At 31.9% G+C, this 72089-nt stretch overlaps 2 protein-coding genes across 5 annotated transcripts in view; both read left to right on the plus strand.

Moving 5' to 3' along the window:
* Positions 1–823: 823 nt before the first annotated feature.
* Positions 824–20993, plus strand: LOC134233762 (acetylcholine receptor subunit alpha-1-B-like). Its single transcript, XM_062715763.1, has 7 exons — positions 824–1611; positions 15863–16083; positions 16328–16437; positions 17947–18404; positions 18769–18855; positions 19032–19150; positions 19800–20993. The coding sequence occupies exons 1-7, from the start codon at positions 1545–1547 to the stop codon at positions 20265–20267; spliced, it is 1530 nt and encodes a 509-aa protein (XP_062571747.1). The 5' UTR covers positions 824–1544; the 3' UTR covers positions 20268–20993.
* Positions 20994–42815: 21822 nt separating this feature from the next.
* The window catches only part of LOC134233766 (neuronal acetylcholine receptor subunit beta-3-like), a 34022-nt gene continuing 4748 nt past the window's right edge, over positions 42816–72089 (plus strand). For 2 of the 4 annotated variants that reach the window (XM_062715771.1, XM_062715770.1), the window contains exons 1-4: positions 42816–43126; positions 53271–53381; positions 64754–64962; positions 69328–69437. In XM_062715771.1, coding sequence (XP_062571755.1) covers positions 53303–53381; positions 64754–64962; positions 69328–69437 — 398 coding nt within the window. In that variant the 5' untranslated portion in view covers positions 42816–43126; positions 53271–53302. Of the gene's footprint in view, positions 43127–47972; positions 48151–53270; positions 53382–64753; positions 64963–69327; positions 69438–72089 lie in introns of those variants that run through there. The other 2 variants (XM_062715768.1, XM_062715769.1) reach the window with 2 other exon arrangements.

Below are 72089 nucleotides of genomic sequence, written 5' to 3' on the forward strand. Positions count from 1 at the left end.
TCGATAGGATATAATCGTCGGATATTTCCGAATCCAACCGCGAAATTAAGCTATTTAATGCAGGCAGTCACTTGGACAGTCCTGGCTCAATTGATACAATACAAGCTTATTTGGTGTCATAAAGCAGTGGAAATTGCCAACAAAAATATTCAATTTTGCAGTCCCATTGTTCATTCTCTACCAGTTCAAAATATACCTTTGTTACTTACAAAAACACTTGGCATCCTGCTGGATATAAAGTGACTTTTTCTATAGATTTTTTTTTTTTGCGAAGTCGACCCAGGTATATTAATTATATAGTTTTACCCAAATCAAATATCAACAATTTGAAACGATCTTCAAATATGAAAGCATTCTTCCTATTGGTTGGTGCATTATTTGTTTTTATACCTCACAAGAACGGGTCGTGATGTATAAATGATGTCTTGCTTAATATTTGACGTTGAAGAATTCGATTTTTCTTGGCATGGAAAATGACAAGCATGAATCAACACCTTAAAAGACTGAAACACTTTTTGCTGGCTTACCGTTGTAAATTTCATTTGAAATCCATAATATGTATCAATGCTTTGTGAATAATTGAGACAGGACAGGAAGTTTCAGCGAATCTTCCACAGCTAATAACCTTGATAGAATAAAGCAGATTGATTTTTAAGGCTGTTGGTAGAGACAAGCAGTGTATTGACAATCCTCATTTAAAACCAAGAAGTATCCGAATGTCGAAGATGATGTTAATTCAAACATAAAAATGAACGTAGAGAAAGAGCTGGCGTTGTAATGTTAGGTAAATACCATTCAATGTTATTCCAGAAAGGACTTTAAATTTCATTGATTCTTGGAGGGACAGACGTGTTACAAATTAGAAATCCATTAGCAGTTTCTTCGACGTGTTGCAGAGAAAAACAATATCAAAAGCAGAAAACATCGAATATATGTGCTTTGATTTATTGTTATATCAATACTTATGTAATTAACTGATACACTGCATAGAAAAGGTGACTTGGATGACGACAACGTTTGGGTGCCTTAACTTTCTTTTGGCTGCAATTGGAACCATCGAGAGAGGAAAGAAAAACAAAGAAGCTAAGTCTGGTGACATCGCGGGGCTTCTTTCCAACTGCGTAGGAATCAATACGGAAAGCTACAAACAGGAGTATATTTCATACGTTCCAAATCTAAAAACCTGAGACCTAAGTGTGACTGGAATAGACCAGAAGAGGCGGACCGCATATCTTCAATTTTATTGGATAATACATGCCATACGTCACTCATTAAGAAGAAATCAGAAGTTCTGATTGCATTTAGCTTATTTAAAGAGCGAAGGTTCAAAATCTCAGTTGTTTGTTTTGGAAAAATGTCCCCGGCATCGGAAACTATTAACCGGTAGCCTACTGTAGGCAATTAGTAATTTATTTATATATTGACCGTTGATAAGAGCATTCAGATTTGCTGTCTTGATTATAAGCTTCATAAGCGATAGACGCATTGTTTGTCTGGAATCATATGAATCCATCTAGCAACATCTTATTCATGAAGACTACACAATGGAAAGTTGTTGTAAGGACGTAGGATTCCATGGGGCTTTTTTAACAGTCTTCTTGCTTCTTGCAGGTAGGCCAATTTTTTTTACTTACCTGAAGTTTAAGTAGCTGTTTACTTTATAAAGAAACTATACAATGATAATAGCTTGAAAATAAATTAATATGAACAAAATAGTGTTGTGGAAAATCTTTATTTTAAAATAAAGAATCATATCCTTCATGCATAGCTCTAATCCTTCGACGTATTTGGCTTCATTCCTTGGAACCTTTTTTCTTTAGCTCTTCAATGTCTTTTTAAATTCAAATACTTTGAATTTCTAACGTTTCTGATCAGCATCACTGAAGAGACATATTTTTTCGAACTGTGTATCAAGTGTAATAAAAAATTATACCGTAAAAATTTACATTACAATATTACTTTGTTTTATTTAATATCTTTATTACTGACTATATACAAGTCTTTTGTATAATGTTGCATAAAGTAGAAATACACTGTATAAATATGACAAACTTGTGGAATCCAAAGCTAAAACCAAGAGCCGTGGAAGCGTTGCAGCTTCTCTGATAACCCTTGGAGAGAAAGTTTAAGGGCCTATTGGAGATCTTTTAAAGAATTGCACTTCATAAATTTGACTTCATGACAGTCTTCAAACAGAATTGTTGCTTGTGATCTCTGCTTCCCGTGCATATATCAATATTCTAAAAAGTCAATAGTGGGAATAAGGCTCTGGCTCCACAAGGTACAAGTAGTTGTTACGTGTTTACAATATCATTGGTCTTGCAGCACCTTTCAGAAAATTTCAAAGAAAAAAAGTCCTTTTCCTCCCATTTACATTGAAAGTATTAAAACAGTCTACTTATATATGATACTTTTGCTAAGGTTATAAAGATATGTGTCGGATTAAACTTTTTAGACACAGTACTGCTATTTTTTGCTGCTTATAAAGAATAACATTTATTTAATAGCTTTCTATCGATGATAAATCAACGGGAAAAATATTTGAACTCCCCGAATACTTCAATGCTTTCCTATGAATGATAATTTGCACTCTGATACCTTTCTTTGCAATGCAATAGTTAAATCTGGCTTTGAATAAACCCTGCATTTAAACTGGGTGGTAAATGAATAATTGTCAAATATTGTAAGAATATAAGGGCAAGTCGAATAATTCTTGCGACGTTAAGTCAATGATATTGCAAATCGTTTTAACGTTTAATTACTGGAATTAAATTTATTCTGTTGAAAGAAGTATTTGCCTACATGTTTGTAGTCACACCAATGTGGCCTCTAAACTTCTATTCAAATGATTATACCTTTCTGCTTCTATTTGCTATGTTTGTGATGGGGATAAGCAATAAAACACAATAATATATAAATATTGCTTTTTTGAAAATTTGTCCACTTTGTATTTATTTCTAATAAAATTTAAACAGATTGAATTAATAAAAGCACATAACAATAGACACGGTGTGAAGATTTCTATATGTATTATCAGTTAAAAAAATTGACCTTAAAAGTAGCGATGGGAAACGTGATTTTGAATTATTTTGATTGTTCGTTTTTTAATTAGTTTTGGTTTAAAAAGTTGTCCACTTATAAAGTGAAAAGTGTAATGCACAACCAATATTTTGCTCATCATAATTTACTTAAAAATCTCCTTGTTTGGACTTCTTAATTCTATTTTCAAGGAATTTTGTGGCTGTGTCGAGGAGTGAAAAGCAACAAATTTTGTCCACTGTATATTGGTTATTTGCAGACACATAATATTATACAGTGAAAAATATCTGAAATGAAATGTGGCCTTATTGCAGCAAAATAAAACATACCATTTAAAGTAATCGGTTCAACATATTGAATAGAATATCATACTTTTGTCTCTTAGTCTATGTACATGCATAAATAATATGAATGATTATTATATTAAAATACGACAAAAAATCATAATATGAAGTTTGAAGATACTTGCCTATTAAAATACGAGCATGCCTTTTCTCTCTTTAAATTTATTCAAACGTTGACATACAGGTGAATTTGTTCTGAACATTACTTGAAAAGAATTTTTAATCTATTCTATATAAAATCAATATACATGTGTATCATGGAATGTCTTAAAATGGTTTACAATAAACAACAAACATTTATCAAGTTCATTAAAACAATACAAAATGGGAGCGGAGCAAACACGAAACAATAAAATCAAACTCAAAGTCCCATGGAAGAATACACAAACACGAACGTAGGAGGTGTCATCAGGTGTCATAGAGGATTAAGCATTCCCTGTCGACAGGTCACACGTCCATGTGTTCGTTCTTCTATGTACACAATTCCGTGTTTAAATAATTACCGATAGTATAACAATTAGTATCAAAAACGTCGGCGATAATTCGACTATATGATGGACTGCATTTGCTGACAAAGTCAATCTATAAATTATAGAACATGAGACAACGTTTTACAATCAATCTTGATTTTCTGGGGAAAAATGTATTTAAGATCAAAATATGAGACAGTGCTCTTTCTACGAAGAACATGCTTGAAAATTAAAGGAAAATATGTTCTTTCAATAATGCAAGAATTTTATGCTAAAATGTAAAATTAAAGGATCTAAACCCTTATGATCAATAAAACCAAAATAAAGTTTAAAAATGTTTCAGAAGAAATATTTCCTCTTACAACTGAATATACAGTCATTATTGTACAGGACGACAATAATTCAATTTTGCTTCATTCGAAGCTTATAAAAAGTTCTTTCATAGCAAATATGAACAACAGAAGTTTATAAATGTTCTATTTTTTCTGTCATTTAAAATTTGCAACATTTTTTTCCGATGTCAAACATGCAGCTCATATTGCTTCAAGTCTCGCTTTTACATTCACCAAGCATCTCAAAAACTTTGATATGTCAATCTGCGTTTTTGTGAGGCCTTAGGAGGTGACAGTATGGCATGAAGCACTGAAAGAACATATTTTTCTGTCTTTACAATCAAGCTTGGCAACCGGTATTCCTGTTTGATTAAAAACACAGACTCTTTAAATAATAAGTCTGAATCCTATGGCAAACTCTTTCTCGTATCTGTCATTACCAGATGACACTTTAACACTAGTTTTCCTGCGTTCATCCTTCTTAATTTCCGGCTATCAATTCCCAATAAGACGCCAAAAAGCAATACCTTAAAACCTGATTATTTCGAATCTCTCGACAACAAATCAACATTGAAAAAAAATCTAGACGTATTTTTATGTGTTGAAGGTATAGGATTACTTTAGTACAATTGATCAATTGAAAGAAGTTACTACCATGTCTAGTAAAGAACTAACCGATTTAGAGCTGGTCCAAAGAAAATAGTTCAGTTAATGATCGATTTTTTAAATACTTCATGAAATTTCAATTGTTAAAATTAAAAAAAAGTCTATAAAAGGAGTACATGTATACAAAAAAGTTACTGCTAACTCTTGTGAGAAACTTGCTTGATTAGAGCTAGCTAGTTATAAGTTAATTAGTTTAAATTGAGATTTCTAGAAAACAAAGCGTTGTGTTAGCACAATAAATTAATCTTTTTAAAGAGCCAGTATATTGGCTTCTTTAAAATATAGTTATATGGAAAGTAGTGGTAAATGGTAAATGTAAAATAGAAGAACTAAATGCAATCTGATCATCAATAAAAAAAACTACTTTAACACTTCAATTTTTAGTATTCATTATTTAGAACCCTTGCTCATGATCTCAGTGAATGGTATAGGATACTCTTTTTTATCTATTTTTGATGCAGTCCTTTGCTTGATAGAAGAAATGGAATGGAGCGGTAATTTACTGAGTTTCTCCTCAGCAGTATCGCTTTTACTCTCTCCATAATGGTGATGTCTTCGATTTAATGATTACTTTTATACGTTATTAATAGCACCGGTCAATGTTTCTGTCCGAATTGACTCCTATGCATGTTTAGTTGAACACATTGTACATTACATTACATAAATGGTAAAATCTAAAAAAAAAAAAAAAATCTTATGTATAGTAGCTTTAATGAGATTTCAAGATTTTATGCTTTGTAGCATATTTTCACATTCATGTTTTAAACTGTTTGATTTTCATTTCATTTGATATATTATGGTATGAAAAATAAGACATAGAGAAAGAACTTGATTCATGAGTGAATAGGAAGATGATAGCTAAATGTGTAATCAATACTGCTAAAGCAATTAATGACAATGTCAGAGGAAATTATTTAAGACATGCAATGTTTTTGGGTTCAGTTTCTCCTGATGAAAAAATTATTGGAAATATAGGACAAAGTATTTTGAGATGGTCAGTTTCAATTTCAGACTATCTGCAACTGCAAATATGTCTGCATATATCTTTATATGACACTTGTAGGAAACTTATAAATAAATACTAATGCACACATGAAATATGCCAACAACAAACTGTAATCAAGATATATATTTGGGAATCTATTTCAAGTAGGTATTCTCTTGCTTAAAATATATAGATAAATACTAATGCACACATAAAATATGCAAACAACAAACAGTTATCAAGTTTGAAATTCGTTCAAAATAATACAAATTAGGAACAGAGGAACATCAGAAGTGGGATCACGTGCCACGGAGGAGTAAGCATCACCTGTCAATGGTCGCATCTTCCCTTTGATTCTTGTCATGAGGTCATGTGGAAAATTCGTTGATAATTCATTGAGAAAATGAAGTCAATACCATTATAAAGAAAAAAAATGTAAATTTTGCTATTTATCATGGTGCTGCCCAGTGCAAAATAATATAAAAAAAATATGAAAAAGTATAAAGATCAATAAAATCTAAATAATGTCATACTTATCTAAAATATAGCACATTTAAGCACATTTACTACAATTATAGGTGTATTTGAAAAGAAGCAGGTGGACAGAAAATATAATTTTTAAAGGTTTTCACTGATCAAGACCCAGATGCCGATGAGCAATATTACAAAATTAATTATGAAAATACTATTTACTAAAATTAGATCTATATACAGTGTGAGATGTTTTGTGAACATATGATTTACAAGTACAAGATCAATCAGATCATGAATGAGGTATGCCCTTTTGGTTAATAAGAATAAAAAGAACAATAAGTCCAAAAAAGACCATAGACTTTTTGCGGACAAAAGGGTTAAAGGACTATTATTTTAGACCATTTTGTCCAATGGAGGATACTTGCAATAGATTTGGTTACATAAGCAATTCCCTCACGTGTAGAGAAATAAATCGACCTTCAATGGGTAAGAAATAAATTTTGCAAACCAGGAATGCAGGAAAAAAGGATACTGACAAAATCTAGTGAATATAAGAAATTTCAATGAATCAACTACTGATATCGTATTTGTTGATAGTTGAACTTCAATAAAGAGTTATGTTCCTGCAGTAGCAAAGCTCCCTGTTGTTCTCAGTGAAACTTAAATATTTATTGAAGAAATGAATTTTAAAAAATCAGTTACTAATGAAGAAAACTATTGCATGTTCAAATGCGAATTCTGGAATCCTATTCCAACCAGATGTCATCTACCTATGTATTACAACAAATATTGATTTAATGTATAACCGTCTTGGGACTTCTTGTCTCATTATATTCTCTGTATCGGAATGGATTTCGTGAAAATGCCATGTTTACACCATTTGCGCGATCATTTCCTTCTCACTGGAAAAATAGTACACGTAATATGCAATATTCTCGAGAAAGATGGTCCAGGTTTTAAGTAAGGTTTTTGTATTATGTCTGTTCTGTATTATTATGTCTTTACTGTCTAAGTAATTAATAGTACCGTTTAAGGTACCTTTAAGCGCAAAACAATCATTTTTATCCAACTTAATTAAATGCAAACTTATATGTCTAATACTTTTTTTTAAATATATGAGGTACATGCACAGATATCACGTATTTGCCGTTTCTTTCAAGCATAAGTGAATGGGCAAAAAATATGATACTAGTAATAAGTTATATGCTTTTAAAATTTGGGTATATAAATTCAAAATGTAAATGACTGTCCACCATATGCAAACGCTTTTATGAATACGTTATTAATAGGCATATATCTTCTAAGCGCTCACGTAACGCCGAGTTCAAATTGATTCATATAGCAATCAGCGTTCACTCTTCTATAATAAAGAATGGGACGAGATTTATACTGGGTAAATAAGATTACTCTAGCCCCCTCTCCTCCGTAATAAGGGACGACAAATACCAATTTGACGCTTAACAAAAGGAACGAATTACCAAGTCGGCTTTATTGACATTCCATGGGGTTAATGATTTCTAGTGGAAAATAAGGTAAAGTGAACATTTAGACTTAACAGTGATGGAACTTATAGTGGGATATTGCAAAAAAGAAATGAAAGCAGTTCATGACAAGCATATCAACTGGAATTCTCATAGAAATGGAAGTATTTAAGCAACGCAGGGAAAGATGAACTTTGTGAAATGCTGACTGACGCTTTTCGTACTATTTGTTAGTCCATTATTTATACACTGAATTGACGACGGATTTTTTTAGTTATTTCCCGATTATGACAAGGAACACACGGCATTTGTGATCGGTCTACACGGCGATGCTCAATCCTCCATGGCACCTGATCCCACATCCGATGATTTGGAGGGCCGTGTTTGCTCTGCTCCTATTTTGTATTGTTTTATGGGCTTTTGATCTTGAATACTGTTCGTTATCCATATGTTTCATTCTATAGTCTGAATTTTCAGCAGTACCATTTTGCCTTCTCTGATATTCCTAACATGTTTGAGCATTTGTTCTTAATTTCATTTTTATTTCAAGAGGAAAAAAGTTCTCAGAAACAAAGGAAAAAAGTAGCCTTTGTTGTCATGCAAACGGATAGTTAAAACAATTTTTTTCAAAAAAAAGTTAACGTTACCTTCAATTATCTGTACATCTATACATTTTCAAAAATAATTATTAAATCGTATTAATTCACACAAACTTAAACAAATGAGAAAGGGAATGTTATTATTATAAAGCAATCTTGCAAATATACTGCTTCTATACAATTCAGCAATATTTAAATCTTAATTATCGAAAATGGGAATAAGTTGGGATAATCCCTTTAAACATGTCTATAGACAAGAAACTTAAACGTCCTTTCAAACCTATGAATTATGCATACAATATAGTCTGATACAATGTACGTCTTATAAATTTTCAAGAAAGTTTCCATTGCGCAATAAATCGTAAAACGAAGCGTATTTACTGTTTTAATGCAACTCTTTTTTGCTTGATTATTAAAATTAAACAAAATTAAGAAATTATAGGCATAAAAATGTGATTACAATTTGATATAACTGATTTTTTAACCGATTTTGCAATTGATATGTAGGTTGACGTCGTTGCAGTGTGTTTTTGACGTTATGATAATCTTTAGCTCTTAAAGAAAGGGGTAATAAAAATATTATTAAGGAAAAAGTAATAAACATACGCTCTTGAAATTTAAAACATAGAAATTTGAGAATATCTCCAATATTTTTATCATATTTTCATTTGAAGCCATTGTGTACGTCATATTTTGTAATACTCTTTAAAAATAGTAAAATTTGCTAATTTTTTGCATTTTGAGATGCCCCCTCTGGTAACAAGACGGTAGAATTCTGTGTTTCTTACATATATTGTAAAATATAGTATTACTCATCATATATTATAGTTTGAACAAAATGTCTATTGTAGTATTTGTATAATTTGCTTTAAAGTGCTAAAAATTGGCATTTTCCTATATAATCCTATAGTAAATGTACCTGTATTTTGAGACGGTCCCTCAAAAATACCTGGACGGTAGACTTCCCCCAAACTTTGTATGTACACTGAATTTAATGTAAGTTATATATGGTATAAAAATGAAGAGTTTCGCTATTGTAGTTTTCACACAATAAAACTATAGTCGGCCCCCTTAAATTGAAAAATTGCGTAAAACTTAGATTGACTGCCAAGTGTGCTACGTATAAATACCATACTCTGATGATAGTATTAAAAAAAAATCTGAATGAAATGAAAATGGCATCGGACATCGAGGCTGTTAATGACGTAATGTATCATTCTTTTTTGATATACAGAACCGCTCTTTGTGAAAGTGCTGAAATATTCATGACTTCTTCCCTCTGCCCGTCGCATGTGACTCGCAAAGGAACCCCAAATTCATCAAAAAGAAAATAAAAGGCATTGAGATAAACTTTCTTTTCACAAGAGACCCATTGCAGACAACTATCGGGTCTTTGCCTGTCAGTTTTCGTAAAAACAATCTACTTTCTTTGCACCATAATTTCTTCATAGAACGCTAATATAACTATTGTGGACATTATCTACCGTTTCTTCTAGATTTTCGTCAGATCCGATTTAGTTTATGTTTTGTTTTTTGGGGGTTGTATGCTAATGAGAGGAAATCCTGTATAATCGTACACCAAACGATAAAAAACTGAACTATGTGTAACCGTTTTGTACTTGGAGCACTATTATGCTATATTCGAACAAAAATGAAAACTTTGATTCTATGCTTTTAGTAGATGTAATGGGAGTATACAAGATATGCCAAACGAAGAAAATGTCCCTCTCATCTGAATACTTATAATGAGTTTTTATTATCTATAACACATTTATTTTTTAAAGTAGGTGTTTTCCATTTAGAGACTTTATTCTTAAAAATCCTAACTGCTCTAGAGATATAAAAAGTTAATAGCAAGATAATTCTTCAATTCTGAGGAAACTATCTAATAACGAAAGTTCCACTCAGGAAATTGACAAAAAAGAAAATTAATGCTCTCTTTAGCAATATATCTCGATTCTTGTTGATTCGCAAGAGAAACAATTTCCTTCTTCGTGAAAGTTATTGCGTGGTATATTTCTGGGTCCCGTGTTTTGTATTCAGAGTTGCATTCAGACTGTTTTAAATAAATCAAACAGATGATTTTTATGTTTGGAAGACCCCTTCTTTTCACTGTTGTCGTCTTTAGTCTTTAAATCATATTTTGACTTATACATTACTTTAAATATCAAAAATCTTTGATTTATCTGACACCTTTTATGCTCTAAAAGACATTAACACAATAAGAGCACAATATTAACACAATATATGTTATGGAACTATTGAAAACATCATTCTCAGCTTTGAGAATATGAGGAGTAAATAAAAAAATTGTTGTTTGTATTAAATATGGCCGTTAGTCACTGTAGAAAACAAACATCTCCACACCACTCAATATATAAACTGAGATAGCAATTTTTAGACATATCGTCGAAATAATCGTTTTGATTGAAAATGTTCATGGTTAAACTAAAGGTTCCTAATACCTCTCCACTCTTTAATGTATCCCAGGTTACAGTGCATTTGGTTGAATATAATTTGGGAAAATGGTTTTTATTTGTTTTTATCCATCAGATGGTTTCACTCAATTACCTTTGTATGCTGAGGTAAGTTTTTCCATTCTGTCTGATTGCCTGGATCTTTCTGGTCCTCAACACAATACATGATTTGATCAGGAAAAGGAAATAACTCTTAACTATAAATCGGATGTTGTTATCAATTTGCAGAATAAATGTGCCGAAACGAATATTTTTTATTGAAATTCTGTAATAAATCGTACATACAATATGATATAACGGTTGTAGATGATTATTTATAATGATCAGACTTACATTAGGGGTTAATTGAAATGAAACCTGAACCTGGAAATTACAGAACTGCAGAATTCCATCTCATTTGAGTATCGTTATTTTGTCACACAATGTTTTATTTATATTTGCCTTCATGGTTCGGTATCGTCAGAATCCAATACGGTAAATTGTCGCACTGAAGCGCAGCAATCGCATTCCTGTTTAGGGTTCATTAAACTTAATGAATTATATCAACATGGAACCAGCCATCGCGGGTCGAAAATAATATGATGGTCGAAAAAACAACAGTAAGATAATTATCTGTATTATTATGGTTTGTTTCAGAATGAATGACTCACAGTTCAAAATGCCAAGGTTTTGTTTCAAGTCATTTATTTCATTCTACGAATGGAAATCCTAGTGATACTTATAGTTTCCTTTCAAAGGAAGTAATTTTTCAGAATTATATGTCAGTTTTGAATATTTTTAATATTCCAAACAACAAAAGTGAATTTGAATTACCATATTTGGTATTGGATTCCGAAGCTTCATAAAAGTCCTTACAAAGATTCATAAGTCATTCAGTAAATGTTCTACCGAGCCTCTTTCTTTACTCCTCACTAAGATATTAACAGTAATGAAGGAGAAAAATCAGGTGTATTGTAAAACAATTTATTTGAGAGGGGTTGTAAATCAATTGTGAATGCATACAAATTGGAAGGAACTTTAGGAAATTTTGAAATTACAAAATTAACAGCATTAATACTTGAGACTACAAACCATTCCCTAGTTTTAGTTAAAATACAAGCTTTATAAATGACAGCTGTCTTTCAATAAAAATGGAACTCGTAAATTTACTCACATTCTCATTGGTCAGTTGCAAAATTATTTTGCAAAACATTTTGATTGTACACACAAGCACTCTGAAGTTGATACTAAAAAGATCTATGTGGTTTTTAGAGAGTCTTCCTACAATCTATTGAAATTTCCATGGGTACGAATTGCGTCCTTTTATTAGCAGACCTTTTTTTGTATTCATATGGAGCAGAATTCGTCCAAAATCTTATACGTGAAAGCAAGAAAACACTTCCTGTGGCCTTCAACTCGACATTTGAATACTAGTATAGAGACGTGTATTGTCAATAAAAATGGTTATTTCCATTTTTATTTCGGTACGATATATCCCGGTGAACTTGAAATAAAAGATACCACAGAGTCGGACACATCTTTTTCATATTTAGATATTTTACTTGAAAAAGATGTTAAAAATAATCTAACAACTTTATGACAAACGAGATTACTTTAATTAATTTTCAATTGTCAACTTCCCTTAGTTATGCAGCAATATACAATGATCAACTGCATACGGGGATTATATCTTTGATTTGATACGCAACAGTAGGTGCTACGTATGAACAGTTTTAATTCGAGGTCCGTTATTGACAAAGTTGCTGAAACAAGAATATCACCAGTCTCGTTTAAAGTAATAATTTCGTAAGTTCTATGGTCGATACAATGACATTGCCGGCAAATACAATTCCTTATCAAGTCAAATGCTGACTAATAGTTTTCATACTTATTGTTAGGCCATTATTTTCACATTGAATTATCGATGGATTTTTCCTTATTTCCTAATCATACAAGGAACACACGGCGGATGAGACTGGTCGTAAGGGGATGCTCACCACTCCTCTATAATACCTGATACCACGCCCGATGTTTTGGAGGTTCTTGCTTGTTCTGCTCCTATTTTATATTATTTAATGGACTTTTGAGCTTGAATACTTATCGTTATCTCCATATATTTTATTCATATATTCAGTAAAGACTTGGGTTTGTCTATGACTTTTTTGTCAAAGAATCATGTTTTCGAATTTGAACTGTTTCATTTTTATGGGCATGGAGTTGTTTTCAACGTCTGCGATATTTCATGGACTAAGAAACTATTATATAATATATACATCTAAACTTTCAGATTTGTGATTTAGAAATTATAAGATGGGACATTGTTTTCACCTGTGACATTTTCAGGAAAAGAATCATTTTCTTAACCTGTTACATTTTATGGGCACGGAATCATTATCTCGGTCTGCAATGTTTAATGGACTAAGAATCACTATCTCAACATTCAGATGTGCGATATTTTACGTACAAAATGACTTCTTTAGTTTTGAACATTTTATGGGCCACTCTCATGTTCTTTTACATTTTATGGTTAAATAATTGTACCCTTGGTCTGATGAGAATTGCTTTTGGTCGAAATTGTCTTTTTTTGGAAGGAAAAGGGGAATTAGAAAAAAATATTTTGTCATGTTGAATACATAAGTAATTTGTCACTTTAAGCAAGGTTCTTATTAACTTTAAATTAATGATAATTAAAAGGAAAATTTCTGTTTATTTTTGGTGAAATAAAGACGTTTAATGAAGCCGAATAAGGAGACGTCATCAATTTTTTTTTTTTTTTGGTGTACAGTATCAAACAAATTTCTATTGCTTTAGATAAAACATTTCCTCTTAAATTAAAAGGTAAGAAAACACAGTTTTAGCAAATCCCTGAGGGAGCAAATAGCATTCGTATAAACCTTGGTATCGGAGAAAATGATGAATTGGATTTTTCACTTCTGCTGTCATATCCACTCAAGACCCACTATCCCTTGTGCCCCTTCTGACCAACACTAGAATGGCCTAGATATTTTGATAGGGTTACTTAAGGATAAACTTCATAGCATATTTCTCAAACAGGAAAGCTGAGAGATATGCTAAAATAACCCGTTTAATGAAAAATAGAAATTCTGACCAATCCTTGTGAGATGATGTAGTAACGTTGTGAGATGACTGCTAAATTACACTTATCATTTTGAAGGCTTGAAAGTTTGAATGGGATGGCGAAGACGCGTTTAATAAGCTAGGGTGATTATAAAAACTTTTAAAACAGTCAATCTTGAAGATTTTTCTCATATTGAGCGATGAAGTTTCGATAAAAAGAAAAAGAAAATGTACATTGAATGCAGAGTTCAAAGAACCAAACAAAAAAATCCGATTTGGGGGGAGTATTCGTCGTTATGTATATACATAACAGCTTTGTGGCAGTCAAATTTTATAGATTGAACATTCTAATTCCTGGCGTTTTTTTTTTCAATTTCTCAATTTGATTCATTGTATATAATAACGTCCATCTCGAAAATTTTTCACTCATATGGAGATGCCAACACTTGCTGGTGGAGAGCTGCAAATTTTGGCGTTTGCTCGGTACTTAGGGCCATTGAGCAGGGAGGGATCTTTTTCGTGCCAGCACCTACTGCGACACAGGACCTCGGTTTATATGGTCTCATCCGAAGGACCAGTCTCCACGTCCCAACATGGGATTCGAACCCGCGACGTAAGAGTCAACTCCTTACTTCGAGACTCTAGAGCTCTAACCACTGCGCCACGCTGGCGACATTTCTCAATTTAAGAAAATTTCCTAGCAAACATTATTGTATGAGGGAGAACTATTTTGTAATTTTACATGAAATATTTAGATAACGGACAGAAATTAAGATCTAAACTGCCTTGGAACTCTACAAAATCACGGACCTCTTTAAAACCATTAGAGGGGTGATCAAATGCCATGAAGAAGCAAGTATCCCCTGTCGAACTATCACAACCGCTGTGTGCTTCTTGTTATGATCGAACGACTGGGAATTTTGTCGACAATTCAGTGTGAAAATAAAGGCCTGATAATAAATCATCTGACAAAACTTTTAACAATAGATTTTATTTACTAGCAGGGTCATTATATTGACCTAATAATTTGCGAAATATTGATTTTAAAGCGGCTGTTGATACGGATACAATGACCTGTTCTTGATTCATAATTTGTAATATTTTTACAAAGTATCAAGGAATAAAGAATATAACTACATTGTTAAATTTTGATTATATAGTCTCGTGACTTTGAACAATCTTTCATGCGTGCAAGATAATGAAACAACGTTGAAAATGTAATAAAATATGAAATAATTATGAGAACAGGTCATACGTTACATAATGATATTAATTAATGTTTAATCAACGTGGTTTGTTTTGCAATAGTTGGGCAAATATTTAACAAGAATCTGTCATACAGAAAGAAATAAATCAAAGTTCTAAATAACGTTTGACATATTTGTTACCGTCTCAATTACCAATATAGTTCTAATTTATTACAGTATTTCATTTTACTGTCATGTTTATTTTAACTCTCTTAATTACAATATAGCAAAGGTAATTAGTTTGCTTTCCTTTAATTGGCTGCCGCATGAGGAACCATTATCGTGGAAAGCTAACACAAAAAGCACTTCAAAAGTCACCACGATGAAAATAAAAATCAACGATGATATTTGTCCCCTTTTATATTTGTGTCTATGACTTAGTATGGGAGAAATTCAATAAATTAAAAGTATGAAAAGAATAATTACACATTTAGTATTGTCTAAAAACAAGAACCCTTTTTGAAAATATCTTCTTCCTATTCAGTCCATTTTTTTCATATCCAGACATAAAAAATATGAACTCAAGGCAATTTCATCCTGGGAGAGGATGAAAAAGAACTGAATAGAAGAGGCTACTGTCGACTTCTCTTGTAATGTCGTAATAAATGTCCTTATTTGGTAGAAAAAAAAATTGATTTGATGATTTTAATTGTATTTTTAAGTAAACTTAAAAGTTTTTTTTTCGTTCCAGTCTCCTTAGCTCTAGCGGATGGTGATTCATATAACATAGTATCCAAAGAGAAGCAACTGATAAAGTCTCTCCTAGACCGTTACGCTACCTATGGACGCTATGGGAGACCTGTTGTTAACACGTCCGAGATCATTACCATTAGATTTGGTCTTTCTTTGATCCAAATTCTGAAAGTGGACGAAAAGAATCAAGTTTTTGAGACAAATGTTTGGGAAACGTTCGTAAGTACAGCAAAACAACTATATTGAGCTGTTTACTTGACTAGTTATGCACAGAACATTGCTAAATAGTTTTGTCCATAAAGTAAAGAACTTCAGAAATGATTCTTGTGCATGTTCGACTACATTACAAATCATTCACTTTGATCTTTTTTGTAATGCACTTTGTTCTGACTTTTAATTGAAACTTAATATTTTACTCTTAAGCCTAGTGATCTTTTTCAAATTTTTCGTTTCTTTCTTTCAGACCTGGAAAGATGCATTGCTAACATGGAACCCTGATGAACATGAGGGAATCAAAAAGATTCGCGTGCCCTCTGAACAAGTCTGGATTCCGGATTTAAAACTTTACAATTTGTACGTTACATAACCTTTTTTCCTTCGAAAGCAATGAAATTTTATCATTAAAGAAAACTCAATGTAATATTCTATTACTAAAACGTAAGAGGATTCATTGTCGCATTAAATTTCCCGAGTGCTTATTTTTCAAACGAGGAGAGAAGAGGAAATTAAGCACAAATCAATGTTTATCCCTTTCATAGTTTGAAGAATCTCAATTTTATATCTAAATTTCAGTAATAAAATTTCCATAAAATCTCTTTTCGGAAAACTTGATGTGATTATGATGTAATTTCATAATGAATATTTAAGAGTAAGTTTTTTTTCCTCTACTCATCTTCATCTGGAAAATCACTCATAATTGAAACATACATTAAAACCAATCTAATCCGACATGCATTGAAAGACGGATTTTGTTTCGGAATAGTCAGGGCGTCAGATTGCACAGTGTAAAAAAACATGGTAGTAAAATAAGATCAAAATACGACGGATGATCAAAAAGTTCGTAATCTATCTCTATATCTACAAAACCACAATTCAGATTTGAATGAAATTCGGTACACACATAGCAATACACAAGGTCTATAAATAGCATAAGCTGCATAAAGTTTCTCTCCTTGTTTGTGACGTCACAATGTGAAAATGACGTCACAATTTAGGTCACTTGTGATGAAAAATGGTTGTCTCAGTCGAACTCGTTCAACAAACGACTGTACAATTTATTGTAATATCTTAGAAATCCCTCTACAGTATCATATAATAATTTGTACACAGTTTATTGAGATAAATGAGTTCCTATAAATTCAATTAATGATTGGATTAATCGTTTTAGTGAAGGAAGGCTGATGGTTAAAAATGATACTTGTCATCTTGCCCAGTGAAGGCAAGTTTGAAAAGATATGTATTTTTAATTAAGCAATTTGCTATCAAAGACCTCCAATTAGCACTTTGAAAAATAGTTGAATATTTGAACAATGATATAAGTATTAAATACCTAAGATATCGTTTACTTTAGATTTTAAACATATTAGATATGATAAAAAGGATGCACCCATTCTCTATCCACCTTGAATAAAGGTCTCTCTTGAGACAGAAGATTTGTGTTTTAATGGTCGCCATGCTTATTTTTGGAAAGGATGTTATTATCCACCCATTCTGTTGCCGAGATATGACCATTTCTGACAAATTAACTGTTCTTGTCATAAAAATTAACTCACATGGAAAGAAATATAAAACTCGGAAAAATCTTTTAACTTTTGTGACAGAACGCTACGGAGGGGGTCACGTGACCGCCAATATCACGTGATTCGCGCATGTGCAGAACGGTGGTTGATGTGCATTAAAATCGGGGAGGATTAATTTAAAATATAATCAACATTAAAACCAAATATTGTTTCTTGTATGGAAGTTATTCAATTAGTTTGCGAACTTTTTGATCACCCCTCGTATAACGTCGAAATTCACAGTGTGACTGATTGCACAGGTCTTGATTTTTCACTGTATTTACAACACATATATTTTTTGCAGCGCTGACCCAAGACTGAAAGAAAAGCGAGATGCTCTGGTTGTAGTAGAACATGACGGTTCTATCCTGTGGATACCACAAGCCATACTCCGCAGCAACTGTCCATTTAGTACTACATACTTTCCCTTTGACACTCAGACCTGCAAAATGAAATTCGGTTTTTGGACATACGATGGAACTCAACTGGACCTCGACTTTTTTCAAGATGTTCATCAGATGTCTGTAGCAGATTATCTAAGTGCCACGGAATGGGACATAATTGCAAATTATGCTAACAAAACAGAATTCTTCTATGAATGTTGCCCAAATCAACCCTTTCCAGACCTTACCTTTTACATAACGATCAAGAGAAAGGTGGCTTTTTATACCTTTATTTTAATTTTACCATGTGCTCTGCTGTCTCTTCTGACATTAGTGATATTCTGGGTTCCACCTGAATCACCTGCAAAATTAGTTCTTGGTAAGAAATGCTGCGCATACTGTAAACCAACTTTTTTCGCGTGCTATAAGTTTTCGCGAGGTTCTAATTCTAGAACTAGTTTACAAGGTAAATCGCGAAATAAAGTCGTCGCAAATGAAAGTTTGGTTTAAAGTATTATTTCAGAAAAAAATTGATACCGTCGTTTCTAATTAGTTTGAAATCAATTAGCACATAGAAACTTTTTTACACTTATTCCAGATTGAGTCAGTTACATGTAATCTTACAATGCTTCATTTAAAAAAAGTCCTTTTCGAAAATCCTCTCTAAAAATTACAGAATATAATACAAGTAAATTATTTCATTTAAGAAAATAAGTGTGACAATTTCAATTTTTTTTGTACAGGGATGAACGTTTTTGTCGCCTTTTTCGTCTTGTTACTATTACTGGCAGAATCAACGCCAAAAGCCGCAGATAGTGTTCCTCTGATTGGTAAGTAAAAGAATATATTACAGGACATGTTCTTCAACACTACTTGTGGAAGGACGTACTCAAAAGAGCAAGAAATAATCATTTATGTCAAAAAAACATTTTAGCAAAATTTTATTAAAAGCAATATATTTTGAAATTGATTAACTGTTTACAGTTTTATTATGAAATACTTACAGGAACTTACTTCTGTTTGAGTATGATAATGATCACCCTGTCCACCATTCTGGCTGTCATAGTGACAAACATGTTCTTCCGAGGTGTTCGAATAAATCGCGCACCTGCATGGCTTCGAACGGTTAGTATATATATAGATACATGTATATAAAGTAATGGTAAACCAACAACTATTGTTACTTATGTATACATATGAATTGTTAATATACATTCAAATTAATACATATACATGTAAACGCTTAGTACATATACTGAAGATTACACAGATAAATATACGCACATATATTTTCCGAATGTTTAATGCATGTATACATATACTTGCGAACATCCACTATGAATGCAATAACAGTTTCATATAATTACACACGGACGGTTAGTAAACAGCTATATACAGGCACATACATGTATATATACTTATGAAACATATCTGTTTTAAAGTTTATGATTAAGTAGATAATATTTTAAATTTTTTTTTGCCATCTGAATATACAGCTGTAATAATTTATGAAACTATGAATATTAAAAAGGCTTGATTTCACATTGAATTCGATTGTAACACTGATAAATTAAAGAATGCATTACAGTTAAATTTCAAATTGCTCATTTAAAAGTAACAATTAGAATATGTTTTCACTTCTGAATGGCACCTGATCCCACCTCTGATGTTTTGGAGGTCCTTGTTTGCTTTGCTCCCATTTTGTATTGTTTTATGGACTTTTGATCTTGAATACTGTTCATTGTCTCCATATGTTTCATTTCTTTAATATCAGCTTATGATCGACATTGTTGCTCGAATATTTTTCATCCGGCATCAGCTTGTCGAAGAACAACAGCCGGACACTTCTCAGAAAGTAGTGTGTTCCCAGGTCCGTCTGCTGAATGATGGAAAAGAGGAACGAACATTTACAATGCCCAAGCCCCCATCTATGCAAAACACGGGATTGCAGCAGCAAAATTCGGGTGTTCAACACATCTTTGAACAAAACAATTGCCATACTTCTCCCGATAGCAACGACAACGAAAGGCTTAATATACTCAAATCAAGCCTTGCATCGGACCTTCGGAAAATTCGTGAAATTCTGGAATTTCATAGGGATAAGAAAGAGAAATCAGAGAGAAAGGAAAAATACGTCAGAGAGTGGAGGGTTATTTGCTGTGTTACAGACCGTTTGTTCTTCCTGTGTTATCTTATCATAAACATAACAATGATCATCGTCATTTTCTATGGAATCAATTGAAAATTCTCCTCTTTAAAACGCAAAATGAAGTAGTTTTTTTCTTGCTTTGTAAAAACTGTTTTGATTTGCTTTTTGGTTGAATGTACAGAATATATTATGTTGATGCTTACTTTTATTCATAATTAATCCAATGTTTTGGAAGTCTGTGTTTGCTCTGCTCCTATTTTGTATTGTTTTATGGACTTTTGATCTTGAATACTGTTCATTATCTCCATATGTTTTTTTAATTAGTTTTTAGTACTTGCTTATCTCTTCTTTTGAAACCTGAATTCAAACATTTTGGTATCCTTTTTTTTAACATGTACAAGACTGCAGAGTACACATGTATGAGTCTGACATTTCAGTATTGACGCTGCAATAATGGAATATACATTTTTTTTATCATATACATCCCTAACTTATTTATTGTAATATGTTGCCAAACTTCTTCATAATTTATTAAAGTTTTTAACTTATAAAACACAGTATTTATTTTGATCATAAGAAAGATGAAATGAATGGTAAATGCATTGTAAGGAAAACCAGTTTGGTGTAAACGAAACCTCAAGAGATATTTAAGATAGCAAGAAAATTATTAAGATTTGGTTTCTATGATATCTTAATTATCATGTATGCATGTATAAAAATAGAATTTTACAACATATGTGATCTGTTTTGTTTTATCATATAAAAGTCTTTTTTAAAGGAAGCAATAAGAAAGATATCTTTTTTTTTTTTTGCTTTCACCTTCACCGCCGTAGCAAAAGTTTGCTACTTCTAAATAAACTCGGTCTACTTGTTCATAAAGGAGTGTAATGTTTTCTATGCAGAAATGTGATATGAGAGAGTGGACCACTTATATTAATTGTGGTTGAAATACACAAATATTCAATATTAATGAATCATCATACCTCCAATGTATTTATAGTTGTTCACAAATGCTAATAAAATATTTTTCACTTTTGACTTTTTGTTTTTTTTCTGCACATAACTTTGAAACATGAAAGAAAATATAACAGTGGAATAAATCAGCAAGAAAGTAAAGTGAACCCAAGAACGTATGAAACTTTGTAATGATTAATTGATATTGTATATTGTTTAATGTCCCTCTCGAGAATTTTTCACTTAAATGGAGACGCCACCACTTGCTGGTGGAGAGCTGAAAATTTTGTCCTATACTCGGCACACAGGGCCATCGAGCAGGGAAGGATCTTTTTCGTGACAGCACCTACTGCGACACGGGACCTCGATTTATACGGTCTCACCCGAAGGACTGGTCACCACGTCCCACAATGGGATTCGAATCCGCGACGTAAGGGTCAACTCCTTACTTCGCGACTCTACAAAATTTCTAAAAGGCCTATGAACCTTGTGAAACTCGAAGATTTTTTTTTTGCATACTTTATTGAAAGTATACTTTCAATTAAAATATCCCATGTAAATCAACAAATACAATTGAAAATGTGATTTTAAAAAAGAACTTATCAATAAGTAACTCATGTATTAAAAATTGTAGAAATTAATACAGACATTCAATTTTTCTTCTAAAGTCCATACAAGACGAGTATTGTAAAATATTGTAAAATACGATTGGCTTTTGAATTATATTGTATACTTACCTCCATAATTAATTTTGTGTTTAATACACATTTACAAAAGAAACATCAATATTTGCAAAAAGACAAAGAAACAGGGTCAAAATGAAGGAGGAAAAAAAAGAAAAAATATGCTAGGAATAAAAAATCAATGTGTCTATTAAAGCAATATTAAGAAGCTGAAACTTGATGTCTAACTGGATTAAATGGAGGTACTTCTAGATCTCATTTGATTTAATTTCTTTCCTTCTTAAAATATCTTATATGTTCTATCCGACACATGAAAATTCAGGATAAAAATTCTCTACCTGAGGTTAATGAAAATGTCAAAGAAAACTCAATGGAAAAAAATATCCATTTATGATGAAATTCCGAATACTTTTCTTTTGTTTCTACATTATAATGAAAAAATACCGCCAACGTAAGCATATGCAGATTTACATGACAGAATTATATCCACGAAAATATGAAAACTAGCTGTTATAACGATACAGCAAATGACATGTAGTCATGTAGTAACCATGAATGATGGGAAATCCAATAACAAAATGATGCATACCTTGTTAAAGCCGCATACATTTATAATCAAATTTTATCTTGAATGAAACATATTGTTCATCAATCATTATAAGAAAGTAAAATGGAGACATTATATTATATAATACCATATATGTATCTCATTTGATGAACGGTAAAATATAGATGCAAACACATTTTAAATTTTTCGAAGAGATTTGCCGGATTTTGCGTGGTTTGCGTAGTTGAATCAACAGAGCCAAATGTTCAAGTAAGGTCTTGTTTTTGTCAGATTATCCGTAAACTGGTATAATTCTTTTTTTTATGTACGCACACTTTGAATTGACACTATTCCCAAAGCATCCTTTGGCAGCATACAGCGGCATTCCATCTGTTCCCTACAGATTTAGGGAAGTCTACAAATAGAATTTTTCTTTAAAATGTTTTTTTTCAAAATGTTCAACGAAAATATATTAAAATATAATTTCATCTAAAAGTTATTGAAACTTCTAATTTCTGGACGGGTTAGAATCAAGTTTCAATTACTTTTAGATGAAATAAGATTTTTAAAAATATTTTCGTGTGAAATGCTATTGCAATATATAAGTCGTGGTATTATATAGAAAACTTGAGAATGTATCGACTGCAAATCTGTGTTTATGCATCTTTAAGGAAAACACTTTCAAAACCATTCTCCAGATATATTGATATTCAGAATCCCCATGGTATGGATTCATGTTAGGTTAAAATATAAAGTTTTAGGACTAAAAAGGGTGTTAATGGCTTTTTTTCTTGGAAATTTACAAAAAAGCATCTTTATAAAACGTTTTTGTAGGCCACAAAAGCAAAGTGAGTTAGATGAGAATTATGATTCTTGGATCTCGTATATAGAACTATCTTATTTGTCTGGCCAAAAATCAAAAACCAACTATATTTGAAGTAAATATAAATTGTGATGTTTTATCACCACGGCGTTCTGTCATTCAATTTTGTCAAGGATATAATTTTATAATGTGTAATTGAGATTTGATTACTTATTAAACAGCATTATATTTTTGAATTAAAACTAAAAATATTATGCTTTATTAAGAATGTTAATTAATCGAAATAATCACAAATGCAAACATGAACCTTATGTTTCTTTAAAAAAATACCAAGAGTGCACAAAATAACCTTTTGTTTTGCCATTTTTGTACATGAATTACAATATAGAAGGACAAGTAAATATTGCTCATTTTACACCAAATTAATTAGTATTATTGGACTTATTCTGCATTGGCTTTAGTTTGCATGTTCTGGATTTGGCCTGATTGACCACATGTCCATTTCATAATTATAGATACATTGGCATTGTTAATTAACTCCTATTTTTGATGGGCATAACAAAGAAAACAACACCTTTTTGCATAAATCTAATGTGAAAAAAATGTCCAGGGAATATTGGAGGTACATAACTATTTAGAGGTAAGATTTGTACTTACTGCAGAAGAACTTTTCCTGTGTGATATCACTGTTTTCTGTGTAAACTTTTAGCAGAAGTTTGTCATAGCGTTGAAATTCAATTAAAGTGGTTTTGAATTAACACTACTTCTAAAGTATCCTTTTGCATAATTTATTCCATTTTTTACAACATAAGGGATATGTCCATCTACTTAGGAGAAGTAAATGTTCTCATATTGTATTGGCAATGTATGAAAAACATTTTTTATCTACTAGGAGATTTAGAAAAAATTTTAATTTTGTGGAATGATAACACTTCGAACTTTAACATTATATTAATTGATTTTATTTAGATATAGGGGACGTATCTACCTAGATAAATGAAAAAAGCTTAAGGTGACGAACATAAATAAATAACAAAACACTTACAGTACATATCTTTGACCAAGGCATAAAGCATAAACCCGTTGAAAGTCAAGGGATTATGGGCCAAGGACTAGTAAGCATCCTCATCGACTGCTCATTCACACTCTGAACCCTTTTTATTGAAAAAAAAATAATAAGGGGAAGACCTAATATGGTATGAAATATGTCAGTCAAAAATACTACTCAATGATAGTTATATTTGCTAACTAGGTCATAACAACGATCATGTATGGAAATTACGAAACGCGACTTTAAACGCGGCCTTCGAAATCCTTGTAACATCAATTTATATATCATTAGCTCCTCTAGGTTATAAATTTAATTACTCATCGAATAAATTTGGATACAGAAACACCCTACGCAGGTGATAGCATAATTTTACTACATAAATAAAAAGGTTCATGAAAAGGTCAACTCAGATGCAGGAGTTCGACCCCAACTGATCTGAGCCGATTGATTGATTGTATATTGTTTAACGTCCCTCTCGAGAATTTTTCACGCATATGGAGACGCCACCACTTGTCCGTGGAGAGCTGCAAATTTTGTCCTATACTCGGCACTCAGGGTCATAGAGCAGGGAGGAATCTTTTTTGTGCCAGCACCTCGGTTTATACGGTCTCCACGTCCCACAGTGGGATTCGATCAAATCCTTACTTCGCAAATCTAGACGCTCTAACCACAGCGCAACGCGGGCGACCCTAAGTCGATTGAAATATATGGATCACGAACAGCATTCAAGCAATAATGTTCATAAAAATAATGCAAAATAGGAGCAGAAACAACACGGACCTCCAAAAAATTAAAACAACATTCAATCAATAGATTATCAATAAATCCAAAATGTTTTGTACTTACTAATATAGTAGCTTCAGAGCAATTTTCAACAATTTGACACACTTTAATCGACTAGAACAGTAGTTAAATATGTGTAAGAAATTGTTAATGAACTGAAAATGCGTAGAAAGATGTCGATAAAGTTTTGATTGTGCGGGGATAAACAAAATTTTAAGGAGAAACAAATGTTATTCAACATACCATCAACGGTGTTTGATATGAAGTTAGCGGCGATGAAGTCTTTTTCCTTCATTCTGTAGGGATTTGCAGTTGCACAAATGTGTATTATATAATAGTTTTGTTAAATATTTAACAACTGTGGAGGCGGGTGTTAAACTAAATTGGTGAAATAATGTAGAATAAAATAATTCAGTGAGAAAAGTCCTTGAATTACAGAGAAATCCATTATTCTTATCCATGGTGATTCATTTAGAATTTTTTGTTCACCAGTTGTTATTACTTTTTGTTTTAGTGCGGAAAAGTCAATTTTTAAACAGCTACATTGTTTTTTTTTTTGTTTTGTTTTGTTTTGTGTTGTTTGTTTGTTTGGTTTTTTTTTACAATAAAAGAATATTACAGTGTATTATATTTTTTATCAAAGGCTCGTGTTTGCTTAGCTCCTATTTTGTAATGTTTAATGGATTTTTGAACTTGACTACTGTTCGTTACATGTATCTCCAAATACTTCAAGTTTATCAAAATAACAAAATGGGCTACCGTTTTTCAAAAGTATTTATTCTAAAAGGTTTAAACAAAGTTTTTTTTTCAAAATTATCTATTATCCATCGCAAAATTGTTGAAAATACTACAGGGCAAATTAATTTTTTTTCAAAGGTACCTCTTAATATTTTAAAATGTATTACATGAATTGTTAAAAAATTACTAAAAATAGATAGAGACTTGCGTATACATGTATACTTAAAAAAACCGCGTTTTCTAACATTTTGTACGAGAATAATTTTGTATAGAATGAAAAATGTAAAGTTGGTATCATTTCTCTCTCTCATATTCCTCATCAACCATTTATATTGTTTTGAGAGAATAGATTGAATTGATTGAATCTCATTTCTTTTATTTTATCAACATGCAAATTAGCATAAGAAGGGCAATTTTTATTACCTTAAATTAGAAATAAATTGACAATAAAATATTGCTCTCAAGAATTCAAATAAAGATTTTTTTTTCAAAGGTACCTCTTAATATTAAAAAATGTTGTACATGAATTGATAAAAATTTACCAAAAATAGATGTAGACTTGTGTATATTCTTAAAAAAAACCGCGTTTTCTGTTAAGAATTATTGAAATAAACAGAGTTGTTATATTATACTGCCTTGAACTACCAGTAAGGTTTTAACATAAAATATTTCATGGTTGTCACAAAACAGTTGCATTAATCTTCGTACAAACATATATACTTTTTAAAAAGGTTTTATAAGAAGGAAGAAATATTTTTTAAATTTTCTGTTATTTGAAAACACAAAGAACAAGTTATCTTTCGTTGTATGGATGTCCAAATAAATCTCCCATAGAACTTTATAATCTTTATGTTTGTATTTTAGGCAATATCGCGTTTTCATAAATGTCTTTCCAAATATTTAATTTTGTACTTGATATCATTTTGAAATATGTTTTCTAATGTGATAGAATATTGTACTCGACAAGTAGACATAATGGTTTTAGTATTTTTAATATTATACATGGTGCAAAATATTTTTTTGTATTTAAATTAGCTGTAGTTTACAACAGCATGAAAATTTACTATAGTAAATTAATGTATTTTAACTATGGTTCGCAGATTGCTTAAATCTTTGTTCTCAAATTCAAATACATATATTATACATATATATATTTTAATACTAAATGGAACTATTACTCGATTTTCGCATGATGTTTCAAAAGTTTACATCGTTGTTATCGAAGTGAAGAGAGTTTAAGATTCAAATTCTCAAAGAAGTTCCAGAGTATAGTTTGATATTAAATGAAAGTCTCAAAGAATTAACTATATTAACTATAGTAAATATCGGTAAGGATACCCCCTGTTGACCCGTTATATTCCCATGTGCTTATACTTATAATGTCAGGATCGAGTAAAGAAAAATATTATGCAGACAGTTCAGTTTGAAAATAATGGCTTTACAATTTGTATGTAAAAGCTTCATTTAACATTCGTCCTATGACATATTGTATTGGTTAGAAAGGTCTATGTATCGACCGTAGAATTTGCCAAATGTTGACTTTAAATGAGATTGTGATATCAACTTACAGCTGTACTAGTTTTGAAAGTAGCTTACTTTGTAGTAGAAATGAAAAGTACATAGACAATGTCCTTGCTCTTTGAATCAGCTGGAGACATATACTCCATATGCAAGTGATAATGGTAGATATATTGATACATAAATAAACAAGGTTTGTAATAAAAAAGATTGAACTCATATAACATTTTATAAAGTTGTTGGACAAGATAGGATACATGTAACAACCGAATCTGACCCCTTATTTGATGTAAAAATCAGGACACTGGAAAATTTGTTATAGTTTGTAGTTAAGAAGTTAAAGTGATGCTTACTTTAAAACAAGCACTAATTTAGATTCAAAGCTTACAACTGAAGCCACTAGAGGGTGCAGAAGTAGGACATTTTCCAGAATTTCCTCAATTCTGGTAGAATTTCATCATATTTGAGATACTTTTCTCTTCGGAAAACATAGAGCACAAGCTTGCCTATCTGAGAAGGTCTATTGTTGTATTGTATATCTGATATTATGGCAAATAATTCAAAACAATATTGTAATGATTGTGCTGGCATGAAAAAGATTTCTCACTGCTTGAATTCTGAAAGTGTCAAGGAAAGATCTAAATTAGCCCTCCATCGCAAAATGGTGGAATCACACACTCATACAATGAATAAATTAAAATGAAAGGGACGTAAAAGAAATATTCAAAAACAATGTTTTATTTATTTTTCATTTAATTTGACACAATGGTGTCTTGATATTTTGTAATTTGATTTTATGTTGCATTGCTATTTTAGTAATACAATACAATGTCTGTTTGGTATTTAGATTTCCTGATGTGACTTAAGTCTGAGATATCCCTCATAAGTTATTTATGTTAAATCTAAGACTTTATTGCAACTGCAAAGGATATATAGTAAAGATATTAAATGTACATGTAATATATGGAGATAACAAACAGTATTGAAGCTCAAATGTCCATTAAACAGTTCAAAAAGGATGAGAGCAAACACAGACGTCTAAAACAGGTCATACACATATACTCTTTGGAGGATTGAGCATCCCATGCCGACGGGTCACCCAAACCGTGTGCTCCTTGTCATGATCGAGAAATAACAAAAAATTTCTTTGATGATTAAGTGTGTAAATAATGTTGTAACAATTAGTGTAAAAATTGTCAATTTGACTTAATGATAGATTGTATTTGCTGACAATGTCATTGTATCGACCAAAGATCTTACAAAATGATGACTTTAAATGAGACTGATGATATTCTTGCTTCATCAACTTGTTTAGAGATTAATTCATCTTACTTTCAACTGTTTTGTTCATCGGTGTTACTATTGTTAAGAGCAATATTGATTTTTCTTTAATTTGAAATACTTCAAATATCTATCAATTTACATATATTTGGGCAATATTAGTTTACATCTAAAAAAATAAGAGGAATGCAAAAGTATAAATGTTTTTAAAATCAACAAGAAGATCCTAACAGATGGCTTACTCAAGATATATAGGATATCTAGGATCACAGTACATAAATAGCGCAGAGAGAGAGAGAGAAGCAGTGACACAATTCATTAAGATATTGCATTATTCATTGTGTGACACGAAATGTGCTTCCAAACACAATATTGGTGTAATACTTTGGTTAGTAAAATCAATTGACCATAACATATTACTCTAATTTATAAAAATGATATACATTTTATCTTAGTAAATTATTCAATGGTCTGGACAATTAACCCCTTTCTCGTACAGGAAGAAAAAAATGGCGAAAATGACAATTTTTATGATCATTAAATCTATCAATGTTACCTCTAATCAATGTTGTTTAAGCCAAGATTTGATACTCCGAAAGAGTGCACTGACTCTAGTTTATCCTTTATAGACCTACACTGCTCTGTTCCTGTTTCATTTCCTATGTCAGGCTGGCAAAATATCTTATGCTGGTCCATTACGTTCATTCTCTGCTCCACTTTGAAAATTTATGATGCACTGCTAGATAAGTATTATAGATTTAGTTCCTTGTTAGTAATTTTGTCACTGTTAAATATTTAATACTACAAATATTAGAGAAATAATTAAATTTGAATTTTTTTTTTGATAAACAAAAAACACAAAAGCGTGCAATTCGTCAAACTTAATCGGGTCTAAAAACGATTAAAGTGTCATATTAAATCTTGTTTTCTTTAAAAAGAAAAGGACAAATACCAAGACGAAGATGTAAAAACAATTAAAGAACGCAATAAAGTTCCTTGAAGGAGGAATATTGTATACCCTAATACCCACCATTTAGAAGTGTTATCCAAGGTTAACAGAGACTGGGAAACTATATGCCAACCATCGTTCGAATAAGGTATAAAAACTCTAAAGTCTCCTGATAAAGCCGTCCGTGAGATATGTGAGCTTTGATTTGGGGAATACAGTGTATGTCACAATTCAACTTTTGTATGCTCTTCATGTGAGACTGTATAAACCAAGATCCTGTGTGGCAGTGAGTGTTGGGAGATCCCTCACAGCTCTATGGTCATATAAGTACCGTTTTGTAGGTGTAAATTTGCAAGCAATTGGTTGCGTCTCCAAATGGGTGAAAATCCTTGAGAGAGGAGAGTCGACGTAAAACAACAAACTAACTTTTGTAAAGAAAAATTTGCCGAATTATCCTGCTCCTTTGTGAAAATTGAAAATTAAGAGCAAAACAATAGCATGCAGTTAATTTATTGTTGAACTCTATAAAATGTGTAATTTGATTTATTCAGATCTTAAAATTATAGTACAAGGTGTACATTTATAGCAATCTAATAGTTACATCTCTACAAAAATATAAAGAAAAAATTCATTTTATCAGAAAACAAGTACTTTAACATAAAATTACCATAAATTTTTATAATATCAAGATAAACAAAGAGATATCTCTGCATGAACTAAACCATGATACAGATAATAACATTCCCTTCATGTTTTCCACACACAATGGGAATCTGTTTAAAAACAAGTTAAGTCTGTTCTCAATTGCATACTCAAACAAAATCCACAGTATCAAGCCATAAAAACCTTTCAAAAGTTTGTTGTTTTGCAAATCTTAATCGACGATGTAAAGAATCGTTAAAACTATCATCAAACTATGCTTATATTCCTTCTCAGATTAACTCTACATGATATATGTTTCCATTGATTCCTTTTTATGAACTATAATATCCACATTCAAACACATTTTTAAAATACTGGTGTTTCTTTTTCAATGTTCGTGGGTAGGGAAAATTTTGTTGGTTCGTGGGGATGTTATTGCATTGTTACCGTATCTCGTGTATAAAGATTCAATGAACAAATATATTCTCAAGATAATCGTTCGTGTGAATTTACAGGTGAGGGTGACACACGAAGTCCACAAACACTTGTTCCCATAAGAACATTTATGTCATGATTCCACAGTATTATTGAGTCAAATTTATCATTCGGTCAAATACTGATTGACATTTTTCATACTAATTTTTGGGGCATTATTTACAGACTAAAATGACAACTGATTTTTCCTTATTTCTCGACCATGACAAGTGACAAGGAGCACACGGCGGGTGTGACCGGTCGGCAGGGGATGCTCAATCCTCCATGACACCTGATTCCACTTCTGATTGTTTAAAGGTCCGAGTTTGCTCTGCTCCTATTTTGTCTTGTTTTATGGACTTCTGAGCTTGAATACTGTTCGTTTTCTCCATATATTTGATCATTTTTTTTATTCATGTCATAGACAAGGAGAAAAGATGTTCTATAATCCCAACTTTGATACTTACATTCTGTAAAAATAAGATTTATTAGCCTTCGTCAACTTCCCTTTTTATCAGGGTTTTCAGCTTCAAATTATTAAAAACGTCTTTCAAAAACAAAACTTGTTTCAAAAACAGCTTTGAATATTAAAAGGACGGTTTACTTGTTAACTTATTGGTTCATGACATCAGACACTATTAGCGTATCCTGCACCAAAATTGACAACATTTCGGTTAATGAATCTTTTAGAGCGACCGTTTCGTGAGTTTATGCTCTTTGATTCTTGTTGAATATTAAAATATTCTTCAGCTCAAAATAAAAACGAAATCTTTGATTTTTGGAAGCAGATTTATGTGTTCGATATTAAGGCTGATACACTGACACAGAGTTCATATTGTCATTAATATCTTCCTTCATCTCCGACATTTTTTTTCTACGGCGTCCTCTTCTAGCTTATCAATACTCAATAATGCAAAATACTGTAGCATGAGTTTCTGAAATTTTTCCGAGAAATATCGAAGTAATTCAATATTTCAGAAAATGTGAAGAAAAACAGTAGTTCATATTTGAATTTAAAAAAAAACTAATATAAGTGGTTCTCAACTTCTTACTGTACTTAAGGATAATGGAAAGTAAACCGCCATATAACTGTATCACCATAAATTGTTTTATCAAATAACCCTTTGTATACTGGAAAATGGCAGATCCTATGATAGGTGTTTTCTAAGTTTGGGAAATTAAAACTGGCAAAAAATACTCTTCATGGCCTGTGGGAAAAAACAAATATATACAACATATATATGTATAGAATAAAGAAAATAGCGTATAAAATACAAAATACGAGGCCTTTGCAGTTTTGTTAAGCATTTGTGTGTATCTAAGTTTCATGATCTGTTTGAATTTCAGAAAAACGTGGATAAGAACTAGATTTTCTACACGCTCTCGTTTTCATTCATATTTATAAATAATGTATTAAACTTTTTTACAATCAAATGTTTCTTTAAAACAGTGTGAACTACGATATGATGTCTATCAAATTTGCTATGTATTTAAAGTCAATAAAACATAAATCTGTGATGAATTATCGCCAATATACATTGGTTGTAGTATGTCCTTGTTGACAAAGCAGCAATCCATCATGTGTGTATGAAACAGACATAAGTTGCTGTAAATTTCACATATTTCTTTCCACGTGTTGATGACCACAGAACCTTGCTCAATGAAATTACAATGAAAATACTGTTATCAATTTATTAAAGATTAACAATGATTTCTGTCACAGTAGGCTTCGTTGTTGACATCATAATAAATGCAAAGTATATATAAACATAAGTGTACAAACAGATTTACATGTAAGCATTTGTGTGTATTGCCAATTTTTCTACAAGATGATTTAATAAATTTTATAAAATCATAATGATATCAATGATCTCGTTGAGTTGTTGACATCATAATAAATGCAAAGTATTAAACAATTCAAACAGATTTACATTACATTTAATGTAAATTTCAGTTAGAGTTTTTTATGAGGAACCTGCATAAAGCTCATTAGTTCTTTTGTAAATTTGGCCAGTTGTCTCGGAAAGTCGTTGGAACAAACGTCTGGATTAATCCATTATTGATTAAAATAAATGCATTTACAGGGAAGTAAAATTAAATAATTGTTAAATATAATAAACACTTCATATCAACCACTTTACTGCTAGTGGAAACCGCTTTATTTCTAATTGTTTAAAACTTATATTGTTTATAAATAAATAATGCTAAGTGATAAATTGAAGCATTGTTAAATACAGTTATTTAGACAATATTTCTATCGCAATACGTCATAGACACGTCAGATATCGATAATTAACTTTTTGTTTGCAGGAAACAATCCGTGTTTCATTGTCTTTTAAATTTTCAGACAAATATCAAACATTGTACTAGAAATTTATCAAGTACATACTTTTTTCAGTGACTTCTCCCCCTCCATAAAGATTACACGAAGAGGCCTTCAGGATTTTTTCCTTATAGGACTAATTTGGTTTGTAGTTTAATTAAACAAACTAAAAGTTGTGAAAAAGGAGTTTTAAAAGAATTAGTGTCTCCATTTTGTGTGAATTCAGAAAAGTTCCCTTCACTGTCTTAAGTATTTATTTGTCTTTTATATCTCTAGATTTTGAAAATTTTAGATTCATGATTAAAAAACTATTATATTGAAATCACAAGAGCTCATCAAAATCAACAGCATAAAACTTACGACTTTTCAACTTTATACACAATCATTTCCCATGATAATTTAAAATCCAGGCTTTTTGATATTATTGACAGTTGCTTTTTCAATAAAAATGGAACTAGTAAAATTTCTTACCTTGTCATTCGTCATTTGCAAAACTATTTAAAAAAGATGCACTAGTTTCTTATTGACAATATCTTTGTTGTTTTTTGGAGACCAGGTCTTCCAGAAATCTACTGGAATTCCCATGGGTACCAAATTACCAATTGGGCCCCGTTATAAGCAGACCTATTTTTGTATTCATATGAAGTAGAATTTGTCCAAAATATAATGTGTGAAAAAGAAAAAAAAACATTTTCTATGGCCTTCAACTCGACATTTAGATATATTGACGACGTATTATCAATTAACAATGCTAACTTCCAATCTGATGGCGGGTTCGAATCCAACTGCGAGACGTGGAAACCGGTCCTTCGGATGAGACCGTATAAACCGAGGTCCCGTGTCGCGGTAGGTGCTGGCACGAAAAAGAGCCCTCCCTGCTCAATGACCCTGAAATCCTAGTATAGGACAAAATTTGCAGCTCTCCACCGGCAATCGGTGGCGTCTCTATATGAGTGAAAAATTCTCGAGAGGGACGTTAAACAATATATTTATATTCGCCCTTTTGAACTTGTGAACAATTTTGCCCCGTTTTAAATTCGCCCAGTCATAATTCTGTTTAAGAATTTATGAGGTGTAATTTGAATTCGCCTCGTTTAAAATTCGCCCAATCAAGGAGAGGGCGAAAGGGGCGAAAATAAAATAGGGACGAAAATTTCCATGTATACAGTAATCAATCAATAAATCATTTCTTATGTCGTTATCCTGGTGAGCTTGAGTTAAAAGTTACCACGGAGTCTGACACATCTGTTTCGTATTTAGATATTTTACTTGAGAAAAGCGTTAATGGTAATCTAACAATCAAACTCTATATGATAAACGTGATGACTTTAACTTTTCAATCGCCAACTTCCCTTACTTATACAGCAATATACCATCATCACTTGCATAAGGAGTTTATATATCTCAGTTCATTCCATACGCAAGAGTATGATCTACGTATGAACAATTCTTAAACGAGGTACGTTATTGACAAACAAGTTGCTGAAACAAGAATATCAGCAGTCTCGCTTAAAGTCATCATTTCGTAAGTTCTATGGTCGATACAGTGACCTTGTCACCAAATACAATTATTTATTTTTGAACTAAATGATGTCTGAAGTTTTTCATACTAATTGTTAGTCCATTATTTATACACTGAATTGACGTTGGGTTTTCCCGTATTTTCAATGACAAGGAGCACACGGCGGGTGTGGCCGGTCGGCAAGGGATGCTCACTTCTCCATGGCACTTGATCCCACCTCTGTTTTGGAGGTTCATGTTTGCTCTGCTCCAATTTTGTATTGATTTATGGATTTTTGAGCTTGAAAATTGTTCGTTATCTCCATATGTTTCATGCACGATAAATGAAAAATAAGCATTAACCATGCTCAAAAGTCCATTTCAACAATTCCGTCTGGACAAACCAGGAGCAGAAAAAACAGATCTCTTAAAAATTAGACGTGGGAACAGGTGCCATAGAGGAATAAGCAGCCGTGTGTTTGTTGCATTTATGAACACCATTAGTAAATTTGAATTGAGTGAATTATCCTATGATATTCATTAGAATGTAGGAAAAGTAAATTTTACTTTGTCACCCCCAAAACCACCCACCTCCGAAAAAAACCCAATTCCCCCCTAAAAAAAACATTGAATCATTCATATCAATTCTGTCAAATATATTTACATACAACTTATCTGGTGTATAGACTTTGTATTTAAATACTTAAAAAATCTGAACATTAATCTGTAGAAAAAATACATAACACAACATAATGCAAATTGCAATACCACCTGCGTTTTCATATCAATGTTTTGCACAGTCAGAGAGCAAGTAAATAGGTTTTTGATTATCTTCTAAGCTTCTATTTAATTCTTGAAAAGAACAGTATATATAGAAAGAAGTTTGCCTTTCCCCCAGTTTGACTTTTCAAATCGACAAAATCGATGCAAAATATTATTAGATTTTTAGCCAGAAGAAACTAAACATTTTAAATATTTGATTCCTTTGCTTTTCTGCCCTTTTATATTCTATGTACATAACAAAATATGTACAATGTACATTAGATTTCCAAATAGAAATGAATATTGATTTAATGTACATAGAAATTCGGATTTCAAAATAACTTTTTATTGATGAGGATACATTATTTTAAACTGTTAATTAATATATGCCACTAAAATTTAGCCATCTCATTCTCAACTCTGTATGCCTCTAGGGTGTCAGTTCCTATTCATTGCATTTTGTATTTATAGAAAGAGAAAGATTTTGAATACATGAAACATATGGAGATAACGAACAGTATTCAAGATCAAAAGTCAATAAAACAATACAAAGCAGGAGCAGAGCAAATACGGACTTCTAACTCATCAGAGGTGGGATCAAGTACCATGGAGGAGTAAGCATCCCCTGCCAACTGGTCACACCCGCCGTTTGCTCCTTGTCATGATCGGGAAATAAATGAAAAATCAACTCAGTGTATGTATAATGGACTAACAATTGGTATGTAATAGAAAGAGTAGCATTTGTCCTGTATTTGATGAATATAAAGTATTAATGATTTGATTGTTTTTCAAATCTTTTTTCTTCGTCATTTTTTGTGATATTTTTATATAATAATGAGATTTAATGAGAGATTATTTTAAATAAATAATCTTTGTGAATTTTCCTTTACCTCCCCAAAGCGATTTGCATCCGTTGTTTACTGCTGACCTTGAAGATTGTAACGATTATCATAAACTCATGATCTTCTCTTGTATCAGATTTTGACTTCAGAGTCGGTGCTTAGATATTGAACATTTTCACAAGAATTTAAACACGGTGTAATTGATTAAACATCACTAAGTGCTAAAATGAAGTAGTTTGAATTTTCATTATTTAGAAAATATTTAGTACACTAGCCGTCACTGATACGATGGGTATTTTAAGTTTACTTTTCCACAGAATCGAAAAATGTGCTCTTTATATACCGTAATCTTCAATGTTTACCTGTCAAAATTATTGCCAAAAGTTTTACACAAAACTTAAAGTACAAATCATTTCTGCTGGGGAATTCGTTTAATCAAAAATATCGATCTTTATAATCGAAGAAGTATTAAAATGCATATTATGTATTTTTTGTGCATGAGTTACAGGACCTTGAAACAGATAGATGTATATAAATTATATTTAAAGAAATTTTTCTTGGTAAGAATTACGATATACCTTGTGATCTAAAAATATCTACTAAACATAAACTTAAAAATAAGTATGGATAGCGAAAATGGTACATATGTTTAATCACCTTAATTCGCGGCATGTTTCACATTACGCATCAGTAAGACAACTCGACTGAAAGAGTTTAGTCTTCAATCGCTTCTAAATCCGACTTTACTCCTACCGCCATCTTCCAATGTTTTTGTTGTGAATCGGTAGAGCGATCAAAGCCGATTGAAATTTATTAGTATGGAAAGCAAAATTAATTCAGGGGAATTACATCTGCGTTTGTTGATATGCTTTATCCTTGGGGTCTAATGAACCCAGAATAAAATCAGACAGCTGCACTCCCGCGCCTCACGACATGCGTGCCATGCTTAAGCTTCCACTGTATACTAATTACTTTTCAGTAGAGAAAATTGGGCGGCAAAAACCAGATATTTTTTCTTTTTTTTCTATTTTTTTCAAAGCTTCTCGAAACACTTTATTGTTGCAGATCCTTCATTAAAATCTCATAAATAGTACTATTTTTTATCCTCTTTGGATTATTTTCTTGGACTCGTGTCCATCTTTCTACTTGTATGTGGTTTCTCGTACAATTCAAATACATACAGGTCACTCATTAACCAAGGTTAAATCGTTCAATTTGGACATTAAAATTCCCATATTTGGAATTTTTTCATCCCCCAATTTCAAATAACGCTACTTAATTATCGACTTAATTAGTAAGAAATTTAAATTTGTGTATTCAACACTCCTAAGGCCTGCTGTGCTCTTACCAGGCTGTATACATCAAATGAAACTTACATAACTTACCTGCCGGGCTCCCCCCAGGTACTTTATACATTAAATCATTATCAACCTGCTGGGCTCCCCCCAGGTTTTTAATGGAGTACTAAATGAAACTTACATAACGTAACCTGCTGGGCTCTCCCCAGGTACTATATACTTGAAATTATCATCAACCTGCTGGGCTCCCCCCAGGTTGAATAGAGTATACCCATTATTTTATTGAGTATCTTGATTGCCTGCTGGGCTCCCCCCAGGTATCAAGCCCGGAACCTGCTGGGCTCCCCCCAGGTTCTGGGGTAACAATCAATAACCTGCTGGGCTCCCCCCAGGTTATTTAATATGCTGTTAAGATTAAGAGAGAGCAGCCCCCAAGATGCCAAAAAAAATTTGTACATTTTTGTATATTTTTTAATTTGTTATTTTGCTGTTTTGTAATGTAAATATGCTGTGTATGTAGTGTTAAAATGTATATATTTATTGGTTCAACTTAATAAATCTGAACCTTATCAGGGTGTCATGTTGTGTATAAAATGTAAATTTATTTAATTTTTGTTTATACACAACTGTCTTTGTTATGTACTGTGTGAACAGAGCTGTACCTATTTACGTAATCTGTTAGCATGTGCTTGAGCTGTTTATAAACTAAACCACGTGATCGTCTTAACCAATCAAAATCCTAGAAAGGGACGCTAACTTAGTCAATGTTTTGTAATTGAAGTAGCCAGAATCTGTATCTTGATCGTTTTGTTATCCCACCCACCACCCCTTCATCTCCTATTGTTTATGTGCCAAGTTAATATCTTCATGATGATGATACAGTATGTTCATATACATACATGCCTAATGTTTACCAGTCATTAACTGTAATCTTATATGTATTGCCAACTTATTTTAAAGGGGCTGCTCCTTTATTTTGACATTAAAATTCCCATATTTGGAATTTTTTCATCCCCCAATTTCAAATAACGCTACTTAATTATCGACTCGTAATTAGTAAGAAATTTAAATTTGTGTATTCAACACTCCTAAGGCCTGCTGTGCTCATATTTGGAATTTTTTCATCCCCCAATTTCAAATAACGCTACTTAATTATCGACTCGTAATTAGTAAGAAATTTAAATTTGTGTATTCAACACTCCTAAGGCCTGCTGTGCTCTTACCAGGCTGTATACATCAAATGAAACTTACATAGCTTACCTGCCGGGCTCCCCCCAGGTACTTTATACATTAAATCATTATCAACCTGCTGGGCTCCCCCCAGGTTTTTAATGGAGTACTAAATAGAAATTTAAATTTGTGTATTCAACACTCCTAAGGCCTGCTGTGCTCTTACCAGGCTGTATACATCAAATGAAACTTACATAACTTACCTGCCGGGCTCCCCCCAGGTACTTTATACATTAAATCATTATTGCTGGGCTCCCCCCAGGTTTTTAATGGAGTACTAAATGAAACTTACATAACGTAACCTGCTGGGCTCTCCCCAGGTACTATATACTTGAAATTATCATCAATCCCCCCAGGTTGAATAGAGTATACCCATTATTTTATTGAGTATCTATGATTGCCTGCTGGGCTCCCCCCAGGTATCAAGCCCGGAACCTGCTGGGCTCCCCCCAGGTTCTGGGGTAACAATCAATAACCTGCTGGGCTCCCCCCAGGTTATTTAATATGCTGTTAAGATAAGAGAGAGCAGCCCCCAAGATGCCAAAAAAATTTGTACATTTTTGTATATTTTTTAATTTGTTATTTTGCTGTTTTGTAATGTAAATATGCTGTGTATGTAGTGTTAAAATGTATATATTTATTGGTTCAACTTAATAAATCTGAACTTTATCAGGGTGTCATGTTGTGTATAAACAGGTATTAAAAGCCCTTTGGGCCAGAGGATTTAGCATACAAGATACACTTTATTTGACGAATAAGATGTTTATGATATTGAATAATATAAATAATTAGGAATATATTTATCATATGATAAACATATGGATTTTATGTTCATGGTCATTTTTGTGCCATGTAAAGCAAAATAGATTACCATCTTTGTTATCGTTTTCATATTCGCTTGCCATCATTATATAATGACAAGAAAGAAACTTCTTCCAACATGATATTAAATATACCACGGAGTCCGACACACCTGTTTCATATTTGGATATTTTACTTGAAAAAAAATGTGAATGATTTTCTAACAACCAAACATCACGATGAAACTGATAAAGAGCAATATATAGTAAGTGTCTCAATTGGCCTCTTAAAATGGATATCTTAATTTTACTTTATATATAGATTTAATTTGTACAGCTATATATGCGACCTTTATTGGTCATTTTCATTTTGATCAAAATGCCGTTATTTTAGAAATATGACATCATAAAATTAACATTTTCCCGCCATTTTTGCATATTTTGTATAAAACTGCCTATTTTCAAGCAGTTTTTCTTCCAGAAAATATAGAGCGCAGCCTAGAATAAGATTTATATTTTTACCAAAGATGTATCTATCCAATACTAATTAGTGACAGAAAAATTACGTATGTTCTACACTGCGCTCTATGTTTCCCTAAGAAAAAACATCACGAAAAAGGCATATTTTTGGCTTTTTTTGTTAGATAGCAAAAATAGCTTTATTTCTCATGTCATTTACAGCTAGTGGGTGCATATAAATGTGAAAAATGTATTTGAAATATTTCTAATACATTCTCTTCTACAAAATAAATATTGATAAAACATATCTAAATGTCATTCTAAAATGTTGATTTTTAGGGTGCCAAAATTGGCACTTATCATATATACTCCTTTAACTTTTCAACCGTCAACTTCCCTTACTTATGCAGCAATATACTTTCATCACCTGCAAACGGAGTGTATATATCTCAGTTGATTCGATACGCAAGAGCATGCTCTACGTATGAGCAATTTCTAAAACGGGGTAAATTATTGACAAGCAAGTTGATGAAACAAGAATATCAGCAGTCTCGCTTAAAGTCATCATTTCGTAAGTTCTATGGTCGATACAATGACCTTATCAGCAAATACAATTTATCATTGAGTCAAATGCTGACTGACGTTTTTTATACCAATTGTTAGTCCATTATTTATACACTGAATTGACGACGGATTTTTCCGTTATTTCACGATCATGACAGTGAGCACACGGCGGGTGTGACCGGTCAGCAGGGGATGCTCATTCCTCCATGGCACCTGATCCCACCTGTGATGTTTCGGAGGTCTGTGTTTGCTCTGCTCCTATTTTGTATTGTTTTATGAGCTTTGATATTGAATACTTTTCGTTATCTCCATATCCTTCTTCTATGTTCATTACAATGCCCTTCCTGACTGACGTTTTTCATATATACTTATTGTTAAGCCAGTATATTCACACAGATTTGTCGACGGAATTTTTCGTTTTTTCCAAATCATGACAAGGAGCACACGGCGGATGTGACTGGTCGACAGGGGATGTTCATTCCTCCATGGTACCTGATCCCGTCTCTGATGTTTTGGAGGTCCATGTTTTTTTTCTCTCCAATTTTGTATTGCTTAATGAACTTTTGAGCTTAAATAATGTTAGTTATCTCCATATATTTCATTCCATAGATAGTTATAAGTCATGGCTTGTAACGATTTAGTGCACAGATTTAAATATTTTTTTTTAATTTCATAACAGTTGATATTTATTTTAAAAAGCATTTCCCTGTCAATCGTATCAATACATAGGGCTCATTGCAGGTGTGATCGAACAAATAGGGGGATGCTTTCTTATCCCAGGCACCTGATCCAACCTCTGGAGGGTCCATGTGTCATGTCCTTTTGATAGATTTATATTGTTCGTAGAATTTCTTGAGATCTCTCATTGTTTCTAATTTCACCCATTTGTTTCTTCAAGTCTATTGCAAGAAATGAATGCAAATGCTGCCTCCTTTTTCTCAAATTATTTGAATATATCTTAAAAATGTGAAAATTATATCTTTATTGAATGTAACTTATGTAATATATACCTTAACAATATACCATTTTAGGGTTTTATTCATAGATCACTTTAAAAAAATTAATTTTCTTATGACGTTGTTAGTAAAATAAGTTATCAAAACTAACTTTGTTCTATTTTTTTCAAATCAATGATATTCTTGATTTCTGAATCACATTTGATTAAGAATGGATTTTCAATTTTTAAATTACGAGTACATAAATATTATTGCCCTTGGACAAAAAATGTCAACAGTATTAATACCCGGTAACCATGACAGTGTTTTTTAAATAATAAGACGAAGTGCTTTAATTAGTTTTCTGCAGGATTATGTGGATATTTACATCTTACAGAATTAAATATTTGAAGAAAACATACAGTATTCAAGCTCAAAAATCTATTCAAACAAACAAATCAGCAGTAGAGCAAACACGAAACACTAAAACATAAGAGGTGGGATTGTGGGCATACCCTACCAACTGGTCACTACCGCTGTGTGCTCCTTGTCATTATTGAGAAAATAACAAGACTGTCAGTTATTTTTTGACTTGCTGACAAGGCCATAGTATCAAATATAGAACCAAGAGTACTAAATGATGACTTTAAATAAAACTTGATATTCTTGTTTGTCAAAAATTACCTCGTTAGAAAATGTTCATATGTGGAACGGAACATGCTCTTGCCTATTGAATCCATTGATATACATGTAGAACCCTTTCACAATAAGGAATCTTTTAGTACACGGTGTACCAGCACATAAGTGTGGCACGGGTTTATACGATCTCAAACCATAAGGCTGGTTTCCATGTCCCACGATGGGAATAGAACCCGCGAAGGAAGGATAAACTCTTTACTTCGCGACTCTAGAGCAGAAGATCTTACCACTTCGTCTCATGGGTGACATTTGGTCCTAACTACGATGTAATTGTTTAGATCATTTTCATTTTGTGAAGAGATTTTTTTTAAAAAAGGGGGATAATAGAAATACATAAAAAGTATGTTCCATTCAAAGTATTTATTCTGACAAAACTTGTTTTTATGAAATTTAATTCAGTTTACAGAAGCCAATAGCAAAAAAGATGAAGAAATAATACTTCTAATAGTTGTTTTCCAATTATAACAGCAATACATTTGAAACAGAACGATTTTAAAGTAATTGAATCTCTCCCCTGGTGGGGGGATATTCCACATCAAATACTCCCGAAAGCAAGACTCTTGTTAAATGAATCACCAACTATCAGCTGATTTATCAGTTTCTTTGAAATGTATTAGCTATTTCAAGGGGAAAATATTATCAGCGTTACGAAATAAACCACAAAAATTGGGGATAGCGATTTAATAGTAATCGTTTTTCATACTCATCTCATGTTATCAACAGTTCAAGCGTTGAAAAAACGGTTATAGTATTATCTTAAATTTGCACCAGAGTTTATTGTTTGGCAAGAAATATATAAAACAGTATGGTGTGATGGCAATTTAAGCAAATCATGTGAGATTAGACACAAGGTATAACCTCCGGCGGGCGAGGTTGGTTCCTTCACTTACAATGTTCATGATGAGGAGAATAATGTTTAAATATACATGACTTTGTGAGAGTATTTGTGAGGAAAGTTATATAAGTAAATTAGTGTTCGCCTCTTTATGGCTTACCAGCACTGCTTTCTGAAAAACGGAATTATTGGATTTTTCTCTAGAATGAGTCCTACCTTGATTACAACAAAATGACCTAGCTTTGAGATCGTCTCAACAAAAGTGAGTATCATCATTTTTTTCTACAAATTACTTTTAATATAAGGTTTATCACTCGGTGTGGGCAATTTGCTCATCAATTAATGGTTTCTTTCATCTCAACTGCATTTCAAGTGTAAAGAAAGAAATATTAATGTTCGCCCCACTGGTCTGTGATTTAATATATTAAACATACACGGTGCACTGATCAATAAGAAGTTTTATTTCTGTTTATTGTGGATTCATTTACTGGTTGAGAAAAATATCCTGCATTGTTTGGTCGATCATAATAAAAATTGTTTGCTTTGAATAAATGATTTTGGCTAGATTGTGATTTCCAACATCGAAATGGTGCCATTGCAAAGAAAGCTTTCGGAAAAATAAATTACCTGACTGCAAGTAAATAATATTTAATTAATGCTGAACCAAGTTAAACATAGTCTATATAAACACGGGATACATCAAAAGAAAAATTATTTAAACAACAGAATATCATACAATATGCTTTGCAAACATTGAATGTGCAGTAACCAGGAAAGATACGTTTGATGGCCGATACCAGCAAACATTCTGCACCAAAACCTAACTTATCAAAGTTACACAAATAATGCCAATGGCGAGAGCTATGTTAAATGTGTTAAGGAGCAGTAAATCAGATGCAAATTGCAATTGTAATGGTCGTCACAAACATTGTTAGGGGAAAAAAACATCTGTAAGGTTGATTGTCGTTTTTCAGAAAACAATCAATTCATTATTTTCACATTGAATTTTCAAAGGATGTATTCCGCTTACTTGATCATGACAAAGATCACACGGCATGTATGACGAATCGACTAGAGATGCTTACTTGTTCATTGCACCCGATCCCATCTCTGATGTTTAGAGGTCCGTGTTTGCTCTTTTCTCAATTTGCATCGTTCCAATTGAACTTTGAGCTTGATAATTGTTCATTATTGTAGCTTTCATGAAAATGCAATACCGTTTCTTCAAGTTTTCCCCCTTATTACCACTTGTAAACCCAAAAATTAATAAAACAAATTAGAAATTATTCAGTGATAAATATGGAACAGGAATGATCATAGAAATATGCATTGTTTAAATAGAGGGGAATTACCATGGCAAAAGAGAAATATCTGCTCTTGCATAGAATATACTCATAAATGCATGCTGTGGCACTTTCTAATTAATCTACGCATTAACCAGTTGATGAAAGTTCTCATTAAATGTTATATAAGAACACACACTTTAAAGCATATTGTTAGCAAAGAGTTAATGAAGTGTTTACTCATAGACCTTTCTGTAAAAAGTGCAATTCAGAAAAGTATGTTAATTAACACCTATTTATAAAAAGGGGTAGTCGCTATTGTAAAAATACTATTCTGAAATAAATTTCGATCGTCAAAACTAAAGTCTCGCCCAAACGAATATCAACAAATAAACCTTGAAAATACTTTTTTTTCAATAACACCCACTTTCAATATCAAACGTTGGGTAAGAAAAGTGGGGAAAATTGTTAAATGGCGTTTTTAGAATTATGTTCGCCCGCGCAGGACGCCTTTTATTTGCTCTAGAGTCGCGGAGTAAGGAGTTGATTCTTTCGTCGCGGGACAAAGAGCCCGTACCTTCGGTTGATGTCCCGTATCACAATAGGTGCTAGCTTGTAAAATCGCCCTCTTTGCACAAAGGTTGAAAATGTCAAGCCCAGGTGTAAATGTTGCAGCTCTTCATCCGCAAGTTGTGGCGTCTCAATATGGGATAAAATTCAAGAATAAACGTTAAACAAACAAAAATACTTAAATTCATAAAGTATATGGGGAATTGGGCTTTGAAAAAATTAAAAATTTTGAACTTTTTTTGAAGCATTTGAGATTTGAAAAGCAAAGCTTAAAAAAAAGATTGTGTCATGTTTTCACTAGCGGAAGAAATTATTCGTTAGTCATATATACGTAACCATTTATTCACTTATATTCAGTAATTAGTCAAGTGGTACTGTACATGTAATTATTGCAACATGTACTCAACGGTCTATATTTTGTTGAATATCTATTACAATATTTTGTCACTTCTCTAAATGAAATATGTGTAGATAACGAACAGTATTCGAGCTCAAAAGTCCATAAAACGTTAAAAAAATATGAGCATAGCAAACACAGACATCCTAAACATCTGAGGTAGGATCAGGTTCCATGGGGAGTGAGCATCTCCGACCGACCGGTCAAATCCGCCGTGTGCACGAGGATATTTATCTACATTTAATATATGTATTTATAAGCAATTAAACATTTATCAAACGAAGTACACGTATGAAATGATTGTGGATAATAAGAAAAATGAAAAAATAATTGTTTAGAAAAATTATGCTTTGACCCATTGTCGAATCAACATAAATATGACTTGATTTTCAATAAAAAAAAATAATTATAGTTAAATTGGTCATTTATTGATTGAAAATTAAATGGCCATGCAGTGAAACACTTTACACATTTAACTCTTTTCAAAGCATCTCATTTAAACTTTCATTTAATTAAAGATTGTAAAGTGCATTGGTGAATGCTTATTGCCAAAAGTATTGATGCTTGCTTTTAAATGATACCCTACATCATTAGATGTTTATCATCTCTTTGGTTTATTATAATCAAATCAAGGTAGCAAGACTAAAATAAATATCATTAACACAGTAAAAACATATTGAAAAGTTGATTATGAATACGTTCAGAATACATGTATTCATGTTCCGTATTTTATTCATTTAATTTAAACCGTCCTAACAAATTGTAAGAATCGTGGATTCAAATGTATCAATAGATTATATTTTCACTTTATATGGTAATAAATATAAACTATATATAAGATAAAAGTCACACACTGACAATAAGCTGAACTTTTGTTCCCTCTCAATCAATCCCTTTTTAAAATCAAAATCAAAAAGAAACCACGACAAGAACCTTTAATATTTTAGAAATATATATAAAAAAAAAGTGACTTCTGGAAGTCACTTCGAAGCCTGCTCTTCAGTGAATTCGAAATTGAATGAAAATAGAAAATAGTACTTTTCATGCTTCTTTAATTTTTTTTTATCTAAATACGAAATATTTTAAGAACCTTTGATATTTTTCAAGAGCACATGGTACAATTGTCTCAAATCAAATACTGGTAATTAAATCAACTGCTTTGAAATAACTTTTATTGAAAAAAAAATACATAAATGTACGTGAAAATTAGGTGAAGCACAGTTTTCAAACAAAAGATTATAGAGAGAGTGCACAGTTTACATATTTTACAAAAGCCTGCTGGTGAACTATTGGGGAGGCCATGAAATCATAAAGTCATTAACGCTTTCAAATTGATAATTAAACCAATTTAACTGAAATGAGACATGTCCAAAAAATTCATCATTGTGTCAAATTTCAATATGTTATGTGGTGTGTTATGTTAACTTTACAAGTATTTAGGATTGGAAAACAGTCATATAAACTGTAACTTGGTTTTAATCCTTTCTTTGGATTCACGTTTCAGAGAGTTCAAAAGAGATAATTCTTTGTCAAGTAGATATAAAGGAACAGAAGTAGCATACAGTAAAAATGGGTATCTATTATCTTTTTGTGTTATTTCTCCACAGGAGATAATTAACGCGATTTTCTGTGTACTCTGTTTCAGGTAGATTATTAACTACATATTTCATATATTTAGAGTAACATTGTTTTTGTAGATTAGAACCAGAACTTCTGCATATTATTTTTAATTAATCCACACTCAATTTACCGTAACATCTGCTGTAAAGCTAATGTGAAATGTTCTCATACAACCGTGATTTCTCGTTTTTTTTTTTTTTAAAAAGCACTCATATCTTCATAACGAGAAATGTTCCACATATATTTGAAAATCAGATACAAATTCAAAGAGAGAGAGAGAGAGAGTTTGATCATGGTAATTTGCAAAGTACCCCAAAGCAAGGAAAATCCTGTTAAATATACTTATTTGTTGATAAATTCTATCTTTGGTCATAATAAAAGCTAATTTGTGTGTTAGCCGTGTAATCCATCTTTGTGATGGTTTGGACGACTGGGAATTGAGCACTACATTTAATTACCATGTTTTTCACAGCAAATAATGTGTAGAGCACATCTCTCAGACCGTCTGGATTTTTGCTTGGTCATTTGCATGTATGCCACTAATATACTTATTTGTTGATAAATTCTTAATTATCAGTTAAATGTATATATATAATGAAAAAAAGCTAATTTTGTGTGTTATGTACCAAAAAAGTTGTACTTTGCCAAATCTTAATGTGATGGTACCAAAAGTTGATTTTTTAGTCCTCTTAACAGATAACATTTAAATAAAACACCCCCCCTTTCCGACCATTTAATCAAAACATGCTAGTCCGCCATGTACAACATACATTTAATTACCATGTTTTTCACAGCGAAATAAATATGGGCAATGTGTAGAGCGGTCGAACATCTAACTCTTGGACGTCCGGTGAAGAAACTGTTATTTATGCTATTTTGATGTCGTTAAATGGTACATTTGCATGTATGCCACTAGCGATGAAAATCAGTCATTTTGAGGAAATGCCATCCGGAAAGAAGGATTTTTCCCCCGGGATTTTAATACAAAAATTATGATTAACAGCTTCAAAACCTTGAAAACCCAAAATATTGTAAAAATTTTAGAATTTTGAGGTAAGAGAGCTAAAAAACAACTTCCAAAGTCTCAACCGTTTAATTACAAGTAAACAGTTAAATAACAGTATATATATAGAAATACAAATCGATGGTGTATAAACAATTGATTTTCAGTATCTTTGCACTATCATGACTGACTTCAAACTCTTACCTCATATAAACTTGGGCAGCAGCATGCAGCAATCGTGCCTATGTAAGCTTTATTGATGCTTCTTCGACTTTTCATTGAGACAGTAAATATGTTTTAAACTGGTAAGCCATGGGATGTGTGAATGGGGTTCAAATAAGCACTCAAAACTTCGATTTTTCATGAGGAATTGCATTGTTTTCTACTCCATGGATAGCTTTTCTCCAACTTTGGTAAGTGTAATTTTTTTGTTTCTGACTTTTATTTGGAATTGGTTAATCTAGGACGTTGAAACAGACAAAGAGTTCGAACTAGCTTCTAAGTCCTTCTTGCATATTTCATAAATAATTAAGGTGAAAGTTGAGAAAATGAAAATTGCATTCAGCGCCTGAGTCCGTGAAGTATCAAATTAAAGAAAAAAGGAGATTTTTTGTAATGATACGACATCATCTTTGATCTTTAGAAACCAATAAACGATAGATACAAAGAAATGGTTTAACTCTGATCTGTGATAATCCCCTAAAGGTAGTTGTGGGAGGACTGACTGCACTTTTGCTTCTCTCGTTGCGTTCACGAATTAATTGTACGCAGACATGGTCTTTTAATGGTCTGCTATTGTATGACTTCGTTACCCCCCACTTTCTGAAAGTCTCTTCATCACAGTGAAGAGAGATGTTCAAACAGAATTTTCCAGTGTTGATGGGGCTTGATTATATCAGTGGTAAAAACGAAAAAAAAATTAGATAACATTCGATCCATTTCCTCTATCCATGCAAGGTCTGGTTTTGTGGTATCTAGTCAAACAAATGCATTATTTTTAAATTCGATTCAGATTATTATATTTTAGGAATAGTCGAACTTCTTTAATATCCAATAAACTAAATTTTAAAGGAATAAAACATGTTCTCATATCAATATTTTTCTATAGTGACAAAAATTGTTTTTTCACCTTCTGAATTTGACGTTATTGTTTTTGGTAATCTTCAGTATTTGGCCAATGATTTGCTTAAGGTTTGTACACATGAAATAGATGTCTAATGCCAATGGTAAGCGTAGAATATCGACTAAACATGGATCGAACAGACAAAAAACACAATGAAGCAAATGCACGTTCCCCCGTAAGGCTAAATGATAAAGATATACCATGCTAAGTAGATTATCCATGTTCCTATTGGAACTCACAGGAACCAAATTCAAAGGAAGATTTAAAGATGTTTTTGCATTCATTAACGACTATTACGCTGTTCTGCTGTGAAAATTGGAGAACATTTTATTGACCAAGTTTGCCTTCAACATTCGTTAATGATTCTTTCAAGTAACGTTTAGTACGAAATTCGTATGAAACAAGGGAAACGGTTACCTTCTAACAGAGGGGGAAAAAGATCGATTCCTGTTACAGCAACTTTTAACACGCTTATCTAAATAATTCTGTAGTGTCTTATTTAAACAATGAAAATGATTTCAAGTTCTAAAATAAAGAGGATTTAATGAACTTTTTAACCGAAAAGAAGTTTTGTAAAGAAGATAGTTTAGTGAAATAGTGAAATATTGAACATGCAGTGCGTCTGCGGTAAATGGATTCGCTAACGGGTAGAGCGAAAGACGATAGTATTCTTTGTAAAACTGAATTAATTTCTGTTCCATATATTTAAATGATAAACCCAGATTTAGCTAACCCTCATCATTTCTCTTGTTTTGACTGAATTGTTCTCTATACTTTTCAAATATCGCTTTTTTGTTGTTGTTGTTGTTGAAACAACTTAATCGCCATCACAGCAACAAAACCAGGAAAAAATTTTCGACGCATAATTAAACGCATTATGGGGGTAGATAATACATTGTTTATTTCTGTATCAAATCTTTAAGAAACTAAATAAAAGTAAAAGGAAAAACCTGTATATGGTAAAAATCAGCAAAGAAAATGTGGATTGCATATTGATATCTTATAGACTAACCTTAGATCCCAATGCATTAATAATTTTGATCTAAGAATTTTAAGAACTCCATATCAAGGAAATTGAGACTATTACAAGTCTGTTGGGGACGCTTGTCACTCGAATTCATTGAATTATTTAATTTAGATTTACTTTTATTACCACTTGTGTCGTCACAGCATTGATTTTCAAGATGTATGAGTAGGGAAGATTACACTATTGTGATGTTTTGGATATCAAATTCATGATTGAAATAACCCATGCGAGAGAAAGACCATGCGCCGAGCCCTAGCATTTGAGACACGAAGGCACTATAACTATCCAATCTTTGTGGTCTCTCAGAATAATTATTACAAGTTCGGTGACGTTCGATAGATTTACTTAGATACAAAGGAAGTCACGAGGTACAGTGTTCAAGACTGGGTTTTCTTCATCTAGATTGTGGTTCCTACATTGAATTCTAGTATTTTGAAAGGCTAGTGTAATGAAAAAAGTATCTACATCACTTCAAAAAAACTCGATTAATCATTGAGTGCAATGATATGGTTTTGTTGTAAATATTGCATAATTCATTTATATATCACCATCGTTGAGAGTATTGTATAGCTAGCCCATCTGTATGCCATATAATTTTAAAAGTTTTTCTCGGATTACGAATTGCCAAGCCTGTTGGAATATTATCCGGAAAACATCCTCATCATGGTCAAAGATGCCATGAAACAATTTGTTATTTCTATCCAATCAGATTTATTGACTTGGAAATGAATGTTTTTTTACGTCAGCTGACAGGATGCAAAATGAAAACATAATATATTGAATTATTAATTTTCCGTATCGTTAAGACAGTATGAAAACGTATTGCATATCTAATGAGGCATGGCGTTTTCTTCTCGATATAAATACTTTAATGGAAAAAAAAATTGTTTGCGCATTTTTCCGTTATTACCTGATCATGGCAAGGAGCACACGGTGGGTGTGACTGGTCGGCAGGGGATGCTCACTCCTGGCTCCATTTCATCTGATTCCACCTTTGATGTTTCGGAGGTCCGTGTTTGCTCTGCTACTATTTTATATTGTTTTATGGACTTAAGATTGAATACTGTTCGTTATCTCCATATCCTTCTTGATAAGTTTACTAATTGTAGATCCATACATGCATCTGGAATTCAAGGAGTGGATGTTGAAAAATTTAAACGTGTAAAAACGAAATAAACAAATGTCAGACTATTGTGATATACTTATATTCACAAATTTTCGACGCCCTTTCTATTTAAGTTTTTAAAAAACGAAAGTAAGAATTGGCATAAATATTTCATAATGTTGCTCAACTATGAGTTTAACGTTTTTGAATTTTTTCGCCAAATGAATTTATAAGTGTTTTAATAATTTTTACATAAATGTTTTAACGTGTCTTTGTAATCTGAAGCAAAAATGTAAAATTTTCAATTTTTTTTCTTTTATCTTTTAACTAATGTATGATATATTTTACATACATATTTTACATTTGAAAAAATGAATACAGGTGTAAAATTTTCCCCAAATCAATAACACTTACTTGAGAAACGTGTTATTTGCGGATTCAATATCTGAAGCATAAACCCTGCCTCCTTTTTCTCTTCAAAACGCAAACATTTTGAAAGGGATAGTAATTTTATTGGCTACCTGTGCTTAAAACAATTTTTACCTTATTGAATCTCAGGTGTATTAAATTGAGTACATATTGGTTGATCTGATTGCTAAGGCTTCAGCTTATTTGCACAAAACTAAATGGTGTTTGCATAGATGAAAAGGTGGCTGGACACTAAAATCGTTAATTTCAGACACGTGCCTTTAGAATGGTTGTTAAACTTATAGCAGTAACACCGTATCTTGTGCTTGGTGGTTCTGGTGTTGATTGATAGACTTTGTTTTTAAAATCGTTAAATTCAGACTCGTGCCTTGAATTAGTTAAACTTTCTGTAGTAATTGCACTGTGCTTGGGTTAAGACTACAGTTAATAGACAGAAATTTAAGTTTTGATTTTGGAAATTTTGTTGATGAATACATGAGCATTTTTAAAAGTATTTCTACTTCTTTTTAATGAATAAGAAAGAAGAAATATTTTCATTTATTAAGTATAAATTTTATTTTCAAAATTACCTGTTAATGACACTCACGAATGAAATAAACATTAGATATGTTATTTTAGTATACTGTCTGACAACAAAATAATACAGCTATCCTTCTTGCTAATAAATTATCAGGGTATTGAATAATAAATCCTAATTTAATGTTGCAAAAGAGTCCAGGATCCGTCAATAGTATAATGAACCGGTCTACAGTTGAATTATGCACTCGCTTTTCATCAGTTGTGTGTAGATTTTTTACGATCATATTATCAAGTCTTGCACAGGCCTCCAGAATTCAGCAGGAAATTGTTACCATGTCTATAGGGAGTTATCTGCCAAAACACTGCATTGTATTTTCTTGCCAATCATGAATTCAACAAACAGTAGCTTTAAGCATTGTTTTTGTAGCGTTGTATAATAACCATGCAATGATAGACTGGTGTTATGATTTCGAAGCCGATTACAGATAGAAAATATCCATACACACGTCATTTTTTGCGAAGTGATGCAGATTCTTTTTTGGGGAAGTATAGGATATACATTGATGTTTCTAAAGAAATTAGATTAGTTTCATTAAATTTGATAATCGAGTCATTTTAACCTAAATTAATATTTAGTTTACAACTCAATGCAGTCTTAACATTATGGTTCTGTTTTGGCTGTATACTTTTTTCATCATGTGTTGCACCATGTCTAACAGTCTGGAATGTGACCCCCCCCCCCCCCCCCCAAAAAAAAAATTAAAATAAAATAAAAACGAGATTAATTTTCATAATTTAATTACAAAATCTTTACTATCTTACAATACATTTTGCACATTAAAAAGTCAAATTTGCTAAAAATGTATGAGAAAGAAATTCTTATTGTTATTCTGAAAGAAACCTAAAGTTATTTCAATTCTGTACTTTTTATATATCGAGAGCATTTAATGCTGGTGAATATTTTAATTAAACACGACCAAAGATGTAAGTAACAATTGATGAAAAGAACTTCACTTCACGCACGTCTCTGTGAGAAAAAAAACTACCGCTCTCTTGCACTGTCCACTTTGGGAGCTGTGTTTGCTTTTGATAACCAGAATAATGGTGCCATTTAGATCATGCAAGCATTGGTATTAAAGCGGTAAGTTATGACAATCAATGGGATCTAAATAAAACAGAATCGAATCGAAGGATGGCAGTCCTGACTACCTCAAAGCGTAAAGACCGAGCCACGCATCAATTCAATTTATAGCTCGTCTAGGATCTAGATGTTTGATCTGTTTTTGAAATAAAAATGTATAATTACATTAAGGGTTTTGACATTTTGCAGAAATTTGGAGGAAATAAAACCCATTGCAGAGAATGGATGTAAAATGGTCAGTTACAATTTTACAGACCTTTCTGTGTTGGAGTATTCTGATCACAGTCTTCAGAAGTAGAGGTGAGTGCTGAAATACATGTAAATATTTAACTTATCTTTTTGGTTTATCAATACAAGAGGACAATGCGAGAAACATTCGGTTTAATACTGAATAAGAAAAGAAAAAACTGTGTTTGTAACCATTGTTGAGATTTCTACATTTAATGATAGATTGCAATACTTTATACACTTGCTTTCAAAGGCGTAATTCGTATTTGATTTCCACTTAATTTATTACTATAACGTAATTGCAATAAATTTTAAAGGATGATACTGGGTTCATTTTTAAAATCAAATATGTTTTTTAATATATTTTTGAAAATGGTCTTTCGAATCTCATGTTTTCAAAAACAGAAATACAGCACAGGTCATCAAGGGTTTCTCTTTCTTTTTTTGTGATTTGTGTTTGACAAATGTTTATTGGTATGCAATGACAACAAGGAAATTAATTTAACGACTTCCTGTCTGACCAGGTTGACCAACTAGACTTACCGAAAAGACTTAAAGCACTTTACGGTTTGAGGTCCCAGTGGACTGGTAAAAAACTAATTCAGAAATGTCTTGTCCTTAAGCCTTCCTATACTTCTATTCAGAATTACTTGTAATGAAATAAGAAAGTGTCAATTATCTCTCAATTGTATTTTCCATACCCTCACATTTTCTCTCCTTAATATATGATTTGGAAGCTTAAAAGTATTATCGGATCACGTTTGCTTTACAATTATCGTTTTCAATACTTGTTATTTTTCTTGTGGAATATAATTTAATGGGATATGCAGATTTTTTTGAGCTGGTTACATTTCTCTAAAATAGGTGTAAAGTGTAAAAAAAATATTTCCAAAAAAAAAAAAAAATAAATAAATAAATAATAAAACTTAAATTTTGCCTTAAAAATCTCAAAAAGAATTGCCGTGCAAGTGAAAAAAATCTTCAGTGTATCTCTCGTTTAAAGCCATTATTTCGTAAGTTCTATTGTTGATGCAATGAGATTGTCAGAAAATACAATTTATCATTGAGTAAAATCCTGACTGAGATTTTTATGCTAATTGCCATTATTTATACACTGAATTGACGACAGATTTTTCCGTTATTTTCTGATCATGACGAGAAGCACACGGCGAGCGTGACCGTTAGGCAGGAATGTTCACCCTCCATGGCACCTGATCCCACCTCTCATGTTTTGGAGGTCCGTGTTTGTTCCGCTCCTATTTTGTATTGTTTTATGGACTTTTGAGCATGAATTCTGTTCGTTATCTCAATATATTACATCCGCAAAGATATCCGTACGAAATGTTTCATTGCTTACGCGGTTAACGTTCTTAATTATGGAAAACAAACGCAAGGGAAATGACGAAGCCATTTTACTATGCAAAAACACAAGTTCCTGCATATAAAATGACGTAAGAATGTCTATAAAAACTAAAAAAATTATAACCTTTTTCAAAAAAATAGGAACAAAGATTACCTGATAAGAAGAAAAAAGTTTCTATTTCAAAAGAATTTGGATATATGATTTGTCTGAATTTTCGTCAAATTTGAACTTACTTAAGCCACTCATACGACTGTTTATATCTGCAAATGAACATCTATGATAAAATATAAATGATAAAACTTGATTTTTTTCAATCAAGTCCACAAGTCTTAAAAGTTTGAAGTTTTGGGAATCTTATTTGAATCTGGAAAACAACATTTCATTTTATGCCTGAACCCCTGGAAGTAAGCAATCGAATGAAATCAATTCAAACATTACAGAAATAGAAGAAAAAACAAAGTTCTTGTAGCAGTAGAAACAAATATCATTCATAGCAATTAACTATTAATATTTTCTGGAAGAAAGTTAGAGGCATTTAATTACTCGACTTCAAACTGTCAGGTCTATTTTGAAACAACAAGTTGTGCAATTCGACACAAGATGGTTTTCTTTGATGGTCTGTAATATTGATGCCTTCCGCTGCAGGAGAGTCCGTGTTGCTCTCTATCGAGGTTTTCTTATTGAGGCGATTTTGGTTGGTCTTTGCCAATTACAGTCAAACTTATTAAAGAACTCGAAAAGATCAATGGCAAGATTGCATGAACATATTCAATCACAGGCTGAGTTTCAGCAAGTCTAAAGGGTAAATTATTACCGATATTAACGGAGCCTCGCTGCTGCAAAGCCCGCATGATCACCATTCAACACCCTATAGAAAGTCTTTATATTGGAGGTGTGACGCAAATAAACATTTTATGTTAGTTTTTTGTACCTTTAACAAACTTTGTTTAATTTATTTCTACTCGATATTAACAACGCATTGGAGGAGTTAAATGGAATCAGAGTTAAATCAATCTGTATGAGCGATAAAGGTTTTCAATAATAAACAATTGTGTGATGTTCTTAATGTAGCGGCTATGATTGAATGTTGGGAATTAATTATAGTTAGGAAGCTTGCTAGGTGCTAAAATACAAAATAAATAAAATCCCATAGTTTCTTTCTATTAATAGTTATAATTTAAAGACATTCCTTACCTCATGGGGTATATCGTTTGTAAGAAAAATTATTGCTTTTTCTTCATAATTTAAAATTATGTACTCTATAAATCATAATTATTCTCATTAAATGATAATAATAACAATACTTTCTTTTGCCTTTTTATGCTACCGTGTTTGTTTGCATATAAAACTCTTACAAACTTTTTACGAAGTTTGAAAATATACATTTTTTTTCAAGCAATAGACCAAGAGTATGCAATTATATTTTCCTCAAGAAAGAAACTAAAACATTGAAAAAGAACAATGTTCAAGCTCAAAAGTCCATTTATTCAATACAAATCAGGAGCAGAGCGAAATTTGACTTCCAAACATCAGAGGTTGGATCAGGTGCTAGGTGACCCTCCCTGTCGACAGGTTAAACCCGCCGTGTGCTTCTTGTCATGATCAGGAATAACGAAAAAAATCTCATCAAATCAGTGTGTAAATAATGACATCATTTAATATGAAAATCATCCCACTGTTGGACATAGAGACCGGTCCTTCGGATGAGACCGTATAAACCGAGGTCCCTTGTCACAGTAGGTGCTGGCACGAAAAAGACCCCTTCCTACTCAATGGCCCTAAGTGCCGAGTAAAGGTCAAAATTTGAAGCCCTTCGCCGGCATACGGTGACGTCTCCATATGAGTGAAAAATTTTCGAGAGGGACGTTAAACAATATACAATCAATCAATCATTAATATGAAAAACGTCAATTTGCATTTGACTAATAATAGATCGTGTTTGCTGACAAAATCATTGCATCGACCAAAGAACTTTGCAAAATGATGACTATAAGATAGTTTCCATTAACAAGAGTTATTTCCCGTTGGCCGCCATCTTGTGGGTCAACCAGGTAATTTTCCCTCTCTGTCCTACCAAATATAAGAGGGTGTAGCAGAAATATTTGGGGGGAAATCGTTATGGAATAAACATTATGAAATAAAGGAGGCTCTAACAAATGTATAATTGTCAGAAAAACAATACTTCCCAGCCCACAATAGCCAGTATAAAAAGTTAAAGTTGTTGAATTATAGGAATATAGCATTGACCCACAATAGAAGGGAAATAACTCTTGTTAATTTGGGTCTACTGAAAACTACTGAAACTTTTGGTTTTTTTTTTTGCTTTTATTATCAACTTGTTTTACAACAACTTAAGGATATCCGATCCTCAGCCAGGAAGGATAACTCCAAAAATTAACATTTAATTTGAAATGCATCAAAATGAAGCTTGAAAATGAAATATTTTCATGCAACAATTTTCATTTTATTCATCTTCATAAGATTCAAGGGTTTTAGAAATCTTATAAAAAGTCCTATAAAATTTGACATTTATACCCTATAATAGGAGAAAAAAGTAATACAGTTTTACAGAAATAAGATTTTCTTGAATCCAGTCTTAGATACCAATGCTTTATAGCATGATATGAAATGAGAAGTGCATTGTGGTGTCTAGCAATGATAGCAAAAGCCTTTTGTACTATGTATTATAGAACACATGATGGAAATAGAAGATAAAAAATACCAAATAAGTATAAAAATCATGACAATTTCTCTGAATGCCTGGATATCTATGGTTTGTTAGCCTAAGATATATTTGTTGATCAATTTGCAATTAGAAAATGCATTGCTGATATTCCAATTCGTTTTTTCTACGAAAATATTGGAGATTTGACTATTTTCCCTATATAATATGGTTAACTTTGATGTTTAACTTTAAAGAAATACTGTGGATAAAATTACATAACTTTGTGGATTCAGAGATACTTTTATGAGTATTTTTGATTACTTAATTGCTAATTTTATAAACCCGAGGATCAGACTACCTTAACCCGTTTTAGAAATTGTTCATAGGTATTGCATTCTCTTGCGTAGCGAATAAGTTGAGAGACATCAACCCAGTATGAAGATGAACAATTTATTTTGGTACATAAGTAGAAGAAGGTGACGATTGAAAAGTTGAAGTCACAGGTTTTACTTGTTGTTACGTTACTATTGATGTTTTATAGTAAAATATCCAAATATGAAAAAGATGTGTGTTAGACTGTGTTATCCTCATTTCAAGCTTACTGAAATATATCAGGTCGACATATGAATGCCAGTAACCATTGTTAATTGATAATATCTCGTCGATATACCTAAATGTCGAGTTGAAGGCCACAGCAAGTGCTTTCTTCTTCACAAGTTTAAGATTTTAAATAAATTCTGTTTCATATCGATACAAAAATAGGTCTGCTGATCTGGATATCTGGCACCCATGGGAATTTTGACAGTTGAAAGACTTTGTTTATAAAAAGTACATAGACTGTAAGTTCTTTGCTGTATTTTGAAGTCTGGTTTACATTGAGATGGTTCAGCAGAAGCACAAGAAAATATATTGCATAACTGATTTTGTATGACTTCTCCGGGTATGGGGTTTTTTTTTGTCCTGTTTAGGTGTATTGAATAGTGATGTTTGTTTTCAAATAAATTCAGTATATATAAAATCGGGCAATAGAACTTTTTTGTTCAAAAAGGGTGGATGTCTTGTATAATTATTTATATTAAATTCAGATGTAAATTGGTACCACAACTATACAAATAAATGGAAGGAAGATGTTTTTTAAATGAAATAATTATAGAATGCTCAAAACAAAATAAAAATAATCTTTTGGTACGAAAAAAATATAATTTGACCATTCTTGGAAGATTTTTTTCTAAGAAGAATGTTATTTGTGTCATATAATAAAACAAACAAAAGTGATTGTAATCTTTAATTATAATCTAGTGAAAATAAAGTATTTATTTATATATTTACATTTATATCTGAAGATTTGAATATCTGTTTACACCTTGATTACTTATTTGTAAGCTATGTGACTCTAGATCTACTGTGGGCAAACGTAATATTTTAGATTCTATTTTTTTGTACAAAAAACTGAAAATTTAAAAAACTCTTAAAACATGTAAACCAACCTAATATTTTAAGATGTAAAAAAGAAAGATTTTCAGTTAGCTCTCAGGTGAATTAAGGTGATGAAGATTTAATACATTTAGCATAAAGTATTTTTTGGTATTACATTTACTATTTCATTCACAGTATTCATAAATACCCATTAATTGTTAAATTCAACAAAAACATTTTTATATGAAATATAAAAAAAAAAACATTTGTGTACTTTTTAAATGAATTTCACAGCTAAGGCGAAATAGGAACATACCTTGAACAAAAATACTTTCTCTTGATATATAAAGTTTGTGGTGAAGTCGACCTTGATTTATTATTAAAGAACATTGATATAAAAGGAATCAGCGTTTGTTTTACATAAAATTGCATCAATTTGTGTGAAATTCTTGAAATGTATTTAAGCCCGACTTTAACCACAACCCCTGGCATATTTATTTGTTTTTGAAGTGGTTGGCTTGATATTATTCAGAAAGTGGTAATGTACAAGTTAAGAGTAGGTTTAAAAGAAGCTGAAATAAGCTATAAGATAACTCTTAAATCACTTAAGATTTATGTTGATAACTGACACACGCCAGAGCGTTATCTTTGAAACTTATGAGAGAGGATTTACAAAATTTTGTTTATTTCGAGTACGCATATTCAGGTTTTCAGTGTTGTTAAGTTGATTCCCATTGGGGAGGTCTGGGAATAAAGTACATAATATGGGCTTTTTATCCATCAAACATTCAATACACACAGCACATGCAATATCGAATTAACCTCTCCAGTTGAAAAAAATATATATTTGGAATTCGCTGATAATAAATGTCACTGGATCCCGTATCAAGATATCCCAGGCTCTAGTTGGAGAGAAGAGCCTAGTCTAGTCATTCATCTTTGAACATTTCTGACACAGAAAAACCCCATCACCCAATAGGCCGAAAGACCTTATTGGAAAAACAAATTGATTTCTTTCATGAAAAGGATTTATTTATTTGAATGAGAACATGCAATATTATATCATACATGCATTTAAAATTTTGTGTTATTAAATAACACAAAAACAAATACAGATGGCTTTCTCTTCAAAATTAGATATGAAATAAATGTGCCATAGACATGATATCATTACGCCGATCAATGGCAGAGTACCTTCTTGATCTTTTTAGCACATTCAAACATTCTTTTGTTTAAATAGATATCCCATCTCATCCGATCTCATTTTTTATTTGTAATCGAAACTTAATTTTATTTCATATGATTAAATATGAAAGGTGAATGAAGATATCAGTAAATTATCTTATATATATTTTCATCAATATAAATTTGAAATAATTTGAAACTATGGACCCATGGAAGCACAAGGTGTGGGATCAGGGGTCCTGGGAGGAATAAACATCCCTTGTCGATCGATCTCACTCGCCGCTAGCCCTCTGTTTTAATTGGATAAAAGGAGGTTATCTGTAATCAAAGTTTTTAAAGCAATTACCAAAAATTAATATTAAACGCATTTATTTAATCACAATACGATCTAACGATAGAACCTACAGTATAATTGCAACGAGATCATTCCTTACCAAAAATTTACTATAGTAAGCTATAATTAACCATAGTTAACTATAGATTCAAACTAGAAACTTTGGAACTTTGATTTACTATAGTGGAAAACTTCGATACTTTGATTAACTATTGTGAAAACTTTGGAACTTTGATTTACCATAGTGAAAACTTTGGAACTTTGATTAACTGTAGTGAAAACTTTGGGAGTGTGATTTGCTATAGTGAAAGCTTTGGAACTTTGATTTACCATAGTTAACTTTAGTTTACTATAGTATTATTTTTTGTTCGGGTTTTAACAAACATATTTTTTGTAACGTTGACTTGAAACGAGACTGTAGAAATCTCTACAGAACAATCTTATGTTTCAGTAATTAGCCTCGGTTTATTTTATCGTAATTAAATGCCCCGAGCATGCTTCTGCGTACAGAATCAGCTGTGAACCATCTAAATACTTCTTTAAAAATCAAAAATCTAATTTATTTACTGATACTTTATAAATTTTGTTCATTTCGTTTTTATACTCTATACTTGCAATTACCCTTTTGGTTCTGTAAACGCATGAAACATTTGTAAACCAAAAAATGCAAATACTTTTAAAAATTATTGCATTCGTGATGATCTTTGAAACAACAATGTTTTCTTAGTCTCGTTGATACCGATTCTCAAGTCCATGTTTCATATGAAAATATTTCAGAATATGAGAAAGATTTCCAAAGCCAAAGCAAAAAAATGATTTGTATAAAATCTACACATAAAATGTACAAAATAGTGTAACAGTTTTAATTGCATGCATTTTGAAGAATTAACTTTAAATACAATAGATATTTCATGAGTTAGGGTAAAATTGCTCCCACTAGGGACATTTCTTTTGTTTATCCTCCCACGACCATAGCTTTAAACACTCTCAGCTTTCCCTGAGAGAAGTTGTTTGTTTAACAATGTGTGAAGCCTAAGACAATAAAACAGACACAAATTGAATTTTAATGATGAGGCGCTAAAAATTACTTTAGCGATAAAAATCGGACCCAATAGTTTAAGCATAAATTGAGACTGGAGTTTCTTGCTTTTTTAATGACAGTGGATAAGCTTTTACATTGGGGACCAAAAAAGCAATTGGATTTAAGGACCAGTTCTCTCCAACTTTATTTTTCCGGGAAAAAAATGTCGTTTGCATTAAACGCTATGCATAATTGCATAATTGATTTTCTTCTGTCTTAAGTGAGATTAATAACTGCATTTCTTGCTCTGAACATAGTGTCAAAGTGTTTGACTTCAAGATTTCTTCCACCGTGAATTGTTCGATGATGACTAGATAGATATTTAGAGATATCATGTCGGTTCGTGAAATTATAGTCTTGATATTGGGCGACATGATTCTGTTTGGATATCAAAAGTCCATTACTGGAAAGGGGTTTGCTTCCTGAGATTCATCAAATAAAATTATAAAAACGAAATTTTAGGGCGAATTTATTATTCCAGAAAACTTTTTTGTAATTTGATTTTTTCTGTTTTAGAATCTAGTTTTTCAGAATATTTCTGATTGATGTAGCAATTGGTAGAGACGTATCCGATTTTGATGATGTTAAAAATACATAAGGCCGGTGGAACCAGAATACACAAACACCATAAGTTCATAATCCATCAAAATTCACATCGAATCATGAACCATAGGCTTTTCAGCCACGAAGATTGCCAATGCCCTATCAAGTATTGGAAATTTGGCGAGAGTGATATATAGGTCTTGCGAAATACCACGGCTTGTCCTGACCAAGTTATCTAAGATTAGATGCTCGTAGCATAACATCTAACCAATCATCGAAGGAACGTGAAAATATACATCAACTCCAATTTTCACCATTCCTTCGAATATTTCGCACAATCTCAAATAATATGTTACAATCTGAAGTGTCAGACAATGATAATATTAAGGTAGGCAGCAAGACACGATTAAACCTCCCCAAAATAAAATCTCTTTCTCCAAGAATCAATTAACTAAAACATCATTCCATCTCATTAAAAAAACCAGGAGAAGAAATATATATCCGATAAAATTCCTAAGCCGTATTTGTTTATTTTCTGCGACAGAAATAAGGCAGGCTTTGGTATCTTTTTTGCAATTTACTAATGTAGCGCACTCTTTATCACTGATATAAAGGATACCAAATCACCTCCAAAGAAACATGAAGTGAATTGAATTAAGCAAGCTTTTTACATCGATCAAATAGAAACATAGTAGAATTGCAGAAACTGGCCGAGCGGCTGTTCATATTTTCTCGCTGTATGTTTATTTTGTTTAATGACCATTAAGGTGTTGATCGAAGCAAACGTCAACATCTCGATTGATTTTTCTTTTACAAGTACACAGCACAGTTCTATTCCATGAAAAATAAATTACTAACCTACTGTCACGGAAGCTTTATATACTAGTAAGTTTTGGTAGGTTTCCAAAGTCGAATAAATAGCACAGGGTTTAAAAATGGAAAAAAGGAAAAAGAACAAGTGTAAGAGCGTTTTGAAACTAAAAGATATAAGAAGTATGAAATAAAACCAAATGCACCTAAGTTACATTCTTATAAGTGACAAATAACCACTTAAATCGAAAGCATTGTGTTTCTTTGGCTTTTGGTAAACAGCTTGTAAGAAGATTATAGGGAAGATTTCAATCTAGACTTTAATAATAAAAGAAAAATCGTTGGAAAATGTTAAAAAATATGCAGAACATCTCTTCCGTAATAAACATAGTTGTATAATATATATATATATATATATATATATATATATATATATATATATATATATATATATATATATATATATATATATATATATATATATATATATAAGCAGAGTCTGCAATGTCTGTTTCAATATGGTTGTTTTACTGACTATAGACGCTAAAGGCCAATTAAAAACTAAACTATATTACAAACAGGAGGGTTTAAGCTTTTTCATCGTCATTTTTTTTGTATTAATATTCCACTACCTCTGGATATTGTGTTTTGTCTAAAAATCATACAGTAATAAAGAGTATGCTTTCAGTAGGTTCAATTGAAGAACTGAGACAGGCTATAGCTACTCATACATTGGTTGAATTTACATGGTTTTCAACAACCTTGTTTCAACATTCACCATTTCAAAAAAGTCTAAGGACGATAAAATGAATTTGTATGCAATTGTAACCTATCACCGGGTCGGTTTTTGACTGACTTGTTTCAATGTTATTCTTAGACCTTTGTGTATGACGACAGAATGTTCCGTCTGCTTTATCAATACATATGAATCACAGTTGATATGACTGTAGATAAACAAAGGATGCTCACTCCTTCTATACACCTGAACCCATCTCTAGAATTTTCGAGTTTTCAAGATTTTGGGGGGTTTTGTTGTTCTTTTTTATTAGAACGATTACGGTTACTTATTTCCACCTCTTTTACGTTTTCAAATCTTCTGATGTAAACTTTTCTAAAGTACAATCAGTAGCACTAATTCATTTTTTACTTGATAACTCATAACCAAAGGATACTGTTTTCAAAGCATGGTTGAAATTGGTTCACTAGTTGTGAAGTAATTTCAAATGGAATGGACAAAAATTGAAAAAATTGGGTCACCTTACTGACTCTGATAAATTAAAATGCATTTAATGTCATATTACAAATGTATTTGAAAGTTTATGAATTTAACGTTGAATTCAATAACTTTTTTTTTGTTTGAATTCGTTAAAATTTTTATTATTGCCAAAAATGTAATGATTACAATTGTTTTAAGCCTATAATTGAGGTATTGTTGAAGCATTGCAATAAAAACAGTTTTTATCACAGAGGTCGTTCAGTAAACTCAAAAAGTCCAAAAAGAAGTTTTGATATGAAACCTAAAAATAATAATGATTTGGCAGTCTGTAATGCAAACTGCCTCTCTCAGCAGGTGTGTGTTGCATTTCATTGCAATTCAAACCGAAGTCGATGCCCTGAATGTTTAATTTATGAGGTTGAACTAACAGTAATGGGTTAACTGACACTGATAGGAACATACGATATATCCCTAATTGTAACTATATTTTTTTTGTTGTTTTCAAATAAAAAAAAGTAAAGGTTGTATTGAAAATAAATTTAATTTGCATTACCGGGGGTCTGTATCATATCAAGTATAATACTGAATCTAGTGCCTACAAAATCTAACCTCAATAAATATAGATTGAAATATTCTCTATTTTTAAACTACTTATGATAAAAATTCAAAATGATTAAGTATTAATTTAAAAAAATCTTGTCTATCTTATCAATTTTCGGTCAGTTGCATATATTTTACATTTAAAACACATGAAAGTTGTGTAACCAGAGAATTTCTCTTTGGAAAATCTAACTTTGAAGTTATCATTTATTTTTATTAATTGTATTTCAGGAACAGGCCACACAAGTAGTACTGAGTTTTCTTACGAAGATCGACTGATCAAACACCTTCTCCGAAAATATGCAGAGAGGGGAAAATTCGGAAGACCAGTCAAAAATTTTTCTGACATCATTCAGCTCCGATTTGGCCTTCAGTTGATACAGATTATGAGTTTGGATGAAAAGAAACAAATTTTAACGCTGAATGTTTGGACAAATTATGTAAGTAAGAAATTCAGGACCAGTAAATTAATAAATCTATTGTACATCATTTTTTCGCAAACAAATCATTTTTTGAATCTTTTTTCTAGGAACATAAAATGATCGATCATTAAATTTTATCATTTTGCATAAGCTTAAAGGGTCTTTTTTTTAAAAAATATTTTATGAGTCTTACGATAAAGGTCAATGAAAAATCAAAAGACAAAGGAAAGATATCTACATTTTACAGTTGAAAAAAAAAATTGAAACTTAAGTGTGATTTTAAATTTAGAAATGATGACAACATCATAGTCTCTCAAAACAACAATAAATGGCTTGCATCTTAACAAATGGTTCTTTTCATGTTCCTATAAAATATTTAATCCTTCCAATTTTCATAAATTTTTTTAAACCTAAAAAATCATTGCTAGCCTTAAATTTGCAAATTGACTATTCATTTGCGAATAATGACTTGGCAAATACTAATGTACATATTACACAAACGATTCAGAAAACTTGAAATTCTTTTTTTTTTCGTTTTGTTTATAGAATTATTCACTCTCACTTCACTTGAAGTTGAGAGAGTTCAACTGTTCAAAAAAGCCTCTATTGCAATCCTTTTGAGACTTTAGACGAGCTTTCTCTAATAGAATCTTTAATTAGTCTTTGAGTATTTTTTATGACTGCAACACTTTGCTTCGGGTTTGTTATTACACCTAATTCCCTTAAATCTTCCTTTCCCGGAGGTTTATTGACGTGTTTGTTTCTGCAGAGGTGCTATTTTGTCCCCGACCAGACTGATTTGCTTTTTCCTTCTGGGATACATTTGTTTCGATGTAGTTTACGTTTTGCCTCTGCATTATTAAGATACATGTAATAGTTTTTTCAGTTTGACACATGCTATGTATGGGATTATTTTTCTCTGTTATGTTAAGATATGTCATGTTAGTGGCCATTTCAATTCTTTTGATATGTAGTCTTGTACATTGGTCATTGAAGTGGTCCAGCACATTAACTACCATAAAAGGTTCATCTGGATGCATATTATTCTTATTTCCTTCAATGGGGGCAATGTTTGCGAAATTGACAATGCCATGTTAAACTGGTCACTAAATCACCATCTGGATTTTCTCACTTTAGCGAAACCAAACTTTAACATGAATTATTCGTATACAATGTGTACTAACTTGATCATTTTGTTTTATTTATTAAAACTCGTCAAACTAGATTAATTATAAGCATAAACAAAATCTCCAGGCCCCCAGAAACACCAATTAAATATCGCATTTCATCCTTTGAGATTACGCCACGGTATTTGCTAAACCAATTATGACATTTATTCGGATAGCGCATGACACTTTTACACATCAAATATGTATCAGCATAAATGTGCTAATACCAAAAAGATGAGCCTTGTTCTATCTCAAAGAGATTACGGAGAGAGAAAAAGTGAGAGTCTGCAATACCTTAGAGACCCCAGTAAAAGCGATGGGGTTTCATGGGCCTCACCACTAACTTTGACAGCGAATGATCAATATTCGTGCTGTTAAAGTCAACACAGAAATGAAGCAGTCCCACGCAAGGTTGTCGTGTACATTGTATAACAGTCACGGTGGAACCAAAACACTAAAGAGATAGTTAAACCAATGATCCTTTTCCCCTAAGTAAACGTATCATATCATACTGTTTTGAAGTTGCTGTTGAGAGCAGACGGTTTTTAAGGCAGATAAGTGAATTTGAGAGATGATAAACCAAGATCTATGTCTGGGTCTGACAAAGTATTTATTAAAACAACGTCGCCTTTTCAACCAGTAATAATATACTTTATCTTTTAAAGATTTGAAGAAATACAAATTTGTTTTATATGTATTCATACTTTTAAAGGGCATGTATTTGTCCACTTCAGACAGGTATAGGTAAAACGATCTTTTTATTTCACATTATTTTTAAATTGCTTCCCCTTTTGCATCAAAAAAGTCAAAATGCGACTATTTATGCTTTGTTTGTTGTTTAACGTCCCTCTCGAGAATTTTACACTGATATGTAGATGCCACAACTTGCCGGATGTAGATGCCACCACTTGCCGGTGGAGTGCAGCAAATTTTTACCTACGCTCGACACTCATTGTCGATGAGCAGGTAGTGATCTTTATCGTACCAGCACCTACTGCGATAGGGACTTTATACGGTCTCATCAGAAGGACCAATTTCTAGGTCCCCCACAGCTGGATTGGAACCCGCAATGTAAAAATCAGCTCCTTACTCCACGACTCTAGAGAAGACGCTCTAACCACTGCACCAAGCGAGTGACAGGCATGCTTTGAAAACTTTATAGAGTTTTCTGGAAAAGTTTTGGAACTTGCTGCTTCCTAACCTATCCTTCTTGAGTGCCATTGGCTTAATGTTTTTAGTCTAAGGACCAGAGATCTTTTTTATTTGACCCCAGTTGTTTCAAACTAGGCTCAATTTAGTCAAGACTGTTTCCCGATCACAGAGATACTAAAACTCACTCTATTTTGTTTCGAAGAAGATACTGAAAGAGGTACCATGAGCCCTTGTAAAGTACTTCACAGAATTCTTTTTTAACTTATATAGCACCAAACTACTAAAGCTGAACTGGGAAAGTTTCTCAAATCAAAGACATTTTCTACATTTCTATGATCGAAAACAGTCTTGATTTACTCAAATGTCAACATTTGGGACCTGTCCATGTTGAAAACATGTCAACGACCTTAAACGTGTCATTATGGATGGCACTCTAGCGGGAAGGGTGCTAAACCCCACGTTTTTGTATATCAATTCATGGCATGCAAATTGACATTCAGTCTGATTTCTTCCAAGGAATTGATCAACTAAATACAAGAAAGTACAAAAATAAATAATGAAATAAAAACATTATTTATAACATTGCAAAATTTACATCTTATGTTTCGCATATTTGTTTCAAAGTCATGTTTGGATGAGCTGTAGAGCTAACATTGTTAATGAGTAAAGTTTCGACACCGTGTCATGAAATAGAATATGTAAAGTGTCTTTGGGATGTCACAAGTTTATTCCTTTCAGATAACGACCCCCTGTACTCTCCTTTCGGGGAGTTGTAGGAGTCTAAGTTATCTCGTGATTTCTAGAAATTGACCTTCCTTGTCATTCTCACACTACCCCCATGATACACGCTAGTTCACTTCATTTCTTATCCTTATAAATGTTTCCTGTCAGAAACGATAAATAATACTCCTCAAGATATTCACGTATCGTCGAAATGCCAATAAGACTTAAATACATTGTAAAAATTACGGCATTTGGATAAGTATTTCCAGTAATTTGAACAAATAATTGGATACCTTGGGTATTGTGATCAGAAAGACGCGAATTTTTATGTCAATCATTTCTAACCGTTTGGTTTCGAAGTGTTATTACTACTTTTGTATCTCCTACTTCTATTTTCAAGCCATAAGTTCATAAGTGCGAATAAGTAAATAGAATTAAAGAGAACCATTAATTGGTTTTCCAGGATATGCATTACATTTTACATTAACTCTAATATAGGTGCGGTTTGTTGTTTGAAACAAACAGGTGCTGTTATCTGCAACTGTTTGTGTATATCTCATACGACAGATACACGATACATCATTATAAACATTCATTGTTGAAGAATTGTATTCTAGAGAGACTGTTAATCTTACCTTTTAGAATGTATAACTTACAATGAAGCGCATTGAAGTGGTAAAATTTTCGTTTGGATGAGAGAGACATAATGACACGCCCATATTTTTTCGAGAAAGAAATATCGTCGTAGTTTTACCTTTTCGCGACAAGCATCATGAGTTACACTGAACTGGAGCATTAAAAAAATTAGAAAAGAGAGTTAGAGACCCCCTGCTTCTGTAAAACACAAATTGCAACGAATATGTACATATTATTGAACCTATCATGTCTATTGAAGTTACCACAACACATGTTTCGGTCGAACACGTGTTTACTCGGTGTTTATTTAGATCCACAATTTGATTGGCCATTACATTTATGGAAAACCTGTTCCACAGGTATTTGAAGAAACAACTTGACCGTTTTATCCATTTCTAAAGAAAAGGGCGTGTCATAAGATGACAATAAACGTTCTAAAGATAGCTCAAAACGTTCCATTCGAACGGAAAATTTTACCACTTCAATGCGCTTCATTGTAATTGTCATATCATTTGCATATCCTTTATTTCTTCGTCAAAATGTTGTTTCTGAAAGAAAAATACACTTTTATAATTTTACAAACATTAAAAAGAATGAATTAATACAAACTTTATATTCTATTACGTTATGAAAAATTGTGTGCATTGCTTTTGTTGTTGAGTACAGCTTTAACAGTTTTCTTAGACAGAACGTATATTTTCAGAACTGGACGGATGTCCATCTCAGATGGAATGTCACAGAATTTCATGGAGTGACAAAAATCAACATCCCTGCCACAGAAATATGGACTCCTGACTTAAGGCTGTACAATTTGTAAGAAAACAAAATGATGTCTTTACTTCTATTATATTAAAGTCATCCTAACCTTTTTTTGTGGAGGATCATCATGTATCACAAAAAAGGTGGAGATAATAAACAGTAATTGATTTAAAAAAGTATCTAGAAACAATACAAATCTATGGATAGGGCATAAAACAAAGACTCCTGGAAATTTCAGAGATGGGATAAAGTGCCATAACATGAGACAAGATAAGAAAAATTATTTGAGAATAGGTATCAATAAGTTACACTGATGCAGAATCACAGAAGGCTATGTTTGATATCATTCAATGCGTTTTTAAAAAGATCATAGTTCCCTTTTTTCAAATTTTGAATTTGCGAGATTGACGTAAATGCAAAATTGAATTTTGCATAATCTCAACCAGGTAAATCAAATTATGCAGCATATTATTGCTACAAGACCTTTTGTCTCCTCTTCAGACCATGTACCTTGTTAAGTGTTTTGCATTTACATGTAGTATCATATCAATCGTTTTCACTCCAATATATGTGAAGTAAATAGTGGCATAAAAACTTCATATGGCTGCAAATACCTACAACATCTGATCTTTTTCAATGATTCATTTTTTTCTCTTTTTTTTCACTGCCGGTGTTTAATACATAATATATACGTCTTAAGCTGGTCCGATCAGAGTTGATATCCCAATTCTACATGGTACCATAAAACTTACTCTGGTGGGAACATTTTCAAAGCCCTGCAATAAAAGAATTAGCTTTCATCAATAAAAGAGTGAATGTTCTTATATGCATCTAATATCCGTGAGTGTTACGGCGATTTCCCTCCCGCCGTCGTTTCGTCCAGCCATTAGGCCTAGACGTGATCACACAAAACGACATCGCGTTTAGACTAAGATTCCACGATTAAACTTCGACAATAAAGTGATTTTCTCCAGAAATAGTTCATTAGTGTCTGCTCTCCATGAAACCGAAAGGCATGGAACATTGTTAGAATTAGATATTTGCGGGAAAAAGTCAGAAAAGAGGCAAATGTTTATCAGTTTTGTGCGTTTTTTTTTAACGATTTTATGAGACCAATAACTCAGCACAAGAATGAATGCAATTAAAAGGATCTTACGGATTTTTGTCTCTGCTTTCAAACATCTTAAGTCTGAAAAACCAAAAACTGGCGAACGAATTTTGCGTTTTTGTCTATATCAAATTTCATCTCTATGATTTGGTATTTTTATTATGCCCTTGGGTTTACTTATAATTGAATACATTTAACCGGTTATTAAGTTATTGGTTTCCTTCAGTTATATTGAAATGAGTATGTTTTATATATATATGATAACGTTCCATTTTTAAGATATTTTCAGTAGTGTTTCAAAATGAAATCGATGGAACTTTTACGTTTATTTCTATATAAACATTATGTGCTTATCCTATTACTAACATAATCAGTAGAATATATGGAGACAACTAACAGTATTCAAGCCCAGGTTAGTAGCAAACAAGGACCCCCAAAACATCAGAGGTCGGATAAGGTGACATGGAGAAGTAAGATTCCCCCCTGCCGACCAATCTCACCCGCTGTGTACTCCTTGTCATGATAGTGAAACAAAGGGAGAATCCAAACACAATTCAGTGTAACTGTGCAAATTAATATTTAACTTGATTAATCTAAGTATAAATATGAAAAGCGGCCCTCAATATTTGACTAAATAAAGGATTGTATTCGTACATGATCATTGTATCGGCATGGCATTTGCAAGTTTTAAATGAGACTGTGGATATTTTTGTTTTACCTTTTTTTGTCATTGACCCACATCGTTTTACGAATTTTATGTCCATAGAACTTGCTCCTGCGTATCAAATCAACTGAGAGATATATAAACTCCATTTGTTGGTAATAATGAGGGTATGTTGCAGCATTTGTTAGACAAACTGACAATCCAAAAAAAAAAAATAGAAACATTACAATTACCAAGGGGCTTTGTTGTAAGAACACCACTAACGTCTTTTAAAAATATGAAACAAAGGTACCAGACTATGTGGTATATTTTATTTCAAGCTCACTGTCTTTATATATTGGATTGACATATGAATTTGTCGATATATTAAAATGTCGAGCTGAGGGCCATAAAAAGTTTTTCTTTCTTCTAATTTACTAAATATGAAATATTGAATAAATTCTGCTTCGTATGAAAAGAAAAATTGGTCTGATCTTAACTAAGCGCAATAGGTATCCATGGGAAAACAAACATATAGGTGGAAGACTGGGTCTCCAAAAACTACATATTTATTATCAATTTGAAACACAAATGTCATTAAAATATCAACTTCAGAGTAATTGTGTACAATAAAGATGTTTAAACAAAATAAGTTTGCAATTGACCAATAACAAGGTAGGTAAATTAACTAGTTCCATTTTTATTAAAAATGCAACTGTCAACGATGTCAAAAAATCTTAACTTTAATTAGTCGTGGGAAATGTTTGTTTATTGAGTTAAAAAGGTTTTAATTTTGATGTTACTGATATAGGTAATTTTGTGATTTCAATTTTTCCAAATGTTCCTTGGAATACACATCTGATTAACACAAATACTCAAAGATATTATTGTAAAGAACTCCTGCTTCTGAAATTTCTCCTTCACGGCAGTCTATACATTAGAAAATTAAAGAAAA

The sequence above is a fragment of the Saccostrea cucullata genome, unplaced genomic scaffold, assembly GCF_032062105.1.
Source record: "Saccostrea cucullata isolate Sc308-1 unplaced genomic scaffold, CSIRO_AGI_Scuc_v1 ctg484, whole genome shotgun sequence".
In the NCBI taxonomy this organism is placed as follows: domain Eukaryota; kingdom Metazoa; phylum Mollusca; class Bivalvia; order Ostreida; family Ostreidae; genus Saccostrea; species Saccostrea cuccullata.

What these genes read in the sequence shown, in the direction of transcription:
- LOC134233762 (XM_062715763.1), top strand. Translation starts at nt 1,545, where the DNA reads ATGGAAAGTTGTTGTAAGGACGTAGGATTCCATGGGGCTTTTTTAACA. An exon ending in CAAATGTTTGGGAAACGTTC is followed by an intron (nt 16,084 to 16,327) that starts GTAAGTACAGCA and finishes TCTTTCTTTCAG; the next exon opens with ACCTGGAAAGATGCATTGCT. An exon ending in ACCTGCAAAATTAGTTCTTG is followed by an intron (nt 18,405 to 18,768) that starts GTAAGAAATGCT and finishes TTTTTTGTACAG; the next exon opens with GGATGAACGTTTTTGTCGCC.